This window comes from Kryptolebias marmoratus, linkage group LG22, assembly GCF_001649575.2.
Source record: "Kryptolebias marmoratus isolate JLee-2015 linkage group LG22, ASM164957v2, whole genome shotgun sequence".
In the NCBI taxonomy this organism is placed as follows: Eukaryota; Metazoa; Chordata; class Actinopteri; order Cyprinodontiformes; family Rivulidae; genus Kryptolebias; species Kryptolebias marmoratus.
Window position 1 is genome coordinate 17,359,122 of NC_051451.1, and position 72,089 is coordinate 17,431,210.

The following is a 72,089-nucleotide window of genomic DNA, read 5'->3' on the forward strand; positions in this document are numbered from 1 at the left end:
GTGCTTCTCGGCGCTCCACCGACCTCGGGGCCCCAATCAAACATTTCACAGATATAATCAGCTCCTCTCGCGTTTAGTGTTTTTAAACTGCTCTTCAGCCTGAACAAAGAGAAACATTAGTGCACAATGAAGACACATTTCTTCATCAGGTGTCAGGATGGACAGAATATGGGGAGCTGTCCTTCAGCACCAAGGCCAAGTTGACACAAAGGTTTTGTTTCCCTCAAATACAAACACATCTTATTCTTATTAAGTCAATTAGTTGTCTTTAAAAAATAGTTTAAAACTACCAGTAATCCAAGTTTTGTACAATAAAAACAAAGTAGAGACACCTCAGAAATATTTTACATTTTTTAGACAGTTTTCTGCGAGAATAACTGATATGAACTGAACTCCTTTATTTGCAGGTGATGATTCAGGAGATGAGGACACCAGGAATCCTGAAGACGTTCCTGACCCTATTCTTCTCTCCACACACTCCTACAAAGAGCCCTGCCTCTCAGGTGACCAACATGACGGGGACAAGAAGACAGAGGTCCCCCCGCAGGAGCCGTCACCGCACAAGCGGCGGCGCCCCGACCAGGCGTGCGCCAAACCGCGGCGCGCCAGAACGGCCTTCACGTACGAGCAGCTGGTGGCTCTGGAGAACAAGTTCCGCGCGACTCGCTACTTGTCCGTGTGCGAGAGACTGAACCTGGCTCTGTCCCTGAGCCTGACGGAAACGCAGGTGAAGATCTGGTTCCAGAACAGGAGGACCAAGTGGAAAAAGCAGAACCCCGGGGCGGACAGCACCCTGCAGCCCGGCTCCAACTCCCTGGTCAGTCCGAACCCGGCGACCTGTGGCTCCGGCTCCGGCAGCTTCCACCAAAGTTTCTCCAACTTCAGCTCCGGGAGTGTGATTTTCCACACGGGGGGTGGAGTTCCGCTTTCATCCACTGGAGGGCTCCTCCATCCCTTCATGCCCAGCGGATTCGTCCAGCCGACTTATTTTAATTCACATCATTTATAAAAAACAAACCAAGACTAATAGATTTTTATACACTGTTGCCAAATTCTACTTCTCACACCAGAACATTTCAATCCCAGAATATTTTCTCATGTTCAACTTGTTTATGGACTTTTAATATACATGTTTTAAATCATCTAAATGTTGCACAACCACATAATGAAAAGTAAAATAAGTAACTTATAGAACAAAAACTGTCTGTCTTTGTAATGGCTGACATGTTCTTATTGTATTTGATAACTCATAATGTATTGTTTTACATCTCAGATGATGGCAGACTGTTATTGTGTCTAAACCTCTGCCATGTTGTGCATTTTACACCTGTTGCCATAAAAACATGATAAATGTAACTTTATTAAAACAACACAAAGCATGTTTCTGGGTGTCATGGTTTGTTACATACTTTTCAGTGCAGGATAGCTTTCAATATTCTTAACTGAAAGATGACCCAAATGATTTGTTTTAGTTGTAGTTGTCTCTTGAATAGCACATCCAGGACAGCAAGTCTGAAGTTTTTCCATCATATAACTGCTTATGAGAGCAGGTGTAATAGTTAGTTTTCACATTGTAAATTCACTCAAATGTACAACACAGCTTATTCCATAAAGGCTATGTTTTGTATTGTTTTTATTTCTACTTCTGTTGCACTTTAGCATCTGTTAATGTGCAAAAAAGTAAGGTAGACCACCAAATAATGTAAAATTGCACAGCCACATAACAATGCTGCTAATCCAAAACATAACATTAAGAACAACTGTATTTTGGGGCAATACCAAGAAATGTAGAACTTGTAACTAGCAGCAGAATGGATGAGTTGACCAATTAACTATTGCATTAGGATTTTTTTTTACAGCCATTAGATCCAAAATGCCACCTAATTTATTATGGCATGATGGCTTTACTAATGGCTCAGTGCATCTTGTTCACATATTTTTACTTGAATACATATGTGGCAATACGAGTTGTTCACAACTTTTGCTGTAAATAGTCCAATGTGTACAGTGTAAACTGCTCATTAGAACAGTAAGTGAATAGCTGTAGTTTAGGGAAACCAGAGTTGATGAAAAAGAACAAACTGCTGTGGTCGGTGATTGTAATCACTCCATATTGCTGTAATCTGCAAGGTTAAATAAAGTACAAATATGACATCTTATGCTTTATTTGGCAGTTGTTGGAGTCTAGAAACACAACAAAACACAATTTCTAGTCACTGGTTAAAATATTTGATAGAAAAAATATATATATAAAAATCTTCAACAATTTATTTTGCAAGTGTTGTGTTCCTATTGAACTACTAACAAAGCACAAGTATCACCACTGGAGGGATACACAGGAAAACAAAGACTGGGAAGTGTCTGAAGAAACATTCAGCTGCAACTCATAGCCAGCATTATTTAATCTATCAACAGTGCTGTGAGAGGACTGGGCTGTTAATCTGTAAAGAAAATCATACCAACATTCTGCATAGGTCCACAGATTGTCTGTTTTTGTGCCTGATTAAAAATAGTTTTGAATCATTTCAACACAATCTTGTTGTCCCTTTGACTCTCCAGCCCAACACAACTTGCTGCAACTTTAATTACTCACAAAGAAAATATGCAATTGTTTTACATCTTAATTGTTTTACCTTTTTATATCTGTATTTTATTTGAATTCAGTCTAAGGCATCATATCACAGTAATGTTATTTCCTGGTAAAACTTTACTTGCTTTATACAACCACACAGTGTCACTGTTTCATTGCTTAAACCTTTAATATTTCCTCAGTTTGTATACAGTACACCAGTGATACAGCTGTGTTTGCTGTAATGGTCATTCCATTCATCAGAAGCAGAAAGATCTATAGTTTAGGATTTATTTTCCATCTCATGTGCTTATAGATTTTAAACACGATGTATCTGTTTTGATTCTCCCTTTTGGTGTATATCTAAATGTTGTAATCAGTCCTGCATTATCTTTTTATTTTTAAAAGTAATGACCTTTTGTGGTGTGATTAATTTAAAAATAGTACATTTGTCTTATTTTCTAAAAACAATTGATAAAAATCAGTCTGATTGAAAAAAACAACATAATAAAGGTTGATTAATATGCATAGCATGTGCATTTTTAAACATCCACCTAGAAAATTTGCATATAATTCTGCAAAGGGGGTATTAAAAATTAATCTTATGGACCTCCTGCTAAATTTGCACACATTTGCTGTAGCTGTTTCTGTATGTATATTGGGAATGCACCATTCCATCCATATGTTTTTCGCTTCGTATGTGCACTATGGATCAACGTGACAAAAAACCCATAAAGCTGAAAGCAACAAGCCAACAGACACAGCAGAAAAAAAGAGCTTGAGTTCCACAGTTTAGGGATTTGGCATGATCAGCGTAGTATATCAGTGGAGGAGTGAGAGCTTTAAATCTGTTGTCAGGCGGTGTTATTATAGGTGGCAATTTCAAGAGTGTTGTGGCTTCTTTTCTTTTATCCACAACACTCTGGTTGAGTACGGGGCTTCTGTTTATGTCTTCAGAAGTTGAGCCCGTTGACTTTCTCCTGATTTCAGTGTGATGGCTTGAGGCCTGACAAGAATCCTAAAATTAAATGGATTTTTCTCTCTTCTAACCAAACCTGGACAATATCAGGCTGTCACTGAGGTGCTTGGGACAGTGCAGAGGTATTTCAGTCCTTTTATTTCTGTCTTGCCCCTTTATACATAGATGCTTTACAACAGTCCAACATGCACAACATCCACGTCAATACACACTTTGTAACATTTCATCAGACTTCTTTGTTTCTCACTGGTGCATATAAACATCTACTCTTTGGTCCAGTGGTATTTTTCATCCAGACAGTATCTGGAATGCAGCTGCCAAAGAGTTTGACAGTTTTGATCGATACATTCGGAAATCCAGCATAAGAAACCCATCCTATGTTTTGGCTCCAGGCAACTGCTACGTGACTATGTGATGAATAATTTTGCAGCATATTTGAGGAGGTCCTCTAGGTCTAGGCAAAGAGGGCGCTTGTTTGAAATTCATGCTGCATGCAGAGACTGTGCAGGGACAAGGTCAGTAACAGGGCTGCTATCCATGTGTGTGCACACATTCAGTAGGATTTAAAGAAAATTCCATCTGTAGCTCCCGCTCTCCATACTTGACCTTTGCAGAGAAACAAATTGGAGGCTTGAAAAAATAATACAAAAAAAGAAGCCGAGGATTTCCTGGTATGTGTGAATGTTATTTTCAGCTGTGGTGGTCCACTGGGGACTGGCATCCTCTCCATGGAGGTCCACGGGTCACAGGGGGAGAATGAATGGTGAAGACAGAATGATTTTATGGCAGAACACAACAGGCTAATCTTCTACCTCATTTGTGGAAAAACATAAGAGATTTAAAATGTATTTTATACCAGTAGTTCAGTTAGTTTGTTGAGCCTTTCAAGGCTGCACGGACAGGAACACATTTCCTCTTGACAATCTTTTGTGAATGAACATCTGCATCCACCTGTGAGCTGCTGACTAAAAATAATGCTGCAAGAAAGCCACCACTGAACAAGTCATGTGACCTACAGGTCGTGTATATTAATATCAGGGTTATTTTTCCATCCCTAATAAAAACCATGTCAGTGGAACATACCAGACAGTAAATGGTTTTTATTTTGTTGCCAGAAAGTCTAAAACTCAAGCTTCTTTGTGCAGTTTTTGCATCATGAACTGCGTTGCATCACCTCTTCTTTTACAGCTGTACGAGACAAACTGAGGTAACCAACTTGCTTCATAAAACTTTGCAACTCTTTAAAAACTTTGTGCCTTCTTAATAGTATAGTATTGTTTCAGGATTGTTGCCTAGAGTCAAAAGGTCAAGAGGACAATTACTGAATGTTTTTGTGTCTGTGTGTATTACCAAAATACCTTGTGAACCCCTAGATTAATTTGAATGAAACTTGCAAAAAATAATCTTGAATGCACATCTGCATCTGATTAACCTTTGGAGAACCTGCCAAAGCTATGCTGTTGTAGTATGTACAACAAAATGTAGATGGGCATAACCATGCTGGTAAACAATGCCTTTTTAGGAAATCATGTCTGTACGGCAAGAAATGTCCCTCCAGAATCGGAATATAATGTTGGTGGCTCCTCATCTCATGTTGCATCACCTGTGAAAGGATCATTGTTCTTAAGCTTAAAGGTTAAAAAAGACAATAAATAAAGAAATAAAATGCACGTCCACTTTGTGGCTTCATTTTGAGCAACTCATTCTTCCTCTGCAGATGGAGTTCACTTGGTTGTCATGGAAACAGTACCTTTGTCATGACAGCCCTGACAAAAACAACCGAGCCAACCGCATGTGCAAAACAAGCAGGAGGAAAAAAATTAATACATGCCAAACGTAATGTAGTAATTACTCTGAAATACTGAAGCAAGATAACATTTTACATTTCGGGGTTTGAGACAGTCTTCAAAACTTCCTGAATTGACTCCTAAGCCTCTGTGGCAACAGTTCTGATATTTGCACCTACGCTATCACCACATATTCTAAATCTCAGCTTTCTTCTCTGTGTGCAGTATGTGGGCCGTGTTCTCCTGCTTTTGTCTTCTAGATGTTCACGTCACACAGAATATTGTGCACAAGAAATTCTAATAAACACGTTTTAGTGGATTTTAACCATCCCCGTTTTACAATGAGCTCGTTCTCTGCCTATAAAACCTTAATGGTGTGTAAAAAAAAACTGATATATAAATTTACTCGATTATTCTAAACGCCTAACAGCAGCCAGTTCTCTGTGAAATATTCAAACTGTGAGGACACTTTACCAAATTTAATCACTTCATGTATCAATTTAAGAAAAACACTGTGACATGCCAGATTTGAAGAAGGAGAAGAACATGAATCATCCCATTTTTGTCTGTTACTAAAATATCTTCTTAACCACTGAACAGATTAAAGTAACAACTGATTAACATTTCGATTCTTTCCCATTCAAAACGGCCACCACAGCTAATGGATATTAACCAACACAAAAATGTCTACAACTCAGTACATTTTACAGATACTGAGTTAAAACTTTGTGTGGTAGTAGCTGAGGGTCACAACACATACTCTGAGCGTTGCCTCTTACAATATCCCATCAGGTTATGTGTAACGTTCTTTTCAAGGTTTGGCCAAAATCTCTCTGTCATTTCAACACATGATTAGCTTACTTTCAACCTCTGGAATGAAAAGCAGTGGGCGATATACATTCCTTCTAGAACCACAGAGAACCCTGCCAAGACATTTGGAGGTAAAACAGATTTTTCTTATTATTGGATCCGTTTGTCCGCTGTGAAAAGCATGAAAGGCTGTTTAAAAAAAACAACAAATTACATTAAGGTTTAAAAATTGTATGGAGGCTCAGATCTGACTGATAATCTGCTTTATCTTTGGGTCTTTCACCTTCGACAGAAAAATTACATTTAATTAGAACAGCAGCTGTTAAACTTTAAATCCTTCCAGCTACAACACAAATTAGCCAGAATTCCACAGTGTTTGAGATGAATGGTGAATGTTTCTCAGTGCAAATGCTCCTTCCTGTTTCCCCGCAGTCTGTCATCTCCAGCTGTTAGCATACAAAAAAGGAAAAAAAAAAAAGAAAAAAAAAAGCGCACTGAAACAAAAATTCCATGTGTTAAAAGAAAATAAGCGTACTCTTTTTCTTTTTTTTAATAATTAAATCATAGTTTCCAGCCCTAGCAAAAATACCTATTTAGACTTAATTTTGTCTTGAGGCAGTTGCAGTGGGAGAAAGTCTTCTTCAGACTGGCTTTGCCCCCATACCTGATTGATTTATTTATTTTTTGTCCATCACAATTTTGACAAAGTAATTTTGGAACAAAAGTTAAAATGTTTTTTTTAGGGGACATGTAAATGGGCATAAGTGGTTAGAGTGAATGTGATTTAAAGTGAGACTTGAGGATGAGCCAGTTTGGAGAGTTTCCCAGTTTGGGTTTTGTGGAATGATTGATTCTGGAGAAGTGAGTGCCCTGAACCGTGAATGATGTCTTCAATTAATTTCTGGCAGGTCATGCCATTTTGACTTGTCTGGTCCATATTTCCGTTTCTTTCACAAGTCTTTTTGAGTTCATGCATTCTGATCTTTGCATACAGGCCAGTACAGACACACAGATGATTACACAACCATTGGCACAGGGGCTGAAAGTTGGGATAAAGCAGATTTTCCAAGGAAGAAGTTTGAATCAGTGTATGAAATGAAGGGGGTTTCCAGATGCTTGGGTCAACTTAAAGATTTAACTGAAGTGAAAGCTCCCTAACATCACTTCTTTAAGACTCTCATACTTCTTTCAGCTTTGTATCTTTACATTTTCAAAAACTCTGGTGATCCTATTGTGATATAAAATGAAGTCGATTTCTTATATCTTGCATTAAAAGACCTGTATAGTGAGTTTTGGTGAGTATAAATTATTAAAAACATATATTTTTTGGCAAATTCTTTGTGTTTCTGATGAAAAAAAGACCACAAAGTGACTAAGTATTTGGTGAAAATTCCTCTTCATGACATAGCTTTCCCCAGCTTTCTACAGTTGGTGTTGTTTGACTCATCTGATGCCTTCACAAGTAGTCAGTGTTAATAACACAGGGGAGGACAGAGAGTTCTTAAATACAGCCTGTATAAAAGTCAAAGTCCAAAAAGCTGGAAGCAACTTTAAAACAATGACAGATCCTTCATCATATTAAAAGTGAAAAGAAACACGGACATCCCATGGCTTCCAGATTATTTCTTTCCACCTACTCCATCTTGGGTTTCTTCTGCCCGTTTCCTGTCTAAACATCTGTTCCAGATCCCCACAAAGAACATTTATGCCTAACATCTTTTTTTTTTCCTTTCTCAAATGTCAGAACAAGCTGCTTCGGGGTCACATGGGTATCCTCACATCCTTTATGACATATCACTATTAGTTCCACCAGAAGGTTTTGGGAACAATGTTCAGGTCCAGCTTGGGTGCTCCGAGACCAGTACGCTGCATTTTTAAATATGTTTTCCTGCTTCAACAGAGCTGATTTAAATCAATGGAACAGGCTTCACTATTTGGTAACATGCTGAAGAAGCAATTCATTCATTTGAATGAGGTGGACTGAAGCAGGGATAGTGACCTCTGAAAACCAGAACTAGACACCGCAGAGTCACGAGAGGTGACTGTTTCACCTTTTGGGAAGGACAGTCTTTTAAATCCTCCTTTATATCGTTTTCATGGCACAATTTATTATGTCCTTGGCTTAAAGCTGTTTTTCATGCAGACTGTGAGCATGCCATGTCTCTTTCTAACCACAGAGTTTTCAGTTTACATCTTTCCTCAGGCTCCAGATGTGATGGACATGGTGTTATAAAGAGCTCATAAACAGAAGGAGACACAGAAAGGTCTCCATGTGATCGCAATCTGGAGCTGACTTTTTTTTTTATTCCATGCAACCTGTTATCCTACTTTTACTGTTTTCAACACCTGCCTTTCCCTCTGTTGCATCTGCTTCTCCTCACAGCTGTAGATATGAATTCCCGGCAAACCCCAGTTTAGGGGTTTAGCAGTGAGTATATAATTCAAACCAAGGTTCAGAACTTAAAAAGCCATAGATTTCTATTTGTTTAGGATGTCCAATGCACTTTTGTTATGCAAATCCCACTTCAATAAAGGCACTGAAGAAAGACAGGCTGCAGCACGCTTCACCTCCTTTTTTCTGCATTGCCATGGTGAAGAGACCCAACAGAGTATCAGCTCATATGTCCAGCTGTCTGTGTTATCACCGTTTGTCAGACATCAAAGAACTTCAGGTGAAAACTGACACCCATTGAAAAATTACACTAAAATTTGTGTTAAGCGTCATGATGGTAGGTTTTTTTTTTCTGTGTGTGTTTTCAGTTTTTATGCAGTTTGGTTTTCTAAAGTTTCATTGTGCTGCTTTTGCATTTTGGCCCATAGATCTCTTTTCGTGGCATTTGCTTTCAGCTCCACTCACACCTGGTTTTCATCTGTAGTCACTTCACCTGCTTTCATTCAGCAATCACCCTCCTCAGAACTTCTATAGTCCTGGCTTTCTTCAGTTTAGTCTGAGATCATCTGGTTTTCTCTCATGTTGGCGGGTCCCCGTTTATTTACTTTAGTTATCAAAGATTTCAAGTTTACATCAGGATTTTTGGGTCTTATAAACAATATCTTATGTCATGTGAGATGTGATGTCAATTATTTACAGGTTATTTATTTGGAGAGAGAACAATTTGGTTTATTTTTTCACCAAACAGACCAGCGTTCACTGTCTTTGGATTTAGTGTTTGTTTGGATATTTCACTCTGGAGCAAAGTGGCGCTTATGAAGAGCAACACTTGTACTGTGTCTGATTTAACATTAACCCCATTCGTCAAAAAGTGATAACATCAGGAATGCATTCAGACGGATCAGAACTGACTTTCAGTGTGTGCGGGTAATCTGATAAACTTCAGTCAGACACAGCTTATTCATCTCCCTGAGATGTGAATAATCACAATCAATTTCACAAGAATTAACAGCAATTATACTCGTGCTCTCGAGCATACAGATATGCTCTGAAGGGGAGGCAGTTTATTCAAATGTGACTTTATCTTCTTTTAGCAGCATCAGTTTCCCAGCGGAGGCTCTTTCACTTGTCAGAAATGAGCCATTTTGCCTCTCTAAAGTTCCAACTGGTTGGAGCTCAAAAGATGAACATCGTGGCGACCCTCGCCATTTATTTTCACCTCTTACATGTTTTTTTTTATTTCTCTGTTTATTTCCTCCAAGAAACAGATGTCACGACAAACGTTGAAGGAGTTGGCTTCTCACACGCAAATTAATTTCCCCCCCTGTACAGAAAAAGAAATGTGTCACTGAGTTGAGAAGCCTCTACTGTGAGGTTTTCATTTCCTCACAGTAAAGTTTTTTTTTTCTCTTGCTCAAATCAATCTAAGCCAATAAGGCTAACTAGAAAAGTACATTTTTAAAGGTTTTGTATTTTGTGATGTATTTTTAAAAGCGTATCCTTTGAGGTTTTCTTTTAAATTAATGCCTCTACTCAAAATGTCCATGTTTTCAACTTAAAGAAATACATCAATTATGTGTGCTGCACTTTCGAAACAAAGCGATGAGCTCCATTAGCCTACATGCATGGATCTGGAGTTGAGTGTTTGTAGAGCTTGTGTTTTTTTTTTTTATATAATACTTCCCCTGAAACTCACGCACACAGGATGAGTCATGACAAGAAATGTCACGAGGCATCCCACACAAGGACGACTGTTCCAGTTTCAATTAAAAGTAAAGTTGCTCTTGATAGCACAATAAATCAGATGGCTGGAAGTACCGGTTCTCCCTTTAAAGTCTGGAGAACAGTTAGAAAATTATACATGAATATTTTATGGATGTCACACTTTTGAAGGTTAGATAAGATTCTCCAAATCAGTCAGTCATCAGAGTTTGTTTCAGTTTCTTTTCATCCTGGTTAAATAAAAAATGTGCATTTTTTTTCATTAAAATTAAAGTGAAGCTGTGTGTTTTTGGAGCCGGTCTACTCATCAAAGTGAAATCAGGTAATGAAACCAGCTCACCAGAGGTAAAGGTTTTGGAAAGACCTTGGAGCAACAGTAGGCTTGTGTTTCTCTGTTGTATCAAAGAGGTGCTTTTATGACGTTTTCACCTACTGCCAAAAGGCAAAAGAAGGGAGTTATTTATATATATATATATATATATATATATATATATATATATATATATATATATATATATATATATATGTTTTTCCTGCGTCTGTGTCCTCATTTGTCTGTAGTGTAAGAAAAAAAATCTCATGAACCATGGGACAGATTTTGATGACATGCTCAGAAAATATTCACTGGAAGCACATCTGCAATTGATTTACGTTTTGAGTCAGTCAACCCAATTAAAGATGGCCACCACAGCTAACTGACCTAAGGAAACACAAAGGTCAGTTTTACAAATATTCAGCTACAATTAGGTGCAGTAGTAGCTGAGACTCATTACAACACGTGCTTCAAACACCAACTGGCTGCACACGATCTTTGTCCAAAACTTTGCCATTAAATATTGGATTAAATCCTGACTGTCTGTTAGCAAAATATCTCATGAACCACCAGATCCATTTTAATGAAACTCTTAAAAATTAATAGCTGGGTTTACTTCTACAACTGATTAACTTTTGTCGTCAAACTAATTTAATTTGGCCACTACAGCCAACTGAATTTAGTAAACACAAAAATGGCTATAACTCAAATTTGACATGGAAATTCATCCCGAACACATACTGAATACTACATATTTCATGATCGTTTTGCTTAATTTTCCCATTGGTCGTTGGAGCCTACGATGTCTGTCTGTTAGCAAAATATCTAATAAATTTCAGGAATAAATTTCCGACTTTGATGAGAATTTCATAAAGTAATCATCTGATGGACATCTACGACTAATTAACTCTTGGAGGTAACTCAATACAAGATGGCTGCCTGAGCCTTGGCGAACACAAAAATGACTATAACTATAGGTAAGTTTAAAGTGGTAGTAGCTGAGAGTCATACATACTCATACTCTGAGCATAACAGCTGCAGCTCCATATGATGATCTTAGTTTAAAACTCTGGCGTGGAAGGCGATGGGTGATATGTAGTCTTTAATTTCTATCTGGGGGTTCCAATTTCTGAGCGTCATCGTTCTTCCTTTGGCGACCAAAATTACTCTTAAAGTTACCGGAAGCAGCAAGAATTTACTTGTTTGCTGTTACATTTATATATATATATTTATATATATTAAAGCCCTTTTGTTAAACTAGTTGCAGTTTTAAAGTGTCGATCATCCTGGGTCTGCTGGTGGTGCGTCCTACGCCGCTCCGACATGCCCGCGCCTCCCTCCCTTCCTTCGCCTCCTCCCTGTTGCGCGCAGAGGAGCTCTCAGTCCGATGGAGACGTTTCCACCACCTAACGTAGTCTGCGTTTGTCACCTCAAACACGGAGACACCGACTGGTTCTCCACGCACGCCTGGACTCGGTTTGACTTCCGGAGCTGATGGTGTCCGGGTTATTTGCTCACGAGCAGCTGGACTAAACTGACTCAAATCCAACGTGAGTACATTTATTTCTCATTTATAAAAAACACCATTTATTCGTAGCTGAATGATTTTTTTTATTAAACTGTCTGAGACAAAAGTTTAGTACCCTTATGATTATTGTTGTTTTACAGTTTTTTTTTCCATTTAGTTGTATTTTTTGTATATTTATGAACTGACAGTTCCTTTAACTCCAACACTGAACTGAGATGTTTGGATAGGACCATTGCTCAATCAAAACCCTGCAAACAGATACTCCCAATGGCCAAAATGAATGTCTCACAAGAGATTTTGCAATGCATAAATGTTCCACTGGTCAAATTCATCTTCTGCGCCGAACAGCTGCAAAATATCCCTGAGACATTTCTCAGGGTAGGACGACCAGAGTCTTATACACAAACAGCTCTTTTTGTTATGAGTCAAGGACAAACTGTAAACATTTGGGCACACGCTCACCAAGTTAAACGCTTGTCCACTAATTAATTTTCTATTTGTTGTACAGCTGTTTCCTGGTTAGCGTCTAATTAGAGTCATTCTTTTGTAAAATCCTTTTATTGTATGGCTTTTCACACACATGTACTTTTGGGGGGCGGGGTGGGGGCTCAAAGCCAAACACAGGCACAGGGGCCCCCCGACTTCCATCTTTGTCTTTATTTTTCAGCCCTTATTCATTTAAGACCTACTTGGAGCTTATTGTTGTTTGCGTCATTGTTGTCAAAATCTCTGTCTAGTCATGTCTTTACAGGAACAGTAAGGTCTTACTTCTCATAATCTTTTGTTGTGGATGTTTGCAGTTTGTGGTACTTCAGTTATGAGAAGGATATATATAGATTTGCCTTTTTTTTGTTTTTAACTCTTTCTTGGTCATAGCTATACTCTAATTTACCATTAATTACCTTGTATACATATGTTTTTTTAACATATAACTATGACTTTCACTCAGTTTATTGGTAATGAAACTAGTGTTGTGGAAATCTTTATTTAACAAGGACAGAAATATGTTATGAGAGACGAGGCACTTTGTAAAATGGTCGTCAAGTACTGTTTATTGCAATATTGCTAGGCACAAAGGTGTAACACAGAACAGTGCTCGTTCTCGGCCACAAACTTTGTGCACCAAGGTTGTGTCTCGGACCCCGTTATATACAGCTGGGATTTGTATGACCTCATGTTTATCTAACGGACATTAACGTTTCGCATTTGATAAACCTGCTGCCAGCAGATCTTGTGCTGATCGTAAAAAACAATTTGCCCTAAGAGCAACCAAAGATAAACAGTGGTGAGAAGGCATTTAGGTCATAAGAAAGGGCGATACCAAACGATGCCATACAACCCTGGTGACTTCTGTGTCATCACAGAAAGGAGGTCACTAGGTTTTGGCCTCCGAGGGGACAGATGTATAAATTATTTTTTCCATCACATAACTCTTTCTTGGCCAGAGCTATACTCTAACTTACCATTAATTACCTTGCATTCATATGTTTTTTTTACATATAACTATGACTTTCACTCAGTTTCTTGGTAATGAAACTAGCATACCTTGAGGAAATGCGTATCATCTGCCTTCTTGTCAAAGTACTGAACAAAAATCTTGTGTGATCTGTCTGCGCTCAAAGTATTTTGATGGAGAGGAGTCTCAGCTACTACCACACAAAATGTTGCTTAGTATCTGTACAACGGAGTTGTAGCCATTTTTTGTGTTTGCCAGGGTTGATTAGCTGTGGTGGCCAGCTTGAATCTTGTTCTCTCCAAAATGTAATCAGTTGTAGATTTGCAACTAAGGATTATTTTCTGTGGTTCATAAACTATTTTGCTAGTATATATACCTTTTGGCAGGCTGTTGAAACATAATATCAAACCACAATCTAATCTTTTTACATTCTATATATATAAATTAATAAAACCAACACTTAAAATAATAACATCGATGTTGTGAGTTTATCAGACATTTTATGGAGCCCCTGGTATGTTTGGGCCACAGGCATTGGCTACGTTTGCCGAATTGTTGAACCTGTGTCTGACCCAAACCAACAAGGCGAGTGAGTGTGAGTGTTGTTTTCCCGTCATCTTGCTCAAGTTTGAAGTCTTGAGTAAAATCTGTTTGTGTGTACTGTTTCTACTTGACATTTAGGTCACTTTCTTTCTCTTTCCGGCATGTTTGCCGATGTTGTTGCTCTGCATGCAGCACAAAGCTGATGTCCTGACAGGTAGGCAGGTGACCTTTTGACAAATCTGCTTCTTCGGATTTTCTGTGCACCTCTCAAATCACTGAAGCTGACATTTGTAGTTGCTGTCACTTGAAAGAGGAGATTGAGACAGCTTTAAAAGTTAAACACTTCATAAGTCTGTGCACACCCATGTTAAACCGCCCAATGGCTGCTGCACCCAGCACTGCAGCCCTCCTGGTCTGATGGTGGAGAGATTTTCAATTTCCTTACAGAATTTGTGGAAAAAAAAACATCTAGGCTGATGAGATGTCAAAGCCATGCTTCTTTTGGCAGGACCTACTATTCAAAAGCTTATGTAATGGCAGAGGTATGAGAGAGGAGAGAGAAGAAGTTTTACCAAATCAAACTGTTTAGACTGAACTCTGGGGGTCCACCACAAAAGGAAAAAAAAAACTGATTATCTGAAAGAACATTTGTTACATTTAGGAATGTGGGAGGCCTGCGTGATGCTGAAGTGTTTTGGCAACATGTCAGAGCTTTCAAGAGGCTGTAATTTTTAATCTAAGATGACAACAAACCTTACTGCGGCTCTGTTAGATTTCAGATAAGAAAGCTATTTTACAAAGAATTTTTCAAGGTTGTGAAAGTTTGATCTGTATCTCTCCCCTCTCACGCTGTTGGGGTCTACTGTTTGCCCAATGAGTGATTTCCTCACTAGGATTGTATTTGTTTTCATCACTTTATCTGCATATAATATTCTTAAAACGAAATAACTCTTTTGCTTATTAATATTTCACGCAGGAACAGGTTATATGACAACCTAAATTACCTAAATTACAAATCCGCAGTTTTACAAACACAAAATCAGCCAGTAGGCTGTAAATCTAAATCATATCAGAATGTGAGGAGTTCAGCTCCATGTTAGGGGATTCCTTGTGGGTGTTTGTTTGGTTTACTGCACGGCTTAGGTGAATTTTTTCTTCCTCCTACTGAGCATTAGTACTCAGGCCGTTACAGATTATTTTAAAAACCAAGGACAGTCTGACGTTCATCTAAAATCCACTTTATTTTAATTTGAAGCTGCATAATTAAACATCTTTCTCCAAATTGCTTAAACTGAAAGTGCTTCTACAATTAACTGCATATAGCCTTTGATCCAGTGTGAATAATATGATTGAAAGGAATGCAATATGGAATCAGACAGTTTTCCAAGTTATATAAAAGGTAATATTAAAAGACCTAATTATTGGGTTCATACAACATATTAATCAACATATAAAATTGAAAAGAAAATGTAAAAAGTATCTTGAACAATAGGCTTCCTTGTCAGGCAGTTCACATTTTAGCTCTCATACTGGTGTTAACCAACAGCGCAGACCTGCTGCTACAAGTCTTGTAGCAGCACTGTTTGCAAAAAGGATTTAGAGCTGCATACAGTCACACAATAAAAAAAAAACAGAGTTGCTTGAACCAAACTGATAAGTTTTTGTTATTTTTTGTGGTCAGGTGTCTGTCATCAGCTCATTCTGCTGCTGCAGATGAGGTCACAGCTCATGACGTGACATGCGTTTGTTTCAGAATAGACGGTTGTTGCTAACCAAAGCCTGAGCCTTACTTTTCTCAACCTGTTTTACAAGTTTTCAGTGTGAGAATTTGATAAATCTGCAGAAAAAACAACAACATCTGAGGCGGCTTAGATTTAATATGCAACTTATTATGCAATAAATATTTTATCAACTGACTTGCTAAGTTTTACTTCATTCATATAGGCAGAAACATGAGCCTGTCAGCTGATCTCACAAGCGTGAAACCTGAACAGTTTTTTAAAGAAATTATGAAAACTGTCCTTAACTAGAAAAACTGCAAAGTACTGAGATAATGTTGGTTTCATTTCCTTAGTTTTAACTGTATGTCATGTTTCCAAGAACTGTTCAGTGCCATCACAGAAGTCTTCATTATCCTCATGATGAATTACTTTACATGTTAATATACTGTATGATTCTGTGTTAAAAGACTCAGAAGACTCATGCTGTGTTTAGAAAAAAAGTTTAACTTGAAATTTTTAAAGAGGTTTTGAAGGGTGCCAGCATCATATACATACGTATAAAACTGAACCCTGAGAAGCACAAGGCTCTATGTTTTTCATGGGATTAGAGTCTGAAATAGGTGGGAAATAAGCCCTCAAAACTGTAAGATTTACTGAAATATTATTTGTTGTCCTCCTACAACTAAAACACCATCAAGGTGTTGAAGTAGCTTCTGTTTGTAGGCGCTAAATCGAGGAGGCTAACATACTTCTTTCACTCCCAATATCCAATTTTTTTCTGCATGCTAGGAAACCCAAAAGCATAAAATTATTGACATTGCAAGAGGATACTTTCTCATTACACAGAATGTTGGTGTTTCAGTGGATGGTTTGATTTGGAACAGGCCTGATTTTGATCTGAGGTACTTTCCACGCTTATTCCGTCTTATCATGATTGTTTTTTTAAGATAAAAAACAATCATGAAAGATGGCTAGTCTGTTAGGGTTCAGTGAGGAAAACAAAAGGTTAAATTAACAAATACTCAGTTGCATTGGGCAAGTTGGACTGTCCACTTAAATCAGCTCTATGTCTTTAGCCCTTTCTATTTTGTCTCTTTAGCACATGTTGCACAGAAGATAATGTTTTAATGTCACATTGCTACTTTAAGAAAGAGTATCTGTGATCATTTGAATGTCATTCAGATGTCTCCACTGATATGGATTCATTAAGGCAATATGTGCCTTCCATATCTGCACTCCAGATGTCATGTGGGCTGGAGTTATAAATGTTTTTTAAATATTCTCTTACCTAAAGCATGTGTCTCTTTTGTTTAAACTGTGCTTTTCGCACCCCCCCAGACGGAAAATTTCCTCTTGGGAAGTGGGAAGTAAAAAGGAAAGGGAGGACAGGTCCGTGAACGAAGGCAGTTTCCTGAGCTGTTTTTTCTCTCAGGGCACTTTTGGATTTCCTGTGAATATTACATCCACCATCGCGCTGAGAAAAAGAAACCTGATCCCCGCAAGAAATGTTGTTGTTTTTCTTTCCTCCATATTGCTTTGACTTTTGATTTATTGTTTGCCCACACAGAACAGGCGTTATTATTACCCCAGTTTGGTGTCTCGTTTGTCTTTGTTTGTCTCTATCAGGGCTGTCTTACTTCCTTTTGTGGTGTCAGTTTTTTTCTCGCGCCTCTCATTTCCCAGTGCTGGGATTTAGCCAAGCTTCAGTCACAGGGTGTACTGCTGAAGCTCAGGATGAGCTTACACAGTTATAAACATGAAGATATTATTAAAACATGCTTCAAGAGAAGCAGGGATATGTGTGTGCAGAGCATGCTGGCTCTTGAAACTAATTCTCTCCTTTTTTATTTGATAAAGATCCTCTCTTGAGAGGATTTTCCACTCACAGAATATTAATTTTTTCCAAAAATTCATAAGGGTAATGCAAAATGAAGCTGTACATCTATATTTGACATGCAGCATTTCTGTCTGTGGAGGGGTAAAGGGGGAATCCTGATAATTTACTGCTCTGCTGGTGTCTTTTCTGCATGAAATGTGTCTGATTGATATTATGTATATTATTGTGGATTCAAGGCACAAGTCAATTAGTGGCTAATGAGATTGCTTGTGTCCATTTGTTGCATATTGTTAATTTGCATATTTGCAGTACTTTAGGCTCCCTTTCATTGTCATTTTCTTTATCAATACAACCAATCAACACATGAAACAGATATTTTCCAGCAAACAAGCATTTGAATGTAAATTTAGCTAATCTTTGTAATGCTATCAAGTTGCAATAAACCACGTAGATACAAAAAAATACAGCATACTCTGACAATTTGGCTGTAATATTGTTGTTCTGTAGCACCAATTTAATTGGTCGAATCCCAAATTTGACACAGAAATGTGAAGTCTGTACATCTGGCGTTGATTAAAAATAATGAGCTTTATCATTTATGCATTTTTCAGCCACAAGCTACTGATATGTTGCTCTCCGTGCTGTTTCAATGAAAAGTATTTTTTGAAAGTTTGTGAAACTCAATTATTTATCCAACGTTAGAAAAAAAAACCCTGTTATAAGTCCCAGCAGACTGTGGGGATTAGGGCAAACATTTGCATCCATTCTTCTCAGATGATACATTCCCTCACTGTAGGAACTAATTAAAGTGATTCAAATTGTTTAGAATATAAATTGACAAGAAATATATTCACTAGTTGGTGTGTTCACATCGTAATACAAGTTGTACACAACGGTAATAGGCTGACTGAAACATTCAATCCTGTATGTTGTGTAGTCCTGTCTGAAATAAATACAAAGGAGAAAGCAGAAAAAAAAGTAAAAAATAATGTTCTATCTATCTATCTATCTATCTATCTATCTATCTATCTATCTATCTATCTATCTATCTATCTATCTATCTATCTATCTATCTATCTATCTATCTATCTATCTATCTATCTATCTATCTATCTATCTATCTATCTATCTATCTATCTATCTATCTATCCATCCATCCATCCATCTTATCATGTCAGGTTCATTTTTCAATGAAATAGATTCCTGATTTATTAAAATACACAAGTGAATAAAATAACACAATTTCATCTGTTTTGGATAAATAAAATCAACATATTTAATCATGAAATGCATTTGGATATCTTGTGAAAAGTTGTTTTTAACTTTAGGATACGGCCATGGAAATCTTATCAGTAATATTCAAACTGTAAAAGGCTGTTTGTGAAGCTGTTTCTAATTTGAAATTCCTATTTTTGCTAATAAAAAATGATGAAATTTAAGCCAAGGTCATGGACTCAATAAAAGATAGAAAAAGTTCAGAGTTTCCAAATTTGCAGAAATATGACCAACTCAAAGTGGAAATATTTGTCCAGCAAATGAGAATTTCAACAACCATCAGATTAGTTTTTTTCTGGTTCCAGTTCAACAAGAAACACCTTCAGCCATGCGCTCTTTGTCCTGTGAACTTTGTGAACCAGGCATAGAAAAACTCAACATTGGACCAGTATTATCATTTGAGCTATGTCAGCGTGAGGATTTAGCAAAAAAAAGTACTTTTTAGAAGAAAAGAAAATAATATTCATTTTGTTAAAAGCTTTCCTGCACAAACTTAAACAATGTTTTATGAATACAAACAAACTAAAACTACTGTAGATCAAAATTTTACTCCAAACATAAATTTTAATAGCTAAAAAGAGTTGTTTTTTTTTTTATCATTTTTGCAGCAAAATGTTGTCCGGCTGTAAAAAAACACTGACTATAATGCAGAATGACACACAAATGTTAGCACCACTGCATAAAAACAGTTTTCATAGTGTAGTAGAATAGTAACAGCAACAGTTTACAATGTAGTGACTTTGCAGCCTGTTCTCACTCCAACAGTGCTATGTACTGATACTTTGTCAGAGCCTTTCGGCTTCACAAACAATGCAAATGGCAGCGTTTAACATTTTAAATATATGCTTTAATCACAGTGTACAGCTTAAGGTTCACAGTTTGTTGAAGTTGTGTTGCATTACCTAACAAGTGCATTTTGCCAAAAACCTCACAACAAAACTTGAAAAATGTTGATTCACAATGTAAATAAAGGCTCAAAACTTCCACAAATGCAATGTCTTTAGAGAAAAACAAACACCTTTGAAAGTGCAAGTTTTAGTTTACCTCACAAATATGTGGTGCTAACAACACTTTGCTATAATGAATATTTTTTGTAAACCTCATACATTCTGGGTATTTAGAGCAACAAAGGCATCAAATGCAGAGAGGTGATGGGTTTGATTTTGACTCAGGATTTTGATGATGGCATGTCACCTTGGTCAGTTCCTTCTTGTTTATGCTTCCTGCATTAGATCATTTGTTTAAACTAGATGGGTTTAAATTTGGGCTTTGGTCAATTTTTTTTAAATTTTTCATCTTTTGTGCTTCATCTCTCCACACTGTGCTTTACATTTGACTCTGACGTCCTTCTTTATGCTTTGTTACATTTTCAAATCAGTCTTTTATCCAAACCAAACCAGACATTAACCATTAACAGTGATAGTATATTATATCAAGTTATATCAAGAACAGATTGGAAAACACACTAAAGATACATGAAGACAAAAAAAAAAAGACTAAAGCGCTCTATATTTCACAATAAAAAAAAAACATATTATAGGAAATATGAGCCGAATCAGAGGCTGAACTACACACTAATAACTTGATATCTTTTTTTGTGAGTTGCTGTCAATAGCATTTTCAAAGGGACACTTTACTCCACTGATATTACATCAAGGGAGCTTTTTAGTTTCTTTACTGGGATCAAAAATAAGTTCCTCTGCAAGCTCAGCAGCTGTCCACGCAGGCTTTTGAAACATTCCTTATAAATCTGGGAGGGCTCATAGCTGTCTGTAATGAAATTCACAAGTGTGTGAGAGGACCTTTGTGGACTTCCTAATCAAATCAGCATGAAGGCACACTGTATAACCGTAGTATTGTTCACCATAAAAATAGATAAGAGGGTTGCAAGCATAAAAAAACATTCCCATGTACAGATGTAAATGAAAGCGTTAAATTAAAATCTTATAGATTATGTTGATAGTAGATAGCAAATATAGACAATGGCTCTAACACTTTACATCCCTCTTTCATTTCGTTAGAGCGAAGCAGTAGTTTTGAAATTTATTTTTCAGATTCAAATACTTTCTCTGAGACAATTACTGTCAATGAAGTGCCTTTTATTTTACATTAATGATGCAAGTATAGAAAGAAGAGGCTCCATGTAGTTATTTTACCAGGCACAGTTCTGCTATAAGGAAACATGATTAGTTATTCTTGACTTCAGATTTCTAAAACAACAACAAAAATGTAATAACATTTTGCAGTTCGTTGGCAGGGATTTTATTTTAGCACGGCACCCCAATAAATAATCACGGCGAGTGGTGAGAAAAGAAAACAAAATGCAAGCAGCTGTCACTCTGGTGCCCACCTGAATCAATATCTAACTCCTCTTTGTGAAAAACCTTGAATAAAATGTTCAGGTTAGGTAAGTAAGGTTCTCGGTAGGTTTTGATTCTGGAGTGAATAATCATGTGTTTTTAGCTTTGAATTGCAGAGTAACTATTATTCTGACCTTGCAAGCCTTTCCATCGAGCCGGTCTTTGCATGTGCCGTGCTTTTTATAGCAGACCACACACACTCTTCAGGTAACCTCAAACATTATAGGGCCGGGTCCTGTTAGAAAAATGTATCACTTAAAATACCGTATTGATCCATCAGACTAAGAATAAAGCTCTGTCAGATACCCCAGCATTAAAAATACTCAACTCCCCTTTGTGTGGTTTAGGGAGTTGGTTGAAATACTTCAAAAGGAAGCTTTACTGCTGCACGTTGGATGAAAAACCATGTGGCATTAGCTAACACCTGTTTCTGTTTTACAGGAGGTGCTGCTGAAGGGTGGGGAACATGAATAACATGAAGACAAATTAGGTTCAGCATCATCCAACATATGGAAACTGGACATTTTTAAGAGAATCATTTCCTGGCATCTCTTTCTACATGCCTGCCCTGCTTCGATGTCAGCATGTCTCTAAAAGACTGCAGTCCACAAGAGGGGCACAGTCACAGCTTCCACAGTTTGCCCCTGGCTGAGCACTATGGGAAAAGGTCTGTCAGGACGTTTTTGGACTTCCGACATGCAAACACGCCCGAAACTCTGAACACCAAGGGCTTTCCCCTGGTTTTCTTCAACTTGAGGTGCATCTCAAAAGTCAAACTGGTCAGCTTCCTTATGGGCCTGACACTGATGTTCCTCATTATGGCTTCATATGTCCTGATGTGGGACAGGAAGGGACTGTCGCTCACTGCCTTGCCTTATCAGTTCAGACCCATGGACATCAGGACGGGCACGGGCACAACTGAAGTTTCTACTGAAAACATTTTTATAGACCTGAAAATGCTGATGAACATGACCAGCTTCAAACAACCCAGGAAGATACCCGATAAAAAGGACATTATTGACACAGATCCTCATGTGAGTCATTTTGCTTGGTTTAGCTGAGTAAAAGAAGAAAAAAAACTTATATCAAAGTTCACCTATCCTGTTATGCTTACATTGAATACAAAATCAGTCCAGTCTTGGAAATGGACATGAATGACACCACTTTTCTTTATATGTTTGTTGGTAAAAGTGAATTATATAAATAAGCTGCAGCCTCACCATAAAATGATAATTTTACCAACTTGGCAAAGCTCACAATGGCCAGGTATTTGAAAGTAACCCTCTCACTACGTATTACTAAACGCTTGTCTGTGCTAACTGCTATTATCATGTGCAGATGCAGTTCTGCTGTGGTTCCCGTTATACCTTGGCAACACTTTTAGAAAGTGCACAAACACTTGACTTAGTAAAGTTGGAGTGGCACATGTTGCAACATATGTGAGTCATTACTTTAAATACCAATTAATGGTGCACATCAGACATGGGAGTTTCCTGCTGAAAAACAAAAAGGCCAAAGAGGTGATGAAGCATCAGTAGCAAAGCTGCAAAATCCTGTAATGTGATCCTAAATTATAAAGTAAGGATGTTTTGGTGCTTTTTTGCCTTAAAATGACTCATATTTGACATACAGCATACATGACATGAACTGAGGACAATTCGTAAGGGTGACTACGGCATAACAGCAAAATAAGATTTTCCGGTATGATTTCACCCTGTAGCTGTCAGTTATTTTGTCTAATTTTAGTTTGTTCTCCAGTTGTTCTCAGTAATTCCTCGCCACTTCTTGCCCAACGTCAAGAGCCCATGCTGGTATGAGGAGATCTCGAGTGAAGTCAGCTCAGACCCATACCAACACAACCGCTTCAGTCTGCGCTCAAAGAGCTTCAAGAATGTCTGTGACCACATGAGAACCAACTTCCCCCGGCACATGTGGCACAGGGATGGCAAGCTGTTCCGACTGCGCTGCTTGCCGTACTTCTACATCATCGGCCAACCAAAGTGTGGCACAACAGACTTGTTCAACAGACTGCTGATGCTTCCAGAGGTCAAATTCAACACGATGAAGGAGCCACACTGGTGGACCAGGAAACGGTTCGGTAAGGACTGCAGGATTTAATAGCTTTTTTTTTTGCAAAAAGATTGATGATAAACGGCGATATGCACCGGACTGTTTCTTGACTGTGGAGAGTACTGTCCTGAAGCCTTTTGGTCGCGGCGAGGTTGCTAAGCAACCAGCAGAGACTGCAGGAAGTAACTGGTCATGGCTAAGGAATGTGCTAAAGTGATTTGCAGCTGCAGTCCTCTTAAGGATGACTAAACCTGGATTGTGTATTTTTAACTTCAAACAGATCATTGTTAGCTGTTTATATCTGATGGATGTGATTGTGGTGTCACTATAACGACTTAACTCTAAGCAAAAAAGTGAAGAAGAGCAGCTATTTGCCAGATTGTCCAAATTATTGCCATAAAGCAAGTCTGCACTACAGTTTTTTTTTAAAGGAACAGACTGCTTCTGTACTTTAAAACTGAAACAGCCAATGAAAATGAATGCAGTTAGATAATGTAGTTCTTCATATCTTCATACCTGCAACATGCGTCATAAATTCAGTCCAAATAAGGTTATGTTCTAATCGTGTAGATAGGGATTCATGATAATGCTGAAGAGTTTTTCAGTTCAATAATTGCAGAACATATGGTAATTTTATCATTTAGTCAACGATTCTTTGTTCCATTTGATTATATTTTTACACTCAGTTGGCAGAAAACTTCCCCAACACATGAAACCAGAAACATCAGAATAGGAAATGTAAACATTTTTAAATGAACTGCTGGAAAAGCAGCTCTAACAACACATAAAACCTTCTGCAGCTGCTTCACAAGTAAAATCTAGGCATTTTTCCTCCATCGAGAGCTTTATTTTTATCCTCTCACAGGAAGCGCTGTGAATTAAACGCTGTATGCAGATGACCAAAAATACATCTGGTTCGTCTCGAGTGAACATTTAAACGGGACTGGTTTGTTCATGAAATATTTTTTATGGCAAAGCAATCCATAAATGAGATTATAATGAGTGTTATTTTGGTGAACCCTTGGGTGCAGGTTATATCCGTTTCAAAAAAGGCTTCCAGGAGCGTTTTCCCATAGAGGATTACCTGGATCTGTTTGACTTGGCAGCTCAAAACATCCAAGAAGGAATCAGTGGAAATTCATCTGGAGACCAGCGTGCGCTCCACATTATAACAGGTGAACACATGTGAAAGTCCGTGTTTATGTCTGTGGGTGTGCCTTCAGTATTTGTTGTGTTTGGATGAAAATAATCATTTTATTGATTCTGCTTTCTGTTTGGAGGAACTTTGAACTAAACTCAGATCCTCCTTTCCTTTTGGAGTCAAGCAATACAAAACAGGTGGCTGTATTTCTACACAATACATTTCATTCAGACATTTCAAATTTCTGGTGAGTTGTGGGTGTGTAATGACTGTTTTTTAGAAGGCTAGGTAAGAGTTTAATATAGAAGTCAAGCTAAAACAATGAGAAATATGAATAAAATCCTGCTGGGATATAATGTTTCTCATTGTAACACTTTAAAAGTGTCATTGGGATGAAGTTGTTAGAGCTCTGGGAATTTCCATTTAGGAGCCTTTGCAAATCAGTTTAATACTTTTGGTGTTTCTGTAGCTTGAAAATAAGTTTGAATGAGTCTGATCCTGACTTTGGCAAGACCCTAAACAATGTGTTGCTACTGTGGTTCTTCAGCTGTGAGTTTGGGGGGGAAAAAAACAGATTTTGTCAGGTTTAGAGACAAGATATTTAGGTTGCCCCCTGTCTGTTAATGATGAAGCATTTCATCAGGACCAAAAGAATAGACTTTGCCAGCAGTTATTCAAGAAATGAAATGCAAATATAGATTAAAAGTGCACTGGATTCAGCACGCAGAGAGAAGGAAGACGTCCCGTTTTCAGTGAATATTTTACTATATGCCCTCACTTTAGAGATACCAAAGTGTTTGAAGAATGAAGAGGAGGTGAAGGGAAATACCATTCACACTATTTAACATATAATGTGATGTGAAAAAAGCTTGTCAAAGGCCTTATGGTGTAAAAGGAAATTCCATCAATTACCAGTTTTATCTTTATTCGCTCTTCTGTTTCATTTTGTAATTCAAAAGTTTAACATTTAAAAATATCATCTGATCCTGAGGAGCACTGGAGAAGACATTAGCGTTTAAATGGTAAATTATCTTTGTGAAGAGTTTCTTAGCTGAATTACATTTATTTCTGTAACCTAATTGGATCTGCATGCACTTATTTATTTTACTAATGTAAAAAAAGAAACAATCAAGAGATGCATAAGGGGGATTTTGCAATTAAAACTTTAGGTATTTTGCCATAATTTTTACCTAAATAAAACATCAATGGCTTTTATTAGCTGAAATAAATTTAAATAAATTGGAGTCTAGTTAGACAGAATTTGGCTGTATTTATCTGGACTTTAAAATAAATGTTTTACTTTTTTTTGTAAAAGACCTAAAGATTTGAATGTGTGCAAAATAAACTGAAATGAATTAAAACAAAATGCGTTTTCAGTGTACTGTTACTCAAGGTTTACTTTAAGCCTGTCTGTATTCGCAGGTGAAGCCAGTGCTTCCACTATGTGGGATAATCAAGCTTGGAGCTACCTCCATCCAGACCTGAAGCCTTCAGAGCCTCCTTTCCTGGCTCAGGACTTCATCCATGCAGTCCAACCTGGAGCCAAAATCATCATCATCCTCAGAAATCCAGCGGAAAGGTAAAATAATCCTTTCTTACATCTGCTTGTAAAATTCCTATTTCGGGTTTTCAAACAGTTTTGATTGCATCTAATCAAGTTTTCCTGTAACTCATCAGTGTTGCAGAACATGTTTGTTTAGAATTAATGAACTCCTTCTTCAGGAGCCAACCAAATGGAACTTCTTCCTCCCAACTGGCTTTTTACCCTGCTTTAATCTGCTCGCAGGCTGTACTCTGACTACTTGTACTTTACCATGGCCAACAAGTCGGTAGAGGATTTCCATCAGAAGGTCGTAGAGTCTCTCCAGTTGTTTCAGACCTGCCTTTCTGAGACATCACTGCGTTCATGCGCCTACAACACCAGCCTCTTCTACACCATGCCGGTTAGCTCACATTCTTCCATCCAAGTATATTTGCTTCTTAAGATTAGTCCACATAAAAAGTGACCCTCAAGAAACAACAATGAAAAGCCTGAAATCAGCTTTTTTTTGTTGTTTTTTCAGTATACTGCTTAGGAGAACACATTCCCATTAACTCTTCTGCACTGTCAAGTGTTTAAATTAACTGCAGCTGCTGCCCCTGGAAATAATAATAAAAAAAAGTATTTATAAATGTTTACCTTTACATTTGGTGTTGTATTATGTCGCCCCCTGGTGGACTTAGTGTGTTGTTGCATCCTGAATAAATCGAGTATTTTTTTTGGTTTTCCTCAAAATTTAAAAAATGGGTTTAGGGCTGCTAGGATGACATTAAAAACACTAAAATAATCAGGAGATTTTTAAGTTTACACAAATTAACCATACAAGTTTAAATATAGGTGTTTGCTCTCTTCATTCATGCTGAATTCCTCTAAATAATTCCATCATACGCTCTGTCTACCCTGGACAACCACTGAGGTCAAAACCTTTTATCTGTGTTAGGCTCCTTGAATCATATATTGCTTAGTTTACCACCAATTCTATACATATATAGTTTGCATTTTAAGATTGCCCATGAGGTGCTGATTTGAAACATATCATCATCATCTTCAAGTTTCCCACAGTAAAAAATTATTACAAGGTCCAGCAGAGCAGCAGCATGTAGCATACAGACATAAGATGGATGTTAGCTTTTTTAAAACATTGCATATATCTTTGTATTTTGTGATCTCTTTTTGTATATTTAAAAAAAAATGACGGGTGTCAACAGTTGTTAAAAGTTTTCTGAGAGTATATTTGGCACTAGTTTCTGTTGTTTTTTTTCTCCCTAAAAGAAATGTATTTATTCATTCACAGGTGAGACTAACTCTGGGAATGTACTTTGTCTTCTTACTGGACTGGCTGACAGTTTTCCACAGGGAGCAGCTTTTAGTTCTTCGACTGGAGGACTACGCAGCCAACCTCAAAAAGACAATCAAAACAGTTTTTGATTTTCTCAGTGTAGGTGTGTATCCAAGAAGCATAAAAGTGAATTCATCTGCATAAATTTGCATGTAAGCATCTTCCTAAACTTTTGAAAACGCTTGCGTGCCTCTGATTTTGTTACATTTGGCTTTTCCTCACAGGTCCTCTGTCAGAGCAAGTGGAGGCGGCTCTCAGCAAACGGCCCATGTCTAACACCCGGCGGGTCCAAGACAAGAACCTCGGTCCGATGCTTCCAGCCACCAGAAACCTCCTCAGCAAGTTTTACCTGCCCTTCAACACTGAACTGTCCGGTGTGCTGAACAACAGCGCCTTTCTATGGAGTTACAGCGGAACGGACACTGACACAAATAAATGATCGAAAAACCGTCAGGTCAACAAGCTAAGGCTGGGGCACCTGCAGGCAAAAAACTGTGATATTTATTTGCTTATTAAAGAAAAAAAATGACAAAAAGTATGATAATAAATAAACAGAGTTTTATTCTACAAAGTGCGTTCTTGAATTTACTACAAAAAGAAGAATTTAGATTTGGGCCCAGTTTAAAGCTTGTTTATAACTGAATTTATATAAAATTACATGTGGCTATAATTATTTATAAAGTTAAACTTAAACCTTTATGGTTATTTCCTTTTTTATTGGCTGTGAAAGTCTAGCTGAAACTTTTGAAAGAATGAACCTTGCCGTTTCTTTTAGGGCAGCCTGTGGTGTTAAAATATTAGACTCAGAACATTGTTTACAAACTTGGATTCGACTCGTATGTTAGACTTCCAGATCAGAGTAGATTTCTTTATCCTCCTTTAACTTTCTTTCCTGAAATCATGCTGCATTCACTGTACGTCTAAAATGGGATGTCGAACAACTTTGATTTGAACAGCATATTCTCATTAACAGTGAAATATTTCATTTTACAAAAAATGAGCTGATGATTTTCTAATACTAGATAGTTTGAGGTTTTAAAATTCAAAAATACCCAAAGAATTACTGTATTTTTATTTTCTTCTTCAGTTTTTTCACCAAAACAATACTCAGACAACTGGATAGTAAATTACAAAAAAAAAAAAAAATAGAGAAAAGATTTAGTTTTGTGGCGGCAAACATGTGAATGAACAAGAATTTATCACAAGAGGGCACTAAAACACAGATCAAATCTCAACACTGAGCCCAAACAAACCCTAAAGCTGTTCTTGAGTCATGTAGGGTATGACCTGGGTTATAAACCTCATTAAGAACATCGTACAAAGTCAAAAAACAAACTTTATTTTATCAGAATCATTAACATTTATCCATTTGTTTGTCAGCACATTTAGGCATACTCCCCTTCACGTCACACCCACGTGCAGCATTAGCCTTTTAGCAGGGAAGAGATAAATCAAGAAAACATTAATGCAAAAAATAGACGTAGCGGGAACATTTATTTTATATGTAAACATTCTATTTTAAAAGTTTTTGATGAATAAACTTACCCCTTCCCCTTAAACAAATAAGTAATAAATTTGTTAATATAAAAAAACTAAAACAACAACAAAAAAAACAAACCCTTGCAGGCTTATACAACACTCTTACACTCATTTACCTCTTGTTTGTATATCATCTGATAATTGTCAGATTTAATTTCAATCATCAGAATAGTAATAAAACCTCTGTCATCAGAACACAAGTATGTTAAGTATATTGGATTGCCTTCACAATCCTTATCTGTGAGAATGTGTTGCTTTTATTTTGCAGTGAGTGCAGAAAATATTTGGTTTACATAAACTGACGCTTCCAGCTGAATTGGTCTTTGAAAAACTTCACATTTGTAACTTTAGTTTTTAGTAAAATTCGACTCTCAACAGAGCCACTCAGTGAGTCTGTTTAAAAAAATACTTATTAACCTCTGCTGTTATCATCATGAAAGCAAGAGACCAGTGGAGGTCCGTGAAAGGCAGTCGCATTGTTTGTGCTCTTTTTCTACACCGTCACTGGTTGTCATGAATAACAACAACATTTTGAGCCACATCGCTGAAAATCACTGATTACCATATTCATGTGATGCTGGTGTAGTAATCCTGTGCAGGATTTTCAATGATTAAAAAAAACTGCAACACACTCTTTTTTTTTTAAAAAGAAGTCTCGTCTTTATCAAAGATTTAAGACACGGATGTTATGTGTCTGAAGTTTCACTAGAAGGGATGATGTTAGTGTGAATGCTTCCTTTTTTCCCCCCTTTTTACACACATTTCCAGCTCATTCACACTTGTCATTCCCACTTTCTTCACAGCAGTTTGATGTTCAGTGCCTTGCTTAAGGCTGTGTTTACTTATATCTATCAAACAGACAAGAACCACTGCCTCTTTGTTGCAACCAATGTTTTAATCTGACTTATCTTATTATAAAATCATAAAAATCATAACAGTCCTGCTCATTGCTAGTAGGAATTCTGCACACTTTTAAGTAAAAGCAGGTGTGGTAAACAAAATGACTTAATTTGTGTCTTGATGCTGCCTTTTAACCACTGACAGCCAAACCAAACACACAGAATATGAAATGAGTTTTCTAAACGTTGATAATGGTTTAAAAATGCGTTGAGAACGTTTAATTTTCTAGCCTGTGTTGATTCACAAACTTGATCTCGCTTGTAAAATCCTCTCTGCTTGTTTAACACTTCCACACAGCTCATCTGCAAAGGCCTGGAGTAAATTAACAAGCTTGGGGAGAGAGAGAAAAAAAAAGGTAATTGAACTTTGAAGCATTCTCAGTTCACTGATTAGCGAATCAAATAAAACGGCGACGGATAAAAAATCATTAGTCCAGACTGAAGCTCAAAGCTGTGAAAAGAGACAGGAGTATATTGGATGTAAGAGGGAACAAAAAAAAGGAACATCCAAATGATATTTTTAGAACAAAAACAACTCATGTAATGCTGCTTCTTATCTGTGCTCTGAATATAATCATTTCTTTGTAATAAGTGAAATGTTAAAGGGTTTTTGAACTTCATTAGAGGATAAATAGTCTGATCCATTAAACCCTTTTTATTGCTTAATGGCAAAAGGTGATAAGTGATAATGTCTGTCTGTCTGTACTGTCAGCAAAATATCATATGAATCACTGAATGGATTTTAATGAAAGCCTCAAAAAGTAATCCTTTTACATCTACAGCTGATTAACTTTTAGACTCAACCCAATTTAAGATGGACGCCACAGCCAACTTACCTTGGAAAACACAAAAATGACTATAACCCAACCAATTTTTCAGATAAGCTAAAAGTTGGCGTGGTAGCACCTGAGCTTGTCTCCAACACATACTTTGTCCACAACATGTTGCACAATATATTTCCTTAAAACTTTAGCATTAACTGTTGAAGTCATCCCTGTTTATCTTTAAGCATTGATAGTCATTCACAACACACACTAAAAGCACTAATAGATCATGCAAGATCACAATATCTTGTGACCTTGCATGAGCCTCCATAATTTTTTTTTTTAGTCCAAAAGTTGGATTGCTAAACCTTTATTGTTGATTTAGAATTTGTTGGATCTGAGTTACAGTTTGGAAAAAAATAAGAAAAAAATGACAAATTCTTTTTTAATTGCTCCTAAAGTCATATCTTAAACCTCAAGTGACTACAGTCTCTTTCATATTTACAACTGAAACTATAATCCCTCCTATACATTTCTCAAAAATCTTTTTGACTAGATAGGTAGTAGTCAGTTTAGTAGATATCTTTGTCATGGTGAAAACATCTGGAATAATCGGTTTTATTCAATTCAAACTACAACTTCGCCTTAAAAGTGAGCCTTCCACCTTTAATTCTCCAAACACACACTGACAAAAAAAATGGTGAAGATCATCGATGTAGAATGAATAACATGTAGAGAAACTGAATTTTGCCTATCAGATATAGTTTGGAAACAGAGAAATGAAATTCTTGGCATCTTAAATAGACAAAACTTTAACTTAGACTCTGCAGGTAAAGTTGCGCCATTTTTTTAATTTTGTGCTTTTTTGTGTATGCATTGGTTTTGAATTTAAGTTTGTGCTAGAAGTAACTGGATCAAACTGGAATGTCATGAATAAGAATGAATTTATTTAATTTGAACTGGATTGCAAAAAGTCCCGAGATGAGCTTTGCTTCATTTTGCCCTTTAGAAATAAATGTCCATCCATCCATCCATTCTCTTCCGCTTATCCGGGGTCGGGTCGCGGGGGCAGCAGCCTAAGCAGGGAGACCCAGACTTCCCTCTCCCCAGCCACTAGAAATAAATGTAACTGGGTTAAACTGATTTTAAGTTTCATTAAAATGAAGTGATTCCCTCAGCACTCGACACTGACGCTGTTGATGATGGCAGTCTGAAAATAAGTCCCAGCAGGTACTTTGAGACAAAATTCATTAATCTTCTTTAAAACTTGCCTTTAATTTTGTTGTGACATCAGCATCGGTCCTGAACACAGGACATTGCAGACATCTGCTGCTATGACTAATTCAGCCCAATTAATCCAATTACGTGACAGTTCCTCCTCAGACTGATTAGACTGAAAATCTGACAGGATGGTGAATCACTCTCATAACTCTAATGCTGAGATTCAAGTGGTCTTTCTTTGAATAGGTCTGTTTTTCTGTCTTGCTGAGACAAGATGTTCTCTGTGATTTAACTTATTGTTACAAGGGTTTGCACTTCATTTTTAACATGCAAGATGTTCCGGGAGAAGCAGGTTTTAAAGCGAACATTCTCTTTGATTCATAAAAATGGAAAAGGCTCCTGCTTTTCCACACCTGTAATGTTAAAATGGATAAGCTTATGGCCTGATGAATTATGTTATCTAGCATTGCTAGACTGAAACAAAATTGTCTCATTGCAGAAAATGAGAAACAAATGGGAACAAACTAACTGTCTTTGCAGCAGATTATGATTAACAATATGTCTAAAAATACAATTTAAAGCTTTATTTTGCAAATTGCAAGCAGACCCAAACCATGGCAGAAAAAAAAAATGACCCCCTCTGCGTAACAAAGACAGAAGTCAAGGATTCAGATTTTCAGTAGTAATTTTAAACTGCCTGAGTTTAAATAGATAGTATCTGTTTTCCCAGAAAGATCCTTCTGCAGCTCCAACATTTGGCCACGCTGAGCAGCTGAATTGTACATTTAAAGAGTCTGTAAGGGAACAACAGAGATAAGTCTGTGTATACTAAAGGGTCCGAGCAGAAGTAATCAGTCATGGTTGAACTGTGCTATGACTTCAATTTCTGTGAGAGGGAATACATCCCGTTATCTCATTGGATTGCACAATAGAGCAGCCCTCTGCCATATGGTTTTTTTTTCTTCCTAGTCAAATGGGAAATGCAACATTATTGTGAATTATTTGCCCTGTCAGTTTTACAGAACTAATGCTCATGCTGCACTGCCTGAAAGATAGTGTGGACAGAACACTCCATGTTTAAATTTAATGTTACAACAAACAATTAAAGTTATACATATTTTTATATATAGTGTATAGTACATTAATTAAAAAAATGTTTTAAGGCTTGTTTTACAAAGCTTCATGTACTAGGCCACCTAAAATATGCATTTATTTAAATAAATAAATAAATAACTCTTGTTTTTTTCTTAATTGCATACAGTATTTGAAACATAAAATACTCTCTCTCTCTCTCTGTATATATATATATATATATATATATATATATATATATATATATATATTAAAAAACTCATATCCTGTTGAGATGCGTCTTGTTTTGATAGTCTCTTTCCACTGTTCTAATAGTTGCCATAATTTACAAGTCACAATAAAGACAAACTGGTTCAGATGCATCCAAACTATAACACCACTACCACCATATTTTATTGTCAGGATGGAGTTCTTAGCACTGGAATGCATTTTCTTTTCTTAAAACAAATGCTACACTTTAAAATCTGGTCTTGTCTCACCAATCAATTTTTTTTTTTTATGTTTTTATTTTCCCCTTTTATTTTCATCTAGAATACAATGCTCTGTAAATATATTTTCCATGGCCTGCATATGCTTAGTCTTTTTTAATATCACATCACTGTGGATCCTCTGCTACACACACACACACAAAGAAAAAACACACACACACGTGATTATTTTTTTCTCGACTTGTGAGAAGTGTGGTCAGTGAACCACTGCAAATCTGCAAATGGTTAAGGAGCAGTCATACTGCAGGCAATGGCGTTCTATCACACTGATGTCAGCTAATCATCTCTTTCCATTCCATCTCCCCTCTTCACATTTCTACACATACATGTGCACACATTTACACGTACAAGCTGATGGAAGTCTCCTGCTGATGTGATAATGCTTAATTGAATGAAAGTATGTGTGAGAAACTGTTTTGCACCTGATCGAAACAGATATTCAAAAATAGCAAATGCAGTTAGTACAGTACAGATGAACGCACCTTTACCTTTTATGTTCATGCAGTGAATACCTGGGCAGAGTTACTGTCAAGCTGACTGGCTGATGAATAATCTTAGAGCTGTCAATTATGGAGTGACATTATCAGCTTCTCCTCTGGAGTCATACTGCAGATACAAAAGAACAGTCTCCATTTTTAAATTTTCTTCTGGTTATCTGTAGTTGGGTTGCAGAGGCAACAGGACCAGGAGGGAAATCCAGACTTCCCATTCCCCAGGGCCAAGGGGAGAGAGATAGAACAACCTGCTTTTCTTAATTTTGTGGCAATGCAAAGACAGCAAAAAACAAATAAACAAACAAATAAAACATACCAAATAGCACATTTCCAGGAATTTAAGGACCATTGCATTTCTCATGAGATCATTTTCTATTTTTCACGTGAAGACTGTTGCTTTTACACTGAATAAATCACAATAAGGTCTTCAGTTCTAGGTCCTGGTCATTCCTGGTGAGTGTTTTTACTTGGCAGTAATTCTCCTTTTCACAGCTTCCATGTTCATTTGACCCCTGTGAGAGAGGCTTATTCATGTGTAACCACAATTCTCCAAAAAGTGGACCCCATTGTGTTCACACCTTTTCACTGCCGAGGTTTTTTCCTAATGAAATGACTTGATGGATTTTCCTTAAGCCATGGCTTCTTAGCTCACAGAAACAATAATTGCATATAGACTGGTTTTGTTCTCTGTCCCTCTAAAAGATTCCCAGTCCCACCTACCGGGCTTTTTTTCCTCTCCCTTCTGATGGCAGTGTCCTTACAATTCTCATTGCGTATAAAGGCTGGAAATAGCCATATATGGTCAGACAGCCCGAGTCACATCCTGTTGCATGTGAATGTCACTCTCTCCTTCAATATGTGTGGATATTTCCTTTTTTCCTCTCAGGGCATGAAGTGCTGCCTGTGAATAAGAAACTACAACCATATGTGCTTTATTATCTTCTGCCTCAACCTTACGTGAGCATAAATGACCTTAAATAAGATATATTTTCCTCTTGTCAGTTTGGAAGTGGCTGTCTTTGGTCTCAGTTATTGTTTGAGGGAATTTTTATTGGTAGCTCAAAGTCAGGTGGAGGCATTTCTGGCTCATTGTTATCACACACACCCTTTGCTGCTGTTGAGAAAAAATAGATTTTGTCAGATTTATTTCATAGCATCAGCTCAGAGCCTGAGAATTATCTGAGGGATTTATAGCAAAACAACCAAATGCATGAATACTGGGCTGTGTTTGTTATATGGATATGTGACTGCTTTCCTGGCATAATCAGATCATTCAAATTCCACTTTGGAACTGATCACCTCTGAGATTGCATGTGACAAATGAAACAACGTTCTTCTGAAATCTGACAAATGTCCCACCAAACAAATTAATGTAACTTTGTAATTGACATATGACTGAGTGCTGAGAGTCTGCATGCAGAGCAGCATGAGTGCAGGAGGCAGAACCCTGAATATGTGCTTTGTTTAGTTGGCAGGACCAGCAAACATGGACAGCATGCAAACTGAAAGACATAAAGGACAGTAAAGATCCCAAGATCTCACACAGAGAGTCAGTTCAGATGAAACATAAAACACCTGAAATAATGCAGCTGTGCTATAAATAATGTGATGTAGTATTTCACAATAGTTCAAAAAGCAAAGCAGAGCTTAGTTACACAATTTCAATAAAGAAAATGCTAAATATAATGCAGTAGATTTGAGTGTTTTATTTGATGATATGCATTTTAGATGACTTACATTTTTTTTAAAAACTAAATTTTATCAACAAAAAACATCATAGCTGCTTTGGGTCTGGATCTGAACCTAGGTCTGCCATTTTGGGACCTTTTAACATTGACTCTCATAAAAAGTTTTGAGGTGATTCCTTATTCATAGATGCCACATCTTTGTCCAACTCAGTCACAAAACATTTTATTGTTTTAATTTTCTCTGGTTGTGCTAAGTATCCATATGTTTATGTAAATTAATTTGGGGTTCATTTTATAAGCATGTTTATTTGTTCAGAAAATAACCCCACAAATGATCTGCATGAACATATGGATATTTAAAATAATTAGAGCAATTTAAAACAATAAAATCTTTTGTGACTGAGTGACAGCCACACTGAGTAAGCTAAATGAACATTCCTTGAAGGAATTGTATCGAACTGAACGGCAAAACAATCAAATAAAGATCTGTTAGCTCTTGGATTATGTGTTGAGGATAATTCTCAGCTACTACCATACTTTTCAAACACAATTTTAGCTCACTAGTTGTAAAATTGTCGTTTTCTTTTCCAAGGTGGACTAAGTGTGGTGATCATCTTGAATTGAGTTGACCTCCAAAAAGTTAACTAGTTGTAGATGCACGTCCAATCACTACTTTCTAAAGGTTTCAGTCTGTCAAGTGGCTCATGAGTTATTTTGCTAACAGTGAGAAACACACACAAGAATTAACATTTTTAGCTGTCGTTCACGGTTGGGCATTAGACAATTTACAAACCAGCTACTACTCATTTGAGTACATAAGTAGCTCCATAAGCCTTCAGTTTTTCCACCCCTGGTCAGTCTCTTGGCTCCGCCCCTGTTTTAAAAAAAAAATCCCATATATACCAAAACTTTCTCCAATTATCCTGTTTCCTGATCATTAGGCAGGTGGTTAAAAATGAGTCACGCTGAAAACCGGAGCCACACACATCATCCTCTCATTAACTGGCAGCAGCAAAGCTCTCGGAGCAGCTGGTTCAGTGAAAGTCACCAAAGCAGTTTTCTATTTTCACACTACATCTGTCCAAAGTGCCCTTACCTGATAACACTGAATGCATGTAAACATGTTTCAAAAAGCTCAAATTTACTCATAGCAAATCCCCAAACTAATATATGCAGATAATAAGTCTTAGTAATCATGATTTGTTTTATGTTTGTTATTTTTTAATTGAATGAAACATGCAGATGTTTTTAACTTCTGACCTTTTTTTATTTTAGATGTGGAACAATTTACGGAGGATTTTTAGCCAATAATGATAAAAAAATATCTAAAAATAATGACATACCATCTAAAATAATGACTTAGGTTCTTATAGTCAGAAAAACAAAACTGTGTCTGAAAATAACATTAGGTGAAAATGATGCCATTTAGTCTGAAAATAATGAGACATACATATAGTATACAAACTTAGTTCGTGCGGAAAAGCAAGAGATACAAGTGGGCTAGACAATGCAAAGGCTTTTGGAATGCAAAAGAAGTTTTATATGAAAGTTCTGCAATTTTAAAAGTTTAAAATGACACCAACATTTTCAGATCCTAACGCAGTATATTGAGAAACAGTTTCATTGTTCAGCGTCTTGTTTTATTTTGACATTTTCCCATTATGTAGTGAAATTGTGTCAGTATGTTAATAGTATTTCATGTCATTTTAAGATTACTAACTCTTCAACATAACTTTCTACTTTTTCCCCTATCATATGTACAGAAATAGGCTCTGAATCCCAGCCTTTGAATTGAAATTGTAATTAAGTCTGGCATGCCTCCCCTGCTGTCGTTATCCCAGTGTTTATTTATTTTTTTAGGTTTATTTTTTCCTGTTTATTGATGTAATTTTTTTCAATAGTGACACAAGAACTGAATGTACAGGATTACTATTGCTGCTACTACAGCTGCTGAAAAGGTGGGTCTCAAAGCCAAAAAATCATCCAATAAAATTCCACAAAGACCAAACCTAATTAAGTTTATGAATAGGTTCACTGCTTTAAATCCAGAGTAACGTGGTGCTAATTCTACGTGCAACAAAAACCCTGACTGGACGATGTACGAAGCAGAGAAACATCCAGTCAGTAATTAAACTGATCATCAGACAAGTATTAAATATAATCTTGCTATTATTTTAATTAAAACAAATCAGTATAAGTGTTTCTTTGGCTGCAGTTTGAGACAGATAAAGTCTTTTTGGACCATTGATTTATTAAATTTTGTGTCATTTTTTTCCCCCTAACAAGTTCAGGAAACTTTAGCATTTGCTGAAGTAGACTGATACAGACACATGCGCACCCTCCTGCATCCACCCCCACCCCCTGCACCCTCCCTCCCTCCCCTCACACACGCATACTAAGTGTTTACAAGCTGAACAGATGGCTGTAGAAAAGCGCACTTGAAATGATATCAGTGTAATATTTGCTTGACATTTTTGCAGAAGACGTGGACATGTGGTACAGGCTTTGTCCTTATGGTGGGTTACATAGCAGAACAACAAACTATTTCCTCCTCTCCTATTTTAACATTTGCATGGCAAGTAACTTCCAACTGGTCTAAAGATTTCAATCACAGCTATTTAACCAAAGTCTGTGAATAAAATGGTAAATGGACTGTACTTATATGGTGCCTTTCCAGCCAACTGGGCCACTCAAAGCACTTCACAACACAATCTGTCCCCTCCTTTCCCCATCCACACACATTCATAAAGCACTCCACTACATCTGTACAAAACTAATCTGAATAAATCATTCTATAGAGACAAATCAGCGCTTAAGATCACAGTCATACACCAACAGGGCACCCATGTGCGGCAATTAGGGGGTCAGTGTCTTGCCCAGGGACACTTCGACATGTGGCATACAAATGAAATCAAACATCCAACTAGCTCATTGAAGGACAACTGTTCTAACCCCAAATCCACAGCTGACCCCAATAAAAGCAGCGAATTAGAGAACGAGGGTATCTTTCCCTGGCAATAATACTTTCAAACGTTGCTGCAAAGTCCTTTGGGACAAGAAAAAAAATCCCCAGCAAAAATGCTGCATTCCTGTACAGAAATAGGCACTTTTTTTGTAAGTTCTGTGAGCATTGCAGCCTGTTTACTTCAGGGCATGGGGAGAACTATGACATCTGAATTCAACATTCCCATGGCTGGGATTGCATGACACTGGTTGGTTCAGTCAGTTCATTTAAAAAAATTAAAATATTAAAAGAAACATAAAACACGAAATTTAACAATAATAAATGGAAAGGCATTCGACTTAGACAAACAGACGTTATTTTATGATTCAGTGATTTGTGATGTTTAAACATTTACTCTGGTGTAGCACATGATATGTGTGTCAGTGATTGATGAGCAAACCCGTAGGGGCGCAGAGTGAAACATGCTGTTTGCTCTTTTCTCGGAAGAAATAAATTCAAAAGATCAGTCTGTTGAGTTTTCTCTCTGAGGATCACTCATACATGTTCACTTTAGTGTTGCTGCCACTGATTAAAAGAAGTTGCTGCACATGGTTGACTCCAATTACGCTGAGATTTGACAGCCAATTTATTTTTACTACACTCATTTAATATCAAGGATGGATCTCATGGGTTTTTGCTTGAAAAACGCACAATAAAAACCTTACAGTGTTTGTTTAAAATATCAAACCAGGATGTTTTTTTTAATGTCTAATACATATAATCAAAGGATTTACTCAGACCTTCACTCAGCTCTGTTGTTAATGCAACAATAAAACAACATTTATCATATTTTTCTATATTTTACATAATAAATTATAGCTTTAAATAACACCAAGGAGGCAGTAGCTGATTTTTGACAGTGTGACTGTTCACTTTGTAGTTTAGAAAACCTGATGAAGCTTCCCTGTAAGAAATGGCTATATTTCTGAATTCAAAGCTGACAGTGAACCTGTGATGTAATGTTTTTTTTTAAGTAAGTAGCATCAGGGTTACACAAAGTCATCCACTGCTCTCATCATTGTTTCCTTTCTCCATTGATTTCTTGTGCTTCCTACGCACCGTGGCTAAATCACAGGGTCTGTGCACAGCGCTTAATGTGTGTCAGGTTTGTGTCTGGCTCTCACCCACTCGCTGAGCCTCTGGAGATGTGGTACAGGGCTGGCGATCCTTTCAAACTTTCCAAACACTTTCTGCTAATTGCTCTTGGTTGGTTGATGTGCTCTATAGTGAAACACTTAAGCCCTTACCCTCTTTTGTTATTAATGAAAATTACTGGAGGCAGCTGTGACTCCCGACAAGTCATAATTGTTTTATAGTTTGATTTAATTTTGTTCAAGTTGATTATAAAATAGATGGATGGTACTTATAACCAGAATAGTATTCCCAAAGCTGCCTGAGCTAATAGCCACCTTTGTCTGTTTTTCTTTTCTTCTTTAATTCTTATCCCACTCCTCCTTGCTGTTCCGCAATTAAAAAAGCTCTCTAACTTTGAGCCCCACTGCTTTAAAAAAGGTCTTTGTTCTGCTGCTACACGAACAAAAAAGAAAAAAAATCAGTGTGGAAGAGAAAGGTTTTAGCAGACTTGTGTGTTAGGTTTTGTTACATCCTGAAAGTGATCAAAAGATAACTTTTAATCTGTAAGAAAGAACATAGAGAGGTTTAAAATAGTTAAAATGCACAGCATTTATTGCATTATCATCACATTTAGCAAAAAAACAGACGCAGTTAAACAAAAATAAATAGATTTTCTGCCTTTTACAGGCTTTATACAGTCACAGTTAATTAAAAATACAACATGCTGATAACCCAGTGTCATCAAAAGAAAGGATTGTTACGATGCAAATGCTGAAATTTTCATCACACAGCACTGAATGTTACCACATTCAAGTCATATTTCACTGCTTTTGTTTTTCATCTGTAACAATAAACAATAAGGCAGCTTTACAAAATTAAAGTTACTTTAATAACAAACTGCTTTTATCATAACACTTAACCATGGCACAAAAAAATGCTGAGAAATTACTTTATGAAATGTTTCCTCTGTTGTACTTTGAATAAATCAGATATCAAAATTTAAAAGGCACTTTCTAACTCACACCTTACAGTTACGATATACAAACATAAAAAAACAAAAAACAACTCCTCACTTTAGTGCACAATACTGCCATTGTACTGACAAACTGATGGTCAGTTTTAAACCATTCAATGAACAAAATATCCAGCTTGATGATTATTACTGAGGTCTGATGTTATGCTTGAGTTTTCATTAAGAAAATACAGCCATTCAGTTAAGCTACAATGCAACACATAATACACCTAAATGGCTCATAAATGCCTTTTACAGTCTGTCTGCAAATATCAACCAGTTGGATGTAGGAAAATATTTTGCATCAAAGTTCTTTCAGAATACTGAATATTATTTGATGATTGTGCCATGCACCTTTAATGACATTGTCGATATCTGAGTCAAGTGTTGATTTATTTGTTGCAACATCCATGTGTATCAAAATTCCCAGAATGCTACAAAACAATGTTGAACTCAGCGCCTTTATAATCTCTGTACAACTTACAAAAGTGGCAGAAAAACACTTAACAATTCAATAAATCAATTCCGCCGACTATTAAGCAATTAAAAATAAAAGCATGGATTAAAGCGCTGGGTGCCATGCTCCTTTGTTGCCATGATGACGGGAAACATGGTTCATTTTACCACAGTCGTGCTGCTAAAAATAGCGTACTAATAAATGCTCCCATGCATTCAGGAGCATTCACAAAGTTTGCAGTGTCTGCTCAAGGAGATGATTTTTGCCTTTTTTAATGAAAAGTTTTTATTTGTGACCTATTTTAAAAAAAAAAAACAATGCTGTTGGCAAGAACAAATGAGCATTCAGCTGAGTGTGTCAAAAAGGCTGGAAAAGTCAGACAACATGATGAGAAAGAGAAAAAAAATGCTCTATTGTTAGTTTTCACCTCATTGTGGGTGTTTTAAAAATACAAAAATAGATGCAAAATCTCATCAACCTTTTTCTTCCAGTAAGAAACTGAGTGACAATCTTGTGTGCTGTAATATTACACAATCAGGGAGAGGCCAATCTGCAGTCTTAAGCCAATTTTCACATGCGTAAAGCCTAAAGTAAGGTATCCCGGATATCGAACAGTCTTAAATATCTCTGGATGTGACTGCCTTCATGGGTTGAGTGGTTTGTTAAGTGATGATTGAGTGTTGCTTGTTGAGTTGTAGTTGTTTGTGTTCCTCCCTGTTTTGCTTTCTATCCTGAGGGAAGAGGAGTTAAGCGGACTCCTCTTGAGGGCTTTATTGACCAGAGAGCTGCAGGTCTTCCTGTACTGGTGACGCAGCAGCGAGTAGACAAACGGGTCGCTCGCTGCCTTGCTGTAGGCCAAACATTTGGACAGGATGCCCCAGTGAGGGCTTATAGACCCTGGGGAGAAGATCTCCACAATTCTACACCAAATAAAGCAGAAACAGGAAAAGAAAAGTCACACACAATCTGAAGGGGAAAAAAAAAAACATCAGTTCTTAGATCAGTGTAACTGGAGTGGAAGACATCTAAAGCATGTGATGAGCTTCCCTCGGTGCTGTAAAACTGCAGAAACACAGAAACGTCACTTCTCTCTGCAAAAAATATTATCACTGTGGGGAAATAAACTGCTGCGTGTCAGTGTTTTGATACTGGGCTTCTCGTTAAAAGAAATATTCTCATTCATATTTGTTGTTTTCAGTCAAAGAATAGGAATGACAAATATAACCAGAGCTTAGCTTTGTTTTGAATCCATCACAGCCTTTGACAGTTTGAAAATGAATCAGTGAAAATGTTTAAACAGTTTCAAGAGGTCACTGAAAATTAAACAATTCTGAGTATTACCACATCAGCAGCTGCAGGTAAAATAAAATTGTTACAGGTAATAAACTCTTTGCGTGTGATAGACACCTCAAAAACATATTTTCACACACACCCACATTGGAACATGCATCTTTATAGATCTCAGCTCACCTTGTAATGACATAAGGCGTAAAGCAAACCACGAATGTGCCAATGAATGTGCTGATCTTCCTGGTGGCTCTCTGCCTCCTTTGCTTCTGCTCCTCCAGGCATTTCTGGCGAACACTGCCAAAGCACACAGGTAAGCATTTATCCTCAGACCAGGGGCATGATCAGAGGCATGCAGGCAAGATGGATGGACTCAATTAGAACATGAACATGTGGGATGGCCATGAAGAAGACACCCATGTGCTCAGTCATCTCTTATAATAAAATTTCTTATTTAAACCATACTAAAACATATAAAGACTATGACTTTGTTATTGTTTGAAATGTAGTTTTCTCTAAACAAAGAGGCACAGGTTTTGTGCTTCAATCTTTTTAAGCACACAAGTTTTCACCAGAAGATAAAATGCTCTTAGTAATTCTTAAAAATGGGCAGGATAAACAGACAGAAAAAAATGTGAAAAAGACAATGAGATAAATAAATTAGATCGATGCGTCTATGATAGTTACAGTATTTACCCGGGGTGAATATCCACCAGCAGCACCAACGTCTGCATAGTGATCACATCGATGCGTTTACAGTGAAACCTCGCAACTTTCAGCACTTTCAGGTAGGTTACACACATCACAATCAGCGTGAGGAGGAATGTGAGAGTGTGCAGAGCCGCGGTGAAAACCATGAACTGCGTCCCAGATCCCTTCGCCCGGGCATTGCAGAGGGTACACGACGCGTAAAGCTGGTTGTAGCCGACCCAGGAGCGGCAGGTGGCCACCAAGGCGAAGCAAAGTGAGTGTATCCAAGTGTATCCCAGAGCCAGCACTGCGTCCCTGTGCCGTATTCTTGAGTGGTAGCTGAGCGGGAACACCACCGCCACCCATCTATCTATGCTGAGAGCTGCCATGCTGAGCATGGAGTTTGTGGTGAGAAAAGTGTCGAGGAACCCCACGACCTGGCAAATGCCGCTCCCCCCGGGGTACCCCGTGGTGATGAGCCCGACCAGAGTTAGCGGCATGTTGGACACGCTCAGCAACAGGTTGCAAAACGTCAGGTTGAGGATGAAAAGCCCAGGTACCTGCTTGCGGATCTCTGGGTTGTACAGAAAGCAGATCAGCACCACTACGTTGGACAGCAGCGACACGACAATAATCCCCAAAATCAGCGCAGAAGCAGCGATGTCCGCTGCGTCCATGGTGCTTAAATATCCAGACTTGCGCAGAGAGGATCCGCGGTCATGTTGCAAACTATCCTCATGAGTTAGAGTCACGACGGTCTGGAGTCCAAATCATGCTTCCTCCTTTCCAGAAATCAAAAGTCCTCAACAACAGAAACGGCGTTAATAACCTGATCGCTGCGATTTAGCCGACAGCTCATCTTTTCGGGAATTTGGAAGTCCTTTTCCCAGGAATGGGGTCAGAGCGGAAGGGTTGTTTCCTTGAGGCGCTGCGGTAGTTTCCTCTCTGAACATGACACTGGTATCACATCTCATCAGCTCCTTGCAGCGCAATTGCGCACCGCCATGGGCAGATTTGCAAAGGACGACAAAAGCATTTGCTACTTATAAGCTTTTAGTGTTGGCTGTAGCCACTTAAGTGTTTCCTGTTAAAGTCTTCAACATGCTTGTACACTTCTGTCAAAAATAACCTTTTAATGTAAAAATAGAATCACGACGCACAATGACGTAACCGGTGGACAGACTGATGTCATAACCCCCTCGCTGAACTGCGGTGAGAACATACGCATATTAAAATTTAGAAAAGTCAAACTTAATTAATTATTTACTTTTTATTTTTACCAAGTCAGGCTGAATCAAATCTGTGTCACTTCTGTTTATTAAAGAAGGGGAAGAAGAAAAAAAACAAAAAAAAAAACTCAGCTCATTTCTTAGGCATAACACTGGGAACAAAACTTTCAATAGGTCTTAAATTTTACAATAATCCAGTAAAGGTTAGCACGGATTACCTATTTAGTTTGGTGGTATCCTTGCTGCAGGTGTTCAACAGGATGCATTCAGTCTCCAGCTCTGAAATGGAAGTCACACTGTAAAATTCAGTGTTTTCATTGGCCCTAAATGCACTAATCCTTCTGAAAGTGCTCTTGTGTGTCTTACATGTTGTATGTGCATTTTTGGAGTAAAGCTAAAAAAAATTACAAAACCTCTGAAATGTCTGAAGCATATTTTTATAAATGAAACTCTTCAGTATATCGCCCAAAATGAGTTTATGTTTGATGTGTTAAATAAACTATTAAGATGTTAAGATATAAATTGTGCATAACTTTGTGTTTCAACTTACTTTAAAGATTCTTGACTTTGTGAAAAAAATGCTCAAGCTGATTAAAACAATCTGTTTAGTGTGAAGCAACACAAATCCGCTGATAATCATATGCCTTTGTGAAGTCTGTTGACTGTGGATTTAAGGATCTCTAGTGCAAACAAAACTAAATTTACACCACGAACGTGCTTGATGATTCTTTTAAATACAGAAAGAGACATATGTGACTATGCATAAGTTTTATTTTCACCCATTCTCTGACTATTGAGTGGGCTCATTAACCACTGTCACAGAACATCATACATGTAAGGTCTTTGAACATTTCAATTAATGTGTTCAGTGAGACTTTTGAAGTATGGGCGAAAGTTAAAACTACTGATTTGCAAAAATTATTTTAACTCCTGTAATTCCACATCCAAAATTCAAAGCCTCAGTGTGATGAATGGCTTTTAATTGAGGGAGATTTCACCCAACGTCCTGCTTCATGATTCAAGAAACTGTTCTATTTGCTACAACAGTGGTCACATGTTCAGCTGTCCAACCTTCCCATTATTTATAAGTAATGAAAAATTACCAATAGAAGCTGGAAGGACTTTTAATTAATACCACAAAGAAAAAAAAAACTTTTTCACTCCTGCCCTTTCCATTTAGTGAGGAAACAGACGGTGAGACTTTGTTCTGTGTTCTTTCACACAGCATTAATTCTCTGCTGTGCTCCCCTAACCAGGATAAAGTTCAACTTCATTTGCTTACAGACTTTGAGTTAATGAGGTGAGAGGTTGCAGCCGCAGAAGGCCATACAAATAATCCTTTCAGAGTCTCTGCAGACACCTGCAATATGCCGGAGATGATTTCTAAAAAAAACTTTCCTTAAAGCACTGTGTGACGTCCTCTTTTTTATTTATTTATTTATTTTTTCTAAAGCACTGAATTAAAAATTGTAGGTCTGAGGCAAGAGAAAAAGAGATTTAATCAATAGTTTGTTAAAGTATTGTACCTTAATTTTGATGCAATATGTTTGTTGCTCTCAGTTCTGTTGTTCTGTTTTCATCTATTATCTGTTTGGTGGTTAATTACACTCACAAATCTTCACTGGGTTCTAACATGTTTTCTAAACATTCGTTGTACGGTAGATTTTAATTTTGATAGACTTCAGAAGCGATTTAGACCATTTCAAAAATGTCTAATGCTGAGACATTTAGCATCCATGTCGAGTATGTACCTTTTTTTTCTGAGCTTGTTAACAGGAATTTAAGTGAGACCACTTTGCTCTCCTACTGCCGTCCAAACATGAAGACTTCTGGCTTTAACAAACCAATGTGGGAATGCACAAATGCCAAGAAGCTGATGCTACATTGGATCAGCAGGGAAGCTCATCTCTGCTGTGACTGTTTTTGTCTTGCGGCTGACAATGCTTCACATTAGATTTACCCCAAATAGACCCATTTTAAAGCAGACATTTTGACTTGAAATGATAGGACAAGCCCATCGTGACAAAGGCTTTTTTTTTTTTTGCATGGTGGTAATCAGCAGAAATATGCTAAAAAAATAGAACCTCTATGTTGTGCAGCCCTCATTACCTGTATTTGTCCTACAATTGCAAGTCAAATTGTCAGCTCTATAGTAGGTTTATACACAATGCTGACTATTCCAGCAGTCATAGCTCAGCTTAGGGTCGTGGATAACTTCTTCAGATGATACAAAACCCATCTTGAAGCCCGTACAAATTATAAAACATATTATTTTGCATTTTAAGTCATTAGCTGGGTTTACACATTAAAACCATTTGGTTAGAGTTGGGGGAAAGAGCACAGATTTGGTTGAAGTAGACTTTTTGAAAGGTCGCCTAAGTTACCCGCAGGCAGGATTATCATATTTTGTACCAACGTGACCATGAGCTCAACCAATTCTTTAATCTGTTAATAGGTGTTACCCAGCTTGATGAATGGGGGTCGCCTCAGGTGATTTTGTTTTCTTTTTTCAGTGAAGGAATGGTGCTGAAGTTTCACAGCCCAGCTGATTATTAGAGCAACAGCTTCTAACAAAATGTCAAGTTCATCAAATCAGTTAGCAAGTAATAATTTTATTTTCACTTCAAACACATTTTTACTATTTTTTATTAGCTTACTAGCTAACTTTTTATGTATTTATTTTACTTCTATCCCCAACTGGTTTGAAGTAGTTTGGGGGAATTTTAATGCCATGTCTGCAAGTTGATCACTGGAAATTATTATAAGGATTAAATGACATAACTGAGGAAAATGCCTGGCTTATAAAGATCTGAATTTATGCTTGTATGTTTGAGTACATTTTAGCTGTCACATATTCCTCACGTATACAATAAATATGTTCGGCCAGCATTAATGACTCATTTTTCTGATGAAAATTACTTTGTAGCATTTAAAAGCAACCACAGCCAGTTGTTGATTTACATATGCTAAGTGTATTATAGCTCAGAGTGTTTTTTTTTTTTTTTTCTTGGAACAACATGCTCACTGTGTTTACTCCCCAAGATTGATGCCAAAAATCTTCAATCTTGAATTATTAGACTTTCTGGTTGATTTAAGTGTCTGGAACCTCAAACGGTCAGTTGCATGTTTCCAGCACATAATTTGTTGCAGCCACTCCGGCTCTGTTATGCTTGTCCATCTGCTTTGATGTCCCTTTTTCTAGTAATGAGCGTAACATCGCTGTACACAAGCGTGACAGTAAGCAGCTCCAGTATTTTTCTAAATGAAGCTCTGAGTGCGAGTCTTAATGAGAGATCATGATGATACATGTCAACGCCTTCATAACCTTTGTGAATGTGTTTTGACTTTTTTTAATTGCCTGCTGCTGCTGTTAGCTGTAGGTCTATATATGAATTTGTTTAACTGGCAGCTAATCTGGAAATTTAAAGTTTCAGCAAGGATTAAAAGTGGTATAAGAATAAAAAAAAGTAATATGCAAAAAACATCTGTGAGAATAGTAGAGCAAATAAAACCTGGTATGCATGATGAAGAACAGAGTTTGCAGCTGATAGTTTGTGCCTGTGGCAGAATCAACACATGCTTTGCTGCAACCTCAAACTGGCTCCATCAGAGTCTGACTTGGCAGATTATTCCTTATTTGTTTATTTTTTTTCTGACATAAAAATCTCAAAAATACAGAAGCACAGCTGAGTGACATGTCTAGGCTATGATTCATGTCTTCATACACTGGCTGGCTTACTCAGAGGGAGCAACAACGAACCCATAAGCTTGCTTCTGCAAGCTGATCTCTTGAGGGGATGTTTTGTTACAAATGCAAAGTATACGCAGAGGTCAAATGCTAGCAGAACACAAACTAATGACATTCATTGTGTTTGACTTCATTTGAACCAACAAATAAAGGGTTTAGCATGTACACAAATCAGCCACAATATGTGATTTTCCCTCCTGCCATGAGAAGACCCTTTTCCTGTGCAGCCATTGACTCTATAAGTCCAACTTGCATTGGCAGATTTTATTATTTTTTTTAAATATTGTAAATTCTGATAAGGAAACACACCCCACAGATCTTGGATGTGATTAATATGTGTGGAAAATGACACTTTTTGAACCTTTTAACTGATCTTTCTCAAACAATTTCCCCACAATTCACCTTGTTTAAAGAAACCACTGTCATCAGTGATCGTCATGAAGGTGGGTCAACGCTTTGTTGCAAGAATTGCAGTTTTCCTTCCATAGACCAACCACTGTGTGTGATAAACCAGTTGCTATGCCAGAGACCAGAAGTGGACAATTTTCAGGTCAGCTGCTGTGAGTTGATCCAGTTACATGTCATACGGGTAAAGGAAATGACTCATTAAACACAACAAACTGCCCACTGCTTTTAGGGTTTTTTGCTTTGTGGAAAACATCTTTACCAGCCTTACTGTCCTGCCCGGATGATTTAAAACAGACGGCTTAGAAAGCAGCTTGAAATTTACCAACCTGTAACACAGCTAACAGCCTGCTAACAGTCCCTCTGTGTGGGGCTGGCTTCTTTGGCCCAGTCAGAAACAATAAACTAGTTTAATTATCTCAGAAAGCTGTACTTCTAAGAAACTGTGGTCTGAAACACCCTGTAGTATCAGGTGTAATATTATCCTTTTCTTTTGTGTGAGCGCTCCATCCCATCCCCTTGGGGAGATGTACTGACTGGATGTGATTTTGGTTCTGTGGCCATCATACTCATTTTGTTATAAAACAATTGACAATGACTAAGATAAAGTAAAGCCATTAAGTAAAACTCTTGAGGCTCATGGCTCAGATCTGTTCCTCCATTCTTCTTCTGACATGCGCCCTCTTATTGGAGTGAAAAGCTACAGTTTATTTTAAGTTCAAGGTTTCTGGTGCGCCATGAAACTTTAAAATGTGTGAGAATGAGGCAGATGTTAAGCAACTACAGCATAAATAATTGCAAGAGGATTCGGATATGTTCAGTTGAAGTTTTTAGGTAGAAATAAGTGTCCCAGATCACAATTTATATAAACATTTTCAATGACACAAGGCCTCGTAACTTGATGAAAATGCAAATATTGCCTTCACCCTAATGCAGGGGTTGACTGGTTAGATATATAAAGGAAAGAAATCGGTCAAGAAAGGGATCAAAGCACAGGATTTGTCATTTCCAAGATGCCAGTTTTAGTCGCTGTCAAAGCCACTGACATCACAATATATCAGCTTTAGGAACTCACTGGTCACACCTACCCCACCCTCTGACAGATGCTACTGCAAGCAATCTGTCTTACTCACTTCACCTTCTTGTTTATTTTCTCTTTCTTTTTGTGTGTGTGGTGGGGGTGGGGGTGGTAAGAAAAAGTAAATGTTGGTTCCTGTATGTACAATTTTGACCAGTATTTCAAACGCTCTCTTCAAACAAGGACATGACTAGATTTTGAAAAGTGCAAAGAAAAAAAAATCTTCAGAGCTGAATGTTCTCACTGTTAATGCTTTAAATCAGTTTCACAAGCCTACCTAAAGAGAAGTGCTAGAAGCTTAAGTGACTGAATGTACCTCTGAGTTAAGTGAAAAGCTCTGTAGGGTTTGGTTGAGGAGGCAGCTACAAATCTCTGTGGGGAATGGGGAGAGAGGGACTTGCCTCTCTTCTCGTCGACTCTCATTGATAAGAAGCTTGTGTTGTCACACATCACTAACACCCACCCTGAGAGATAAGTGGGTGGATGGATGGATATGTTAGTGAACTGTTTCTGCCTGACCATCAGGTCTGAAGCTGCCACCACTAAAAGCACTCACATTTAGCTGTGAACAAACACTAATGGCCAGAGAAAGAAGAGGTTTTGATTATATTTTTCAGACTAAAGGCTTTAATTTAAGGCTTCAGTTTGCTGAAATGATCCCTGTAGATCGTTAGTAGTAAAGAAACGAGAAGCAAACTTATATAAGACAGAACTGTAAAAAAAAAAAAAAAAAAAAAAAAAAAACTTCTGCAAATCTACTCTAGAATAGATTTGTAGTCTATTTGTAATCTAGAATACATTTGTGAAGATGATTAATGATTCATGAAATTAACATTATTTAGAGAATTGTTTTCTTTGGGTTTATGTATTAAAAATGTTGCTTTAACTGAGTAACAAGTCAGTCAGATTGGGATGTTTAGAAAATTAGGAGCAATCTTTACCTTATCTGTGAAAAAATACTGACACTTTCTTTTGATATAAAATATTTGAGTTGTACTTCATTATATTTCTTGAAAAATTAGATCTTTTTCTTTAATGACAGCTGCAAAATAATCTTAAATGTCTCGAAAATAAGGGTCTTAAAGTCTCTGTTTAACCACATTTGATATGATGCTTCCCTCTAGTGGATGAAAAAAAACATGTACTTAATATATATATATATATATATATACATAATGCATTTTTCCTGCTGCTTTGAATCCAGTATTTAATGGCAGTTTTAAACAAAGATCAATCAGTATGCATATGGAGTGTGTGCTGGAGATGATTCTCAGCTTCTACCAGATCAAACTATAACTAAATATCTGGGAAAAAATGAGTGAGTTGAAGCAGTTTTTGAGTTTGCTAATGCTGATTAGCTGTGGTGCTCAGTTTAAATGGGGGTGACTCCAAAAGGTAATAAGTTGTAGATGTGATTAGTTTCTGTTTCATTGAAATGTTATCCAGTGGTTCACATGACATTTTTGCTAACACGAGAAACAATCACACACTTGCAGACACACAAGCAAAAACAACCTTTAGGTGGCAACGATAAATGTATATGACTTATTTTATTTTGAAATTTTTAATAAAAATATTTTATTCCTCCTTTCTTTTTCTTGTTCTATTTTACTACTGTAATGCTTACTTGTAAACATAAAACATAAATAAATGTATCTATTATTTTAATTTGTGATGATTCACATAAAATAATATGAAAAAACAACACCTTTTTAAGCTTGGTCTCGTTGGTTTGTGTCAGAAGAAGAAAAGAAAAGGGGTTCATAGTGACTGCAGTGTCTCTGCATGTTGTTATTTGGTGTTCTGACCAGAGGAGGGCGCTCTCTGCTTTCTGTAAACCCTTCGTCTGCTGAACCTGGAAGAGGTGAGCTGATTCAGTGATGTGCTGTCTGAGCTGTCAGCACTCGTTAGAGCTGTCTCATTAAAGTGGTGTCAGTGGTACTCCATTAGCAGGAAAATGAACAGCTGCGCAGCCTCGAGGCCAAGTCAACAAGTGAACTTTGGCAGCCTGAGCCGCCTGCAGGTGAACTTTTTCACAAATACAAAGAAATAAGTTCTTGTTTAGATTTTTTTTCCTGAGATTGTCTGTACACTTTGATTTTATACTAAGAGGTTTTAATATAAATCAAAACTAGGTACTTTAAATGTCTGTTCTTCCATGGTGGTTCAACTTGTGGATATTATGCTCTTTTGTTTTACTTTACATTTCAAACTCACAATATAAAAAAGTAGAATTTCTAACAAAATGACATAATACTTGAAAAAGTGTGTTATTTTGAAAAAGAAAACTAATTCCCTCAACCGCACGAAAAGCTAAGCATAGAAAACCAGCCATCGTATTTTACACCTTTGTTCCTTCTTTTTCTGTATTAAAGGGGAGCATGGGTGCCATCTGTAATTATATTTATCTTGTTATTATTGAGCAAACTTTCTTTAGCTGCTTCATTCTTCCACATGGGGGCAGCAGTGTGTGACATTGCCCCCATGTCTGTGATATCAAGGATGTTATTTAAAAACAATGTTCCTAAAAGTATATTTACTTGAAATATTATTTTTTTCCTTTGAAACTCGGTATTGTGTGTGTTTCTTGACAAATTGCTTTCAAATGACAGAGAAACCATTTTTTTTTTTTAGGTTTCCAGGTTTACCACAGTTCCCTTCCTCTCCTTCAGCTCCTTGTGACCCAACACATGCTACACCTCAGTCAGGCACTTAGGTAGACCAAGATCTGAATAGAATTTGGGGTCAAAACCACAATATCCACTCATTTGCCTTCCCCTGTTAATGGGGTTTTTAACGTACTGCTGTTGGCGGTAAAGAGATAGCTGGGCTTTTATACCTTCTGACTGGATATATTAGTAGATAATGTCCTTAAAGAGGATTAGTGGATGGAAAGGGTGAAAGAGAAGGGGAATCGAGAGTGGCTGAAAGCATCATGGGGATGGTGTGGCAGCAAATAGGCAGGTGATAGCAGGGAGGATAGGAGAGCTTATGTTGCCTTATGCTGCCTCTGGCTATAGATGAGGGATTAGCAGCCACTGTGGGCCGGAGCAGGCTATTTTCAGCAGGTTGAGTCATATCTGTATAATTGTGAGTGACTTGAAATATATATTAGAAGGGAAAAAAGGCATTTTACATGAGAGCAACAAAGAATTTACTGGTAATATCAAATAAGGAATTGCCAAGCACCAGTTAAGGAAGGAGTTTAGACAACAGTCTTGGTTAACTTTTCCTTCAGATTCCTAAGGCATCAGTCAGTTGGTCAGTCAGTCAAGAATGTGCTGGGGGTCGAGGTCAAGAGTCCCACCAAACCAAACAAATTATCTTGTTTACTGTGTTCAGCGGTTAACCTTCTGTCTGCTCAGACACATTTTTAAACAAGCATAACAATGTTCAACAGCAACCTTTGATTGCATATGTGTGCATACCGGCAAGCAGTTACCTCCAGGGCTGAAACTAAATGTAGCAAAAACCGCTGCAAACTGCAGCTCTTCAAATGGTCACCTATGGCCTCCTCCTAAAGTGAGTCAGTCAGATATTCTTCCCTCACTTCGCCAGCGATGAAAGAGCCAACTTGTCTGCGAAATATCTTTTCATATACAATTCACTTTGTGTTTTTTTTTAGATCAGACACAAAGGAATGCATTTTTAGATAAGTTGCTGCTTTGAGGAACAGGGGAGTCTTATGGCTGTCAAAGTCAATATTTTCCTCAGGCTCACTTTAATAGTATATAAAATTTCACGTTACTTCAGTCTAAAAGTATTGACACTGGGAAAGACCACTTTTCATTATCTAGGGTTCAAAACAGTTGTCTACAAAGCAATAGGCAAATTTACTGTGACTCTCTCCATCTTTCATACACAGCCAGCCAATATGCAATTCATTATGTAAATGAAAGGTTTAATATGCAGATAATCACATTTTCTCATAAGCAAAATTGATATTTTTTTATTATATAAACTCCATTAAATGTGCCTTACATTTAAAGTAAATAAATTGCATTTAACAATGGTGCTCTCCTTCTGGATCCTTAGATATTTTGATAATTTGGAAAAAAAAGAAAAAAAAACACTTATGAGCTTTTCAGTCTAATTTCTTCATCCCTTTTTTACCGTTCTTCATGCCTCATAACTAATGCCCTGGTCTTGAGGCCTTGGCTTGGCTCAGCTAAGCTGTTTGGGGGGGTATTTGATCATGCATAGATGACACTGAGTTAGAATGGGTCACTGCAGAATCAGCTTTAGCCACAGTCTGTTGGAAAGGAGTCAAGTGGAGGGCAAACACCTGGGCTACAGGTGACCTTTACCTGGACAGAGGATATGTGGAGGGATAAGAAGCCTTGAGAGATTTGTTTTGTCGAGAGCGTGTTACAAAATTTCAGGGATGAGTAGGTAAAGAATTTATCTTGGCATAAAACATAAAACAATATCTCTACCTACTGCTGCATTATTACCTCAACCTTTGTGCAACAGGGTTGCATCAGTACTTCCTCGTGCTCACTTAGGTCTCCAAATCTTTAAACGTGTGAGATTGCACTCTTGTCAGACGGAGGTATGTACAAAATCTTTTTGTGCCAAGACATCCCTGAGATTGTTCCTGCTCAGAGCAGCACCAGGGTATGAAAGGGGCATTGTGTGCTACTTCACGCTCCACGACCAATTGACTTCTTTTCCCATTAATCAGATGCAGTGTTTACCTAATCTTTCATAGCATTTCAAAACCATTAAAACCAAGAGGATAATCCTAGTTTTTTCTGTTGGTGTACCTTTACCTCATGTATCCATGCACTGATAACACTCTATTTTTGCTTCTCCCGTCCCTTCTTTTGGATTTCTCCCTCTAAATCTTTTTCTCCCATTTTTTTCTACAAGGTGTATCATCTGCACAAAATTCTTAAAGCATCTGTGATCCACCGATGGATCAGTCTATTCACTAAATAAATCACTGTAGTGCAATTAAAGGAGATTAGACTGATGGAGAGATAAAAAAAAAAGGTTTAATGTGCTCTTTTATTGTATTTTTGACTGCTGAGTCAGTCTGAAATTTTTTTTTCATTGAGCAGGAAGTTGGTAAGGGTTAGAAGGGCTACATTTCAGAGAGTGTATCTTACCTTAGAGAGGAAACTGTGAATTGAATTGCACTTAAAACCGCTCTTTGTAAAACTAGACGAAGCGCACAGCAAATTCACATACCAGACGAGTTGGCGAGGTACTACAGAAAGGTTTAAAGGTTGTAGCCAAGCTGCAGTTATGCCCTGAAGCTGTGGGAACGTGATTGAACTTGCTTTACAACAACCTAGGGTCTAATCTTTTCCAAACAAAAAAATGGTACTTTGGGGTGTTGATGGAAATAGGTTTTTTTTTTTTTACAATCTAGTTTTTGGGCATCTTCTAACCTATTTAAAATTCAATTTAATTATCAAAATATCTCAACTAACCATTAAAACCCCCCATAAATATCTACAACTCAGTCAGTTTGACAGATATTGAGTTAAATTTTATTATTGTAGAAGCTGACAGTCGTCACCAACACATATTTTGAGCACTACCCGTTGTACAGGATCACTGCTGAACATTTTGGCTTTACCTGTCAGAGTTAACCCTGTTTGTCTGTTAGCAAAGTATGTCATAAACTGCTGGATGAATTTTAAGGCAACTCTTCTAACTTTTACAGATGATGAGCTAAAAATGAATGCAGTTGTAGTTGAGAGTCATTCACAACACATACTCTGAGTGTTAACAAGTCAAGCAAGATCTGACCATATTGCATCCTGGCATTCTTTCAAATCGTGGTAGTTCTTTTATTTTTTCTAATATTTTGTATTGAATCATTAATATTAAAATGGTACATATCTTCACCTGTTTGCATACACATCTTTGGCATCAAAATAAAAAGAAATGAATAAGAAAAAGAGCACTTAGAATTAATTTTGAACCATTTTTTTGTTTAAAAAAAAAAGTATATTTTACGTTTTTTACCTTTTTTTTGTCCTAAGACAATGTCAGACACTAAAGTTAAAAGCAACATACATGGTGCTTTTTTCCTTTAGTTGTTTAGATTTGATTTACAAATATAAGTGTGGCTAAAAGTGATGTTCACCGACTTAAGGTAATGAGCTACATTATTCTTAGAGGATAGCCATCATGAACTTGATATTATAACATTCATTTTTTTCTCTGTAAATTAAACTGTTAATTCCCATTTTTCCCTCAAATCTAAAATTTGTCCACATATTACTGTTAGAAAGTCTTTATTTTGGCCATTTTGTTGAGTCTTTCTTTGCTTTTAAATGCTTTCACAGACCTAACATAGACTTCTATTTGGTTGAAGTTGCAGGTAAGAAGGTTTTGTAAGTGAGCATTTTATATTACAAGAAACAACTTTTAGCTAGATGACAATTTCTTAGAAGTGTGTGCTTGATGTCAGTTGGAAAAAATTTAAACTTAAAAGGCATCAAAACTATTTTTTAAAATATCACTAGTCATGAAAGAAGAAATGGTTTTATAAAGTGCAAATTGTGTCTTTGTACACATGTGCACACACACATGCACGAGCGAGTTACTCGTGATGATTGAGTAGTTGCTGATGATTCTGAGGGTTAATCTGTATTTAGTTGGTTCATCCGGATGCCTTTGAGGCCATCTTATTAAAGGAAATGAGACGTTGCGAGTGCTTTTTCAACAGACAGTTACTGAGCTCTGCAGGCATTCCTTTGTGTCTCCTGCATACAGGATAGAAAGAGTGCTGTCCACTGTGGGTCCTGCCAGAACACGACAAAACAAAAAGGCCCTTGTGCTGGTACACATGTTAGAGAGGACATGCCAGTGTGTCAATCCGATGCAATTTCAAAGTTTATCTTTAAACAGCACTTGACCACCGTAATGTCTGACGTTCTGAGTTATTTGGATCAAGATACCTGGAGAATCTACATCTATAATGCTAAAGATTGTCCAACCCTTTTGGTTACAGAGCAGAGTTTGGGAGAAAAAAATGGGGACTTGTTGAAATAGACTAATAATGTCTTATTCAGGTCTGGGGGTTTTTGCAAGCCAAGAAGTTGACTGTAAGTTAGGATGAAAGGGTTTAATTGGAAATGATAACCTGCTGAAAGAGAGGATCTGTCGCCCCACAAGGCCTTGCTGTCTGTCTGCCAGTACTGCAACAATATCCACAGGGAGATTGGCAGATAGAAGCTGCTGTCAACGCCCTCAATCAGGGTTGTTCCCGCATAAGCCTCGCACTTGTGTCTAGTTCAACTCCGGTTTGAGACACTATTGCTGGCTGGGTGTAAGTAATCGTACGCATAGCTAAACTTTCACAGGCAACAAGCAGGAAGTGCCTGGATACACAAACAACATTTAGGTCATCTATAGGGTAAAGATAAAAGGATAAAGACACAGGAGAGATGACTAGCACAAAAAGCAAAACTCAAATGCTTTCAGACTATCAGAGCCATTCAGCAAGATCCGGGACATCAAAGTCACTTAAATATTTTTCATTCTTGGGGCCACAAAATGCAGGATGATATGACAGACACACAATAGGCCCACAGTTTCCTCTTGGCCCCTGCAGTAGTGTTGACATGAGTAGAAATTAAGTTATCACCCATTTCTAAAGTCCAGACGGCTGTCAGACAAGGCCATGAAGCTGATTCGATGTTTGCGGTGGCAGGTTACTTCACAGGGGGTACTCTGTGCCACATCCTTTTTTTTTTTTTTTTTTGTACTTCACTGTACTTCATTTAACACCACTTGTGTATCAAAAAGGATTCAGTTTATTTTCACATACTTGTTCTGCATGAACCTTTTTTCACACCTTTGAAGCAGATTCTTTTACGCTGCTTGACCCTTCTTGGAGCATCTGAGAAAGTGGGGTTCACGTTTAATGCTTTTACTGTACTTATGTGCAAAAATATGCTGGGATTCTTTAATATTGTTTTATTTTATGTCTAATAAATGTGTTAAATATCTGAGGCCAGTCTCCAATCTTCAACCTACACAGACCTTGAACTTCAAGGCCATTTGTGTCCAGTATCTTGAATTCCTTAGTGTCCAGTTTATGGACAACATTTCTGCCATGTTAAGCTTCCATCTTCTTCATCAGCACATCCTGCTTCCTGAAAGTCCAAATAAGAATCATAAATCCCCTAAAAACATTTTTTTTTAAAAAGGCAATCACATTTAAAAGTTTCATCATCAAGAGTCCCCAAATCACAAACAAACATCAAGAAGTTCCTGTGTTAAAAGAAAAGTCGCTCATCATCATAAACCCACCATTTAATTACGACACACAGGAAATTATCCCTAGAATGGGCTGAGCGGCGATAAGAAGTCCGAGCCCTCTGGATGACAGACTAGAAACCTGAGAGAACTTATCACCAGAGTGAGGGGTGGGGGCCAGCAACTGGGTGCCTGGCAATCTGATTGGACTGTCATCTCTAGGTCATAATTAATAGATTTATCAAATAATAACCGAAGGAAAAAAAAATCTCAGAATCATTGGCGCTATTGTAAATAGAGGCTTGCCAGGGCCCCATAGGTGAACAGTGGCCAAATTCATGTGGCTGCTGGTTTCCCTTGTGACTAATAAGGCTGCTGTCAGTATGATGGGGCAGGAGGGGGGAGCAAAGTGAGCTACCTTTTTGGAAGCCATGACAGATAAATTGCCTCCCGCACAGAATGAAACTGAATTTGGAGAAAGAAAAGAAATATGTTACTGTCTGCTGACAGCAAAAAATACGGTCTATATGTATGAATATTTGTTATTCTGTAGACAGCTGTACACAATATTTATGAGGCACAACACAACATACAAAGTATTTATTTTCTATTTTTTTGAGTGTTTGTTTAATAAATAGGAAAAATACCTTTACATGAAATGGGATGTTGCCTTACACCCTTTGAACCAATACTGCTAAAACTAAAAAAAACTTTACTAACAGGAATTAATTTCTTTAGATTGTCTGGAGTCATAAGGTTTTCCTCTAAAATAAGTTGTTTTTTAGTCTTATGAGCATCAGAGAAAAAATTCTGCACTTCTCATGAAAACACGCTTTTAAAATCAGATCAAACAAGGCTAAAATCCACTTCTTTCTATTTGTCATTTGGGTGAACATGCTATAAACACCTTGGATAAATTACCTTTTGGTTTAGGAAAACTATTTTGGCCCCTTTGTAGTTTTTCTGATTTGGCTAAAAATAAGCTTTAAAGAAGTAGTTAAGGTTGTTTAGAGTGGTGTTCTGTGGACAGGTTATGAGCAGTAAGTATTTTACCTGCTGTAGACAACTCTCTGATTGTCCACAGTTGGAGAAATTAGGATTCATTTTAACCTGATTGACAAGCATAGGCTACTTGAAGAGAGGCCAAGACCAAAAATTACTGCCATCTTAAAACAACCTTGATCTCAAAGATTTTACTTCAGTTCATGGCAATGTTATTTTATAAACGTTTACATCATAAGCTTAGCATTAGATGGTTATTTATATAGAAGTCTATGATTATTTTGATTATGATGATGTAAAATTCCTATAATGTTGGTTATGCAATAAAATATGCATTACATGGTTGAACTTTGATGTAAAAATTGTCATGCTGTATTTGCCAGATTTTCTTACAGCTTGAAATTAGATTGATGATTTTAAAATTTATTCTTTATTTTATCAGTTGTCGTAATGTTTTTACCTTTTTGAAAAATCTTACCAATGTTTTCTTTCTCCCATGGGGCATCTTAATTTTGACCCCAGAACACTGCCATTTTCTCCCTTGTGCAGGTGGAAATCCACAGCGGGGATACTTTTATCAAGCATTCCAAGGGTACAAAACAGGAAGGAGGAGAAGCGGAATTGTAAAGGTAACACAATCAGCCGCTAAAGAAGTCACAGGAGTATCAGTTTCTTTAAGCCGCACTGAGCGCGGCACAAGATTAAGATGTGGATTAATGAGCATTTTACTTCATGTCACAGAGACTGACTCGTGTTTGTTCTAAAAAGTGATGCTGACCTTGATCCTTTTGCATGAAATGATTACCCAAAGTGATGTTTCAGTCTCTTTTATCTAAGACTGTATATACAGAAGTAGCAGTAATCTACTGAAAGTCACTTTTGTAATTCACAATTGTGTTTTTTCAGTACATTCCCACAGAGTGGAATTCAATCCCACAGAGCAGACCTCACCTTTGACTCTTGTACTTGACCTCGTAACTTGGGAATTAGTTTGTGAAAGTTGCATATGCTTAGACTTTGTATGCATCATTGCTTTATCTATTTCAGGACGATGTGGGGAAGTCAGATAATAACAGATAATAGGATTTTGGATGATTTACAAATTGATACAACAACAGGTTTTCAGCAAAGTGGACCCAAAAATGATTGATTTGGACATGATTTTGTTCTGAAAATTGAATTAAATGTCTCCACCAATCTTTAAGATACATGTGCATCTTAAAATAATCAGAACCTTATTTTCCAGTAAAAAAAAACATAACTTAAACTTGTTATGTGTCACAGATATGTTTTTAGAAGCCACTCCTCTTGAAACTCTATTTTAATGCCACTCTGTGTGGGTGGGTAGCACAGGTGCACATCGGCGCACAGTTACACATCCCCCCTCCCCATGTCCTGTGTGCATTGTGTTCATTTACTTTAGGTCAATGTTCCATAAGGGTGATAGTATGTGTGTTGCTAGCTTTCCAAAAGACCCCTCCCTCCCTCTACCCACCTGTCACAGTCCTTGTTGCAAACAAATGTAGGCCTTTCCACGAACCATGGGGAAAATGTGGATGAGGATATAAGGTGAGCGGTGGACTGCAGGTAAGGAGGGGTTGAGTTGTGCTCCTGCACATCAACCCTCCTTACAGACTTTCTCTCAGGTTCGTAGTGTAGGGAGAGGCTGGCCGGCTGTCCCAAAACGTTTCGCCTCTGTGAGCACGCACAAGATGTCCATTCATGTCCCATGCCCCTGCAACTTTGCAACTCCCCCCCCCCCCATCACCCCTCCTTCTGCTCCCTTCATCTGCAGCTGAAGCAATTCAAGTCAGGCCAAAAGCAGGGACCTTTAATCTAACAGAATGTAGCAGGCACCTGAACTACTTAACCGCTGTGCTTGTTCAAGAGGGTGGGCACCAAGGCTAAGGTAACTGGGGTGTAACAGAAAGCCCCGAACTTTATCCCTGGCCAGGATGAGTACATTTCCTTTCTGTTGTTCCCAACAAAGACCAACAGGCACAAATGGTCTGCTATCTGTGTCACTGGGAAGTGGAGAGCAATTTGTTTCTATTAAACAGGACGGTCCTCATTTTCCCAATCCAGACCCCCCTCTCTACTTTCCCATATTAATTCCAGTGGCTTTTGTGCTGCAGGTAAAACACTGGCAGTCCGTAGGTTTCATTTGAGCTCACCTTGACCAGGTGGGGTCCATGTAGTCTTTACAAGAAAGGTTCCATAAAGGGCACAGAAGAGTCCCTCATTTTGTCGCTTGGGTTAATGTGAGAATTTATGGGGGAACACCTGGGGCTTAAGGTATAATGAACACTATAGTAAGGGGGAAGAAGCAAAACTTGGCTGCAGCATGCAGGCAAAAGTTGCACTCCAACACTTACTGTAAAGGTGTCCTCTCTTCATCATGTTTGGAGGTTTCAGTGATGCACAGCAATCCATTGTCCACACACAAATGCACTCCACAACACAACCTCTTTTCTGTGCTTCCTTCCTATTTATCAGAGACAGCTTGACCTTTTTGATTTATCCAGATTCCTGTAGAGGGCAGAAATACAACAGTGAACCACTGTATTTCACCCACACTAGTTTCAGGAGCACAAAGACCCATTCCCTGTCTTTGACAGAGGCAAGATGGCTACTTTCATAAGATGGTGTTTGTCTTTTTTATTTAAGCTTTGGCCTTAGTCTATTTATTTTCCCTTGCTACAAATAGGAAATCTTTTGAGTATGACTCGGTCATAATAACACATATCAAGCCACAAGACATCCTGCTATTATTTTTGTGTGTGTACACTGCTTATAAAACAAAGCAACATGCTTACAGAAAGATGACCAAAGGAAGATTTGTAACAAAGTTTTTCCATATTATTTCCTTTCCTTTCCTTTCCTTTCTTTTCCCTTCCGTTCCATTATTTTCCTTTCCTTATGTTAATCAGGAATCAGGCACATATGAACCAATTCACATCCGTAATGAGCATCTCTAAATAGTTAATTCAAGACAATATCACTCCTCTCTTTTTCCCTATTTGTCATGCCTTTTCTTCACATTTTCATCCCACCTTTCTATTTTTTTCCCCTGCCTCCCTCCTTTTCTTTGTATTGACGCCCTGGGACCCCATCTGGGCCCTTTAGAGGCGTGAAATGCACAGTAATTATTAGTAATCATCACACACCATCAGAAACGGATCCTAGTGCTGTAATTACATGATAAATGTCTGCCTAACACATGCCCTCTATTTAGCAGCCCCCTGGAGACCGTGGATAATAGACAGCTAACAGGGATCCACAGAATGGGCCTTTCAGAGCTGGCCGGAGCTCATTGTCTATGAGCCAGTGCACCCTCTCCCCCCGTTTGGCAACAAAGCAGACCCCAATCAATCCATGCACTGCCCCCTTTACCCAGCTTACTGACCCCTCCTCTTACACACACATCCCCTGTCACAGCTAAGTAGACAGCAACGTCAATCACTGGCATTACATCGCTTTGCTAATGGCTGCCAAACAATTTCACATGAGAGAAAAGAGTTTTGTTCAGCCATTTATCAGGTAATGGTAACTTTGTTTAATGCTGGTACTGACCCCTGAACAAAATGTAATAATTAGCATTATTATTATTATCAGTGTGCCCTTTGTTGTTGCTTTTTTAAATTTATTGTTGTGTTTTAATAGCTGCTGTTTGTTTTAATTAAGGTCTGCTCCCACTAACCAGAGTGAAAATTGTATTTTCTTTTCTTGTGTTGTCCTCCAATCTAATAGTTTATATTATTAATACTGAAATATTTTTCAGAACATATGGTAATTACTTTTAAAACCTGAACAAAAATGCATAAAAGGTGTTGCATTTAAAAAAGATATCAACATTTCCTTATTTTTTTGAGAATGAAATCTTTTTTTTAAACTTTCACACTTAGTTGTTTACACTGCCTGGGTTGCAGTCATGCATGACACTGTCATGTTGTACAGTGAGAGCAGCAGCTGACAGTGACAGTTAGAAAGAAAGTAAGGGAGCTACCGAGCTTAAAGTCTGATCTGTGCCTCTGGAGTTTTTGATGCAAATAAGGCCTTCAGCGCTACTTTCAAACAACAATTCTACAATAGATTTTCATAGACCCTCCTGACATTCTTGTAAAAAAAATAGATAAAAGTTGATGGTGATCATGCAGTTTGAATCTACATATGCAGTGATCAGATACGCATGCAAATAAGTACATGCTTATCTAAATCCATAGAGTGAGATGAGGAATCGTGTTTGTGAACAACAAGGTGAATTTGCCTGATATTTGCCTAGCAGGCTCTTAACAATGGTCAACTCTTTGAGGATATTTTATATATTAGCCAGAGCAAGCCGCAGGGGGGTTGGCTGTTAAACAAATTTTATATACACTCTTACATCTATTCATAATTTTAACAGTAATCACAGTAAATTGTATCATGCAGGCTTTTTACTTCTTGTTTCTGCTAATTTATGGAAACATGACATAACTGATTTACTGGTAGAAGGGTGTGAACTGATACCGCAGAAAGTCCAGTTTACATGTCCCTCAAATTACACACTGAATGCTCTTGTTGTGTGTTATGACACATATTTATTTCATTAAATTTTACTTTTTTCTAAAGAGAAATGTAGAGACTGAAATAATAAAATCTGTACATTTAAAAATATATATATCAAAATATCAAGGCTTTGAAAATTTAACTTGCTTTAACCTGTTAATCATCTTGTCATGGGCTTTGTTATGTGAAGGTTATTCTCAACATTGTGTGTTAAGACCACACACACACACACACACGCACACAAATATAACAGTTCTGCCTGAGCTCAAAAGCAGAAGCAGACATTGGCTGAAATGCAGTGCAATCTCAGACTGACAATAACAGACATATCAACTATCCCCTAATTGATACAGCTAGGCAGACAGTCACTCACTTAATGAATCGCTAATAGCCCTCAGCAATGCTATGAGTGACAGGGGCCAAGCATTCCACCTGGTGGAGGCTGCCTGGGGAGTGCAGCGGATGGAGATGCTTCTCATTAATGGGGGCAGGATGCCTGGCGATTGTTCAGTCTTGTGTGGTGAGGCCCTCGTTCGCATGGAGGCAACGCTTCTCCCTCAGCAAGCCCCCTCAACGTCAGACAGCCAAGCGTCACGGAGTCACCGATAATGAAGACTTGATCAAAGGGACATAGCATTCCACGGGGCCTGGCTGAGCAACCGAACAAGATGAGTGAGCAGGGAGGAGAAAAGGACTGAAAGAAAGACAAGGAGGAAAAAAAAAAAAAAAAACAGAATATGAAGGGAGATTGGATTCTCTACTCAGCGTAAGATTTCTACAATTAGAGAGTTTGCAGAGCATCTTTTGGCTGACAAAAGATTTACGTTGAACTCAAAGTCCAGCCAACAAGATTTGAAAAATGCCTCATAAGTTGTTAGTGCAATCAATTGATGGTAACAGGTAAAAACTGAGCAAGAATGCATAACAACTTCACACTGACAATGCTTTATATGAATGTAGGCATTAAAAGTGTATAGAATCACAAAATAAAACTTAAAATCATGTGAATAAAAGTAATCATATGTATTATGTATAGAATTAGAGTCATGTGCTCCTTTTCCTGTGCTGTATTTGCCACAAGCTGTAGTGTTATTTATCCTAATGCATAAAACTGCTGTCCCTTCAACTGACCCATAATTTTCTCCTAATAACTGATGTGGGCAGAGTGATTATAGCTTTTCATTAGTGCCGGCAGCTTTTACTAGTGCTATCCCAGCTAAAGGGCCCTCTCTGTAATTGTTAGCCATCATAAATATAGTACGTTGAAAGTATAAGGGGGGCAGTGAAGCCTCTTTGTTAACTGCTGATGATTGAGCAATTAAACTTTGCCAACCTAATTACCTCTCCACAGTAACATGGGTATGAGGGATTCAGACGCTTACAATATGGTAAACACTGTTGTCAGAGAAAGACAGCTTTCAGTGTATGAGTCTGTTCTTTTTTTTCCTGAGTTGATTGCAGAGATAAGCAAAGCATTTAAGGTCAGGAAAAATTAAGCTAATTTGAATATTTTTTATGAAGTTAAAACCTTTTTTAGCAATTAGCATTATTTCATTTGCAAAATTAATTAAAATAGTAGTGGTGGTATTTTGTATTTATTTGACTGACATTGATTCATACCTGACCAGCAGCTTATTAATTAACTGCCTACTTATTGCAGAGGACAAAAAGGAAAAAATAAAATCAGGACCCACAAGCACTGTTTCACTTGGTTTGCACCATCAAAAGGCTAACAGATGTTGTGTATGGCAAAACAAAAAAAAACATCAAGAAAAAAAAAACTGCATCCATTTGTCAGCCAAAGTCAGAATCCCACTATGCAGGCTCCTCATTAAGTGGCATTAAAACTGTGAAGGTCTATAATTATCGAATAAATCCTCGTCCACGTGAATGGATTCATTGGCGTGCCATAATTCTTGCTAACACAGAGCAGCTCTGGCAGTGAATGAGCCTTTTGTGCACACGGTGGGAAGGCTTTTGTGAAATTACGCTACTTCATAATGATGCTAATCATAAATTAGCATTTCAAGATGGAGCGCTGCGCTTGGATGTGCATTTGTGCATGTATACAAAAATGAAAACGAAAACTCAACCAAATTTTATCACCACTTTGTTCAGTTTCACAGGATATCCTGGCAGCACTTTTTATTCTCACTGGGTCATATTATTAAATTAACACACCTCAAACAGAAACATTTTAGAAATAAAACCATGTCTTTAAGTTTTAACTCTATTGTGCCTTTCGTAAGGCAGATGTAAGCCAAAAAGTTAAACCTATGATTTACCTAATCCTTTGCTCGCCTCTTTTTTTAAATTTTTTTTATTCCTCTCTATATGTTTTACTTTCTATCATCTTTGTCTCAAAGCTGCAGCAGACATCTACAAACACAAGTGTGCACCCTGCAACACAAACACAAAACATGGGTATTGTGGACCCTAATAGAAGCCACATGACAGTGGTATTAGATTCAAGTTTCTATTCATTCCTTGAGAGTAGCAGGTGTGTGTTTCATTACCCACCAAAGAAAGCACAACTCCAGTCTGAGCTTCTTAATGTAGGGGCTCAACCCACTTATAAAAGCAGACAATGAGACCAATCTAGAGGCAGCGCCCACTCTCTGTCCACTTAGCACCAAGCTAGCCCCTTTGTCACTTAGGAACCTGTTGTTTGATGTGACAACTAGCAAGGAGTCGCTCGGTCATTAATCCCAATATGGTTTAACAATTAATATGTTGGTCTTTGTTAAGAAAATCCAGCAGGAAAAAAAGCTTTAGACCAGACATCCTCTTTGCATTGAAATACATTTTGCATTTATGACCGTTTACATTTTGTAGTATTAATTTTTTTTATTGTCTCAAAAAGGAAATGACATTTTCTATTAAACACTGGGTCTGCATAGCTATGTAATCAGCTTATTTTAGACAGATGAATCCTTGTCAGTCATAAATAAGGATTCAAACTCATGTTGCTTCCAAGCTTACTTACAAAATCATTGTTTTCAATTATTTAAACAATGGCTGGCTGTATGACGTGTTCAGGTTATACAGAACTCATTTGCATTGAAAAAAATAGTGTAACCTTAGAATGAGGAGGACATGTAAATGATAACTGTTGCAGTGCATGATGAAACAAAAGAAGACTGATAAACAGCTACATTTAAATTTTAATGCAATTTACCTAACCACATCTTTTCTCTGGAAGGGAATTATTTCAGAGCACATTGTTGTACTTTACCAGATGGTCACTGGCTATTTTCCTCCCTGTTGTTTTCCATCAACCTTCCATGTTGATAGCGTTGCACTGTTTTGCATCTTTCTTAGCCCCGCCAAACAAATGGAGTTTATATATGCAAAATGCACGTCTTTTCAAAGATAGAACTCCATACGAGCAAATACATCAAAGAAGTTCTTCAAAATATTTCACCTTTGATGTTTTCTAATCTGATTCTTGAACATAATTTTGAAGACAGCTGAAGTTCAGCCTTTTTGTTTGTTTGTTTGTTTGCTTTTTAAATAAAACATAGTGTTAAGTTTAAGGATTTTCACATTTTTGAATGTGACTGAAAAATGGAGAAGCAGCTCAGCTTTGGTGGGTTTGAGTCAAATGCACACTTTTGACGCAAACTAAGCCATCTTCATCATAATTACCACTGACCAGCATTTCAACAACTATCATCATGATAAAGACGAACCCTCAAGTGGCTCTGAAACATGTCTTTTATGTCAAATGTAAGAAATGAAGTCGTTTGTCAACGGAAACACGTCATAACTAGCAGAGGTTTCAGTTAAAGGATGAGCGACTGGGAGCTGTAGCAGTCACTGTGCACTAGGTGGTGCCCCATCTCTTCACTAAAATATAACTAGTTAAGTGTTTTTTTCCCCCCTAATCACACTAAAGCTGTAATATGCTTGTGAGCAGTGATTAAGTTTTAGTCATGAATGAACAAATATCTAATTTAGAATGCTGATTGATAAGTGTTTGTCAATGTTCAGATGAAAAAAAAAACCTCAGGGTACTTTAGTTTAAATGTAAAAAAGTGTAGAAATAAAGTGATTTCTTTTGTACATGTCCACACACACACCTCTCCATCTCTTCCTCCCCTCTTCTCTGTAACTCACAATAATGTGATTTGAGGAGAGAAAACTAATGCTGCTTGATTAAAAATGATTCAGGTGATGAAGGCTCCATCCACGGTGCCAAGGGCCTATAGCTTCAGCCAGGCCCAAGGCAGCAGCTGGAAGCGTAATTACACAAGCTGATTTATACATCATTAAGGCCTCCATATCGGTCACCCCTTTTGAAAAGAGCAGTTAAGCTACTTACACTTTTCACAAAACAGCAGCAATTCCGCATAAAATGAATGTATGTCGTTCCTCTGAAAGCATATGGTATATTTCTAACCTATTAATAATTCAAGTTGAATGAGCAAAAATTAGTTGGCTCGGTTACCGCCACGTTTGTCCCACATTCATTTCAGCGACATTTTGTAAATGGGGCTATTACGCTAAAAACAAAGCAGAGTGAATGACCACGGTTTGCCGTACTTAGGAAAAGAGAGGGCCTCATTCGTACACCTGTCATCTCCCAACAAGGCACCATTATGGTTTGCAGAGAGGTGATATCACACCTTTCATTGTGGCTGCACCCCTGCTCTAGAAAAGCAGTAACTTTAAAATTTTGATTTTTTTTTTTTTGTGTGTGTGTGTGTGTGTGTGCAAGAGAAAGCTCTCTGTAATCTGAAGATCTAGACATTTTCATTTCAGTCTGTCAGAAAATAGCATTTCAACTGTAATTTAAAACTAAAAGAAATTATTTGCATTTCTCCTGAAGCCACAACGAGGGACTGTGTGTGCTTTTACTCTTCTTGTTCTCGCTCGAACCATACAATGAGTTTATTCTAAACTCTGAAACCCATGACTACAGTTTATTAGAAATCAAATGGGCCCTCTTTTATCTGGGCTGCTAAAGAATACACAAGTGAACAGGTGTTCTTTTAGATACATCATAGTATGCACATTTTAACAACCCTTGACACCTATATATGGACAATTATTTTTAGATTTGCACACACACTTACAGACTCACACTCATATTCACCCTGAGCATAGAAGGAGCAGCTGAATGAGGCTGAGCACATTGTTGCTTTAACCTTCTGCACAAGTTATCCCTCTCAGAGCTCCAAACCTTGGCAGCTAACTCTATTGGCTTTTTGTCATGGAGCCTTGGCTTATACAGTGGTTGGGAGGGGTGGGTAGAAGATGGGTTGGGGATTGGAGAGGACAAAACAGCAAGAGAAAAAAAGTCTTTCTTTGACATTACTTCTCAAGTGAAGTGTGAACAAAAATAGAAGAGGCCTAGTCAAGGTTTGCAGGGACCACGCTCTTTTAGGAGGTCATTATTCTCAGTAGATCATTAAGCTTTGAAGAGAACGCATGAGACCCAGCACCCACTGCTTTGGCACCACCCAACCACCTGACCCTTCAGCTCTTCTATATGGTTGAACAGTGAGTAAATGAACTGGCCTCTGCTAGTCCCAGTATTCAGGTATCTATATGACTACTTGATGCTGAGATGAATAGAAAAATGTGGCACATTTCCCCTGTAATAAACCCCAAGATAGAAGAGGATGCACATTTTTCTTCTGCCATTGTTAATCTCTACTTGGAGACTTTTTTTGAAGGGTTTTGTGTTTAAAGTGACTCTTCTTCAACCAGGGCATGTGAGCGAAAAAGAAAATGGCAAAACTAACATGCCATAAGTGAAAAAAAACACATTTGGATGTTTAAGTGTATTTGTGTGATTAAGATGTTTTAAATGAAGACTTCCATCTCAATGGACCAATTATTACATAGGAAGAAAACAGTCAGAGAGAGGTCATATCTCAAAGAGACTGGGGGATTTGCATTGGCTAATACATTTATAAACTCCATCTCTTTGTCCCTTTCCCCCATCCTGACTTACAGTCTCTTCCTCCTTTACTTGAATGTCACTACTCTGTGGGAGGATTTAACGTTGCTTTTAACCCTCACTGCTTCATAATTACCTTGACATTTACCCTGCATTCAATCAAGTTTTTAACAGCAGATTTATTACAATGACTTTTTTGCATTGCAGAGGGGAGGACTAATTATCAGGTTTACCAGAAACTACATGTTATGCTGTTTTGTGTCTCTAATATTTTCCGTACACTATTTTTATGTGTGGAAGAGCGCAGTGTCAGCTGCTTTAAGATCGAGTGACACAAGAAAGGACAGAAATACTATTAGACAAAGTATCAGATGTCTTGGGGTGTGAGCAGTAGAACGGAGTAGCACTGCCTATCCCTCCTTTATTGCCCAGGTTATTATCACAACTGCTGGGGAATTGTCGAGACGGGGAGATAGGAGTGGCAACGATCCATCCGGGACTCGTTCATCACCATGCACTGCAGCCCCCCGACTAGAAATTACATCTGCATCTGAATTAGTAACATTATTCGCCAATTTGGCTCAGAGTGAACATTGTTCCATTGAAGGTGGAATTAAATTAGAAAATGAGTGAGTCTTTAATTTTCAGATTATAAATCAGGGAATATAATTCACCTCCTTGTACCTTAAGGGCAATCACATTATCCTAAGCGACATTTTATCCTCCGCCCGCCAAGTAATCTCATCACCATATACAGTCACACACCAATCATGCTTCCTGGGGAGGCAGGAAATACATCTTTCTCCTCCAGAATTAGACATAAAATATGAGTGTCTCCTTCTGCAGGAGAGCTTATTTTACATGAAATTTGATGGTCCTTCTGAACTCACAAACAGTATAGAGAATTACTTGTTTCAAGGGCTATTGCTTCCATTTTATCTTCATAAATGCCTAACCTTGTTGGCAGAACATCAGGTGAAGTCACAGAATGTAAAAGTCCTATCATACATTATATGCAACACTGAGAGGTTTACAAATGGAAAACAGCTGGCTGCCACTGGTGTTATCCAAAGAGGTTGACTCTAATGATATGGATTTGAAACCTCTCAAAAACACTCCACTTTTAGCTGTACTATTCTGTCTTTTCAACATTTTGCAACTCTTTGACAGTTCCTCGGGAAAAAAATAAATACATTAGCAACTAAACATCACTATAACATTACATAACATTAATTAACATTAATTATAATAAATAACCTAAAACATTGCTAGAACATGATAAGATTAGAAAGAATGGATTTGGACCTTTTTACTACAAGTCTTTCTTAGTCTTTTTCCCAAAACTCTGCCTGTTCATTTCATTCTGGCCAATGCCCAGACCTCATTAAAAATGAATGCACCCCTTAAACCCTAACACTAGGCCTTTTCCATTAGGGAGAGAGATATGAGGGTGATAAACATTATTTGTGATCGGATATGAATTGTGCGAGGATTGGCTGCAATATTGGAAGCCACATTGAAAAGTGATTGTGCTTGAATTCCCCCATGCAGTCATGTGCCGTATCACAGCTCTTGTAATTTGATTCCTATTCATTTCAGCCATTGTTGTGTATTATATTGAAAGCCCTATCAAGCTGATCTAGACCATCCAATTTGGATTTTTGTTATTTTGTCCCACTTGGTTGATTTTAAGCTGATCAGGATATTTGCTTGGCACAGTCTTGGGCATTCTGAAAGGCCTTATCTTACATTTAATTACCATACTGCCTTTGTTGAAGCAAAAATTCATCTATTTTGGTGTGTATGCATGGGGTGTCCTTCTGCCTGTCTGAATAAAAGAGAGGGAAAGAAGAGGGAAAAAAAGAATGTTTGGTTGCCTTTACTTTGTCTGTCAGCCTTTTTGATATACTGTACAGATGTATTTTCATGGAAACGCTGCGTTGGTGCATCCCCCATAAAAGCCAATAAAAGCCAGGCTATTGGAGATTCACCCCTGAGCGCTCTACTGACAGCCTTCCAGACATATACATTTAATATTCCATTGATTGAATGATTTTTATGAGGCACAGTTAACATTATCATCAATACTGCCCCCAGGACCAAGACATAAACTTAAGAATAGTAGTCATTATAAGTTGCAAGTTGCCTGATAAACATCAGTATTTAGGACATTCTTTTTAATACTGCACACATATTCTATACCCATTTTTTATGTTACCCTACGATGAGAGAAATGTGTTGTATGTGTCATTGTGTAGGCTTTGAGGACATTTTCATAAAGGGATACATTTCATACAGAATTGTGGTGCAGATATATGCGTGTCATCTGAACACATTTTACTATATACTCCCCAATCCAGGTGGTTTGAGCTGTATTAGCCTGTCTGTTTGACCCCACAATGGTTGTCAATGTACCTATCTTACTGTCCTCCAGGTTCACCAATAGTCAGAACATGATGATAATGGTGGCCCTTGGACACTCTGCTCCACAGGGCAGGGATGCAATGGGCTACAGTTCAGGCACATTTTAATATTAATACGTATAAAAGCAATCCAACTGGCGCAGAGTCATCAACTGCAGACACGCATACACACACTGGCATGCAAAAGTGTGTGGAGACACGCTCTTTCAGGCACAAATCTGCATGCTTACTGATATACACATATACACAAAAACAGGTAAAAAGGCCCATTATGGATGTAACAGCACGGCATTTGTGGCTGGACCCTTTCCCGAGGTCAGTTTGAAACATTTGCCAGCCGGAAACCTACACAAAGTGCCGGTTGTTCACACCGTTTGGGGAAAACACACATTATGTAAATGATTCTTCTTTTGGAATGAAACACACACAACTAGAAG

At 37.6% G+C, this 72,089-nt stretch overlaps 3 protein-coding genes across 3 annotated transcripts; 2 read left to right on the forward strand and 1 right to left on the reverse strand.

The window, feature by feature from the left end:
- Window positions 1-400: 400 nt before the first annotated feature.
- On the forward strand, window positions 401-1,330 carry nkx1.2la (NK1 transcription factor related 2-like,a; the record flags this gene model as incomplete). The annotated part of the gene is made up of 1 exon (XM_017428865.2): window positions 401-1,330. A coding segment is annotated over one exon (609 nt), but the record flags the coding sequence as incomplete, so codon positions are not given.
- Window positions 1,331-11,918: 10,588 nt separating this feature from the next.
- On the forward strand, window positions 11,919-28,480 carry LOC108243020 (carbohydrate sulfotransferase 15). Its single transcript, XM_017428197.3, has 8 exons — window positions 11,919-12,122; window positions 21,734-22,326; window positions 23,051-23,390; window positions 24,394-24,537; window positions 25,926-26,082; window positions 26,290-26,446; window positions 27,338-27,485; window positions 27,607-28,480. The coding sequence occupies exons 2-8, from the start codon at window positions 21,877-21,879 to the stop codon at window positions 27,819-27,821; spliced, it is 1,611 nt and encodes a 536-aa protein (XP_017283686.1). The 5' UTR covers window positions 11,919-12,122; window positions 21,734-21,876; the 3' UTR covers window positions 27,822-28,480.
- An 11,779-nt stretch (window positions 28,481-40,259) lies between these two features.
- LOC108243850 (G-protein coupled receptor 26) lies at window positions 40,260-44,781 on the reverse strand. Its single transcript, XM_017429558.3, has 3 exons — window positions 43,098-44,781; window positions 42,585-42,698; window positions 40,260-42,034 (listed from the first exon to the last, which is right to left on the reverse strand). The coding sequence occupies exons 1-3, from the start codon at window positions 43,766-43,768 to the stop codon at window positions 41,758-41,760; spliced, it is 1,062 nt and encodes a 353-aa protein (XP_017285047.1). The 5' UTR covers window positions 43,769-44,781; the 3' UTR covers window positions 40,260-41,757.
- Between the last annotated feature and the right edge of the window lie 27,308 nt (window positions 44,782-72,089).

Excerpts from the sequence above, each read along its gene's own strand:
- LOC108243850 (XM_017429558.3), bottom strand. The coding sequence starts at position 43,768 with ATGGACGCAGCGGACATCGCTGCTTCTGCGCTGATTTTGGGGATTATT. Across the intron at positions 42,699-43,097 it reads CTGGTGGATATTCACCCCGG|TGTTCGCCAGAAATGCCTGG; the intron begins GTAAATACTGTA and ends GTGCTTTGGCAG. Across the intron at positions 42,035-42,584 it reads ACGCCTTATGTCATTACAAG|AATTGTGGAGATCTTCTCCC; the intron begins GTGAGCTGAGAT and ends TATTTGGTGTAG.
- LOC108243020 (XM_017428197.3), top strand. The coding sequence starts at position 21,877 with ATGTCTCTAAAAGACTGCAGTCCACAAGAGGGGCACAGTCACAGCTTC. Across the intron at positions 26,447-27,337 it reads GCCTCTTCTACACCATGCCG|GTGAGACTAACTCTGGGAAT; the intron begins GTTAGCTCACAT and ends ATTCATTCACAG. Across the intron at positions 27,486-27,606 it reads TTTTGATTTTCTCAGTGTAG|GTCCTCTGTCAGAGCAAGTG; the intron begins GTGTGTATCCAA and ends TTTTCCTCACAG.